The following is a 69,540-nucleotide window of genomic DNA, read 5'->3' as shown; positions in this document are numbered from 1 at the left end:
ATGCCGGGCGGTAGCTGTGGCGTCCACTCCTGGATCGAGGGCGCAAGCGACGACGGAAGGCGGGTTTCTTTGTTTGCGCCACAAAACCAAGCAGACGGACGGCGGTAGAAGACGCCAAGTCGTGGAGGCACGGGCGTCGGTCTCGGGACTGACGGAGGCGACGGGCGTCGACAGCGTCTAGGGCCTCGCTGCGGGCGAGGAGGTGACGGGCGTCGGGTGGCGTCTAGGACCGTTAGAAGGCCGAGGCGGGAACGGCGTCTAGGGCCACGGCGTGGAGGAGGGAATCTTCCCGCGCGTGGAGTTTTGGCGGTTTTCTCAAAACCGGCCACCTACCCGGGTTTCGCGGACCCTCCAAAACCACAAACCGGAGCTTCATCCACACGGTGGCATCACGGAGAAGACTTCGACTCGAAGAAAGAACCTCGACCATCGGATGAGTCCTTGTATCTTTTTTCGGTTTTGCCCCTACGGGCTTTCTAGTGTTTAATTGAGTCTAGGGGTAGTTTAGTCTTTTGGGTTGAGAGTTGTTGGGGTTAAAAACCCCCTCTCCCTCTCTTTCCCTGCGCTTGGACAGCAAGCCACCGCCTCCCTCCTGGCGCCCTCCTTCTCCTTCCTGTCCCTTCCCTCTCCTCTCTAGAGTTAGAGATTTTAGCCATGGATTGTTGAGTTTTTGTACGTGAATTGACTGGGAAAGGAGGCCCTTCCCTCCTTGTGCCCTCGAGGCGTTTGTTTCCGTTCAATTCGGTATGTCTCGTGAGCTCTTTGTGATGGATTTTTTATTTCCTTTTGTGTGTTCATGATGAACGAATTTGTGGTGGTTCTCTGAGCTCTTCGTGTGAATCCACGCTCTATTGCTTAGTACAAATCTCTCTTGATTCACGAGCTCTTTCGAATCGACGTTTTTGAGTTCTAAAGAAAACACCGTTCTTGCTCGGAAATTCTTCGATTCCTCCCAAACCATGGAGTGATTCGTCAATTCCTTCCGTGGACATGTTCGCAAGTCATTTGTGATCATGCCTGCAAAATTTGAGCTCCTTTGGACTTGATTTGATCCTTCAATCATCGAAGTTTCCAAGGTTGCGGGCTGGAAAAACATTTCTGGATTTTGTTTTTCCTATCACCGGATGAACCGACGCTTTGAAGCTATATGCGTCGGATCAACCGGTGAATAGGTTTTTCGTCTGTTAGGGTTTTGGAGTTGGGATCGTTGCACCGGCGTATGGGTTTTGTTGAACGTCGGATCAACCGGTGTGCACTAGTCGTTTTTTAGGTCTCTCTGGACAACTGGACCAGTGTTCGTTTTGGATTTTGTCGGTTTATCTGATGCACGATCGTCGGTTGAATCGACGCTGTTTAAACCGTAGAGTCGGTTTAACCGGTGAGTGCTTTTCTCTGCTGCCGGCTCTGTGACGTCGGTTGAACCGGTGGAGTACTCCTTCACACGTCGGTTTAACCGGTGTTAGTATACCGGGCTATTTTTGGTAATTACTCTTCGCTTTTGATCCGATCTTTTTGCAGCTTGTTTCTAGAGTTTTTGCTTGGTGTCTAGCTTTGCTACAGCTACACTTTGCACACTCTAGAAGTGAGGGTTTGGGTGTTCACTTGGGATTTGACCAAATCGCTTCAGGTCGTGAAATTTTATTTGGCTCCCATTCAACCCCCCCCCCCCCCCCCCCCCCCCCCTCTTCGGTCCCTCATTTTCACAAGATCAGTTACCCAATAATCAGCCTAAGCTCTTTCTGCAGTTATCCTGAGATCCAAGGTCTAGGGCAGTTAAACCTGCGGAGAGTGGACTTCATTCACACTGCTGCATCCTAGCCAAGAGTGAAATCAACATTATCAAAAGGTCGGAATGGAATTTTAATTTTGCATGATGGACGCCTCGTGTTTGTTTCATCAATGAGTTGGAGGATGATTGGCTTGTCCAATACATCCATGCGTTTGAAAAATAAAAAAGATTAAGCCTGCTTCTAATTTCCTTAGGCTACCTGTACTACATCGACCAGATGGCAGCAAATTAACTTCGGGCTTCAGAGTTTGCATGTCCCAGCATTTATAAAGCTCAGTGAAATTTAATCACTTAAACAGTTTGATTTAAAATAGTGCAAGTTTATTCCAAGTAGTACGTGTCACTAGGAGTTCTTCGAAAAGAAAAAAAATATAGTTATTATGACAAAAGATGCACCTTAACTCGATCACCAAAATTTACCGCTACAGTTTGTACTAGTGCTGGTACAGCATGTCATCCAAACCTGGAAAGAACTAAATACTTGATCTTTCTGTTCTTTCAACATCACGGCGAACAAACCATAGTAACTCATATTCAATCATCAACCAAACAACTGTCCTTGTACACAAGAGAGCATCCTTTCATTGCTCTTCTCCGCAGCACTGCACAATATAAATGTTGTTGTAATTCAGATGAGAGGAGGCATGCAAATGAGTGTAGTATATATAACAAATGCACACCGCAGGAAAGTAACGAGACACATTTCATCGGAGAGCCTTGTCGATATATTCATGGATACTTGTGGACTAGTAAGATGCTTAAACCCTCATTATATGCATGCCCTCCAAATGACTAGCTAGGATTGGGAGGAATTGGGAGAATAGATTGTACCATTCAAATTTTCCAGAGCTACCTTTTATCAACTGTTGCTGTGACTGCATCTCGAAGCCGAGGAGCCACCACGCTGTGATCTGGCTAGCTCATTCAGAGCTGCAATGGAGCTTCCCGGCCGGATGGGTGCACCGGATCTGTTACGATGTACACCTGAAGTTAGTTGACCAGTGCATTCACATGAGGCAAATTTGACTAACACAATGATATTCTTTTAAGGACGAAGTGAGTATGCTTAAGAGTTGTTTCTCCGCCTTCTCTCGTGTGGGTGTCAATAACTTATTTGGTTCGAGAGAGAGATGAAATTAAAGTACAAATTCTTTACTCTTCTTTTTCTTTCTATTATACTTATCTTACTTTACAATATTCTTATTATCTTGTTTCCTCATATTGTGTGGGTGTTAAAGGCAAGAACTCAACCTCAGTATTGACTAGTACAAGTGCTTGGGCGTGAGTTGTCACCCATCTGGGTTCTCTTATCCTCCTCTGGGACATATAATCAAGAAGCTGAAAATCCACAATAGAGAGAAAAGGATGACACACAGCGACAACCACAGTGCAAACTCAGGCCGCATCTCTTTGAGGAACAATGTTGTCTAGTTGGATAGACTTTCATGGCAACAGTATAGGATTGGGAAGCATTAGGAAACGGAATGTCGGCTTGCAAGGCATCTGTAAGCCAATTATTTTGTGTCTGGGTGGACAAAAATAGGTCATCCTAGTTAACTCGAGTGTGATGGGAAAGCAGAACACATCTGCAAGCCGCTTTCTCTTGCGAGATGCAGAGCAGGCTGACGTGGCGCTTCCCACCTTCAAGCCGGCTAGAAGACACAAGCAGACCGAGAAATATTTGGTTGCTTACCAAGATCGAGAGTTAAGGCTCGTCATTTGTGTGTTGACCACTTTGACATTGTGACGCCTTTTCCTGTCAGCTATGCTTTTCTGGTGCAGCAACTCAATATGGTAGATATTAAGGCTAGAGACCTTAAATTCGAATTACGACCAGCGCAATTTAATAAAAAGCTGCTGCCTGCTTTATTTACCTTTCCATCAGCTTAGGTTTATTTTTTCTCTTTGCATACAGCTCAACAAAATAACTTGGCACAGTCAGCTCAACCAACCTTTGTCCTTGTGCACTGGTTATCATCCTTTTTATTTATTTCTTCTGCTCTCGTTTCCCGTGTATAAAATGCTAGAGTACAGACGAGAGCAGCCATGCATGAAAATGCAAAAGAGCCGAAAGCCACATTTCCATAGGGATAAATAAGACGTTCACCATCTATTAAGTTTATCTAATTTAAAATGTGCCGCACCACGTGCCTACAAACGGTTGGAATTGGGAAGCATCAGGGAAAGGGAATGTGTTACTCCATGCTGTTCGAAGCCCTCTACCCCAGGACGACTTTGCTGCAGATGCATGTCTGGGATCGAAGGTGGCTCTTTCAGAGCTGGGATAGAGCCTGGTTGTGCCTCCAACATATTTTGAACTACGGTAGCTGCGTGATGTATTGAGGAGGAATGAAAATCCTGATGAGCAGAGAGTAACTGAACTTTTAGCATGACATTTCCTGAATGGATGTCACAGCTCACATGTCCATTAGAATAATATTTTTTGCACGTCCTTGAATAATAATGCAATCAGGAGGATTATTAATCTACGGAAAGAAGAAAATAAGAAGTAAGCGAGAATTGTGGATGTTAAGGAGATTCTCATTTCTGGTCAGGTCTCATGCACATCAAACCCGAGTTCCTAAGATGGGGTAAGTTTAAGCTGGGTAGTGGGTCTCTGATCAGATTCTGGGAAGACACTTGGCTAGGCAATGAACCTTTAAAAAATCAATACCCGGCTCTGTATAACATAGTTAGGAAAAATCAGCTTTAGTCAGCTCTGTTCTAAGCTCGATTCCACTAAATGTCTCTTTTCGAAAGTCTTTGGTGGCTAATAACTTACTCTCGTGGCACCAGCTGGTGACTAGAGTAATGGATATTCAGCTACAAGATTAAAGTGACAGTTTTGTGTGGTCTCTGCAACAGAATGGGCTATTTTCAGTGCGATCCATGTATAGGACAATAACTGCCACTAATATAATACCACATAATCACATTATCTGGAAACTAAAATTGCCACTTAAGATTAAGATTTCTATGTGGTACTCGATTAAAGGGGTTACTCTCACTAAGGACAATTTAGCTAGACGGCGATGGAAAGGGAGTTTAAAATGTTGTTGTTGCAATTTTAATGAAACAATACAACACCTTTTTTTTCAATTGCCAAAATGCTAAATTTTTGTGGAGACTGATAAGTGTTGTTTTTAATTTGCCTATGCCGTTAAATGTAAACCATATGTTTACTCACTGGTTGAATGGGCTGAGGAAACAACGCAAGCATCAGGTCTTAGTGGGAGCATGTGCCATCTTATGGGCGATTTGACAAACTCGAAATGACATTACTTTTAACTGTGCGCGAGTTTCTTCATCTTTGCATGTGCTGTTCAGAGGAACATATTGGATCCGGTTTTGGGCGCTGCTGCAAAAAGAAGAGGAAAGGCCGCCGGTGTTAGAGGGGTGTCGCGCACTTGAGTACCTTGCCATGGAAGTCTTCGCGTCGAATGGATGGCCATTTAGTAATCGGATTGCCTATGTTTAAGTTTAAGCACATTTTAGTCTCTGGTTTTTTGCTACTCGATTTGATTTCTTTCGGACGCGTTGTGCGGTGTATTTGTGTTTTCGAACAGTCATATGTATCAATCGATACAGAGGCTGGAATATGATTAATATATTCCCTTATCTAAAAAAATAGCTGTGATTTCATTAGGTTTAGTTCTCACTTATATATAATTACAGGATATGGAAATTCTGTAGTAGGCTCTGTAATGGTCCAAACTTTATTATGATCAATGTTTGATTGTCTGCTCTTCCATTTCACTCACTCCCTCAACTTAATGCTCAAACAATATTAAAGCACCAGGCGCGTACATATTCATGTGAAGAGGCTGTAAACACTAAACAGGTTTCGCTCCCATTATCTAAATAAAAGACATCCAGCTATCCAGGTAATAATGGCAATAACTCATATTATATAGGCATCTACCCTTTTGCGCAGGCTCGATATATAAACCATCTGTGTTTCTTCTTGCCTTTATCCATTATACACTTGAATAAGGTATCTTGTTGGTTCAGTATCGATGACATTCATACCATATGGGACCGGGAAGCATCAGGGAGTAAAATGTTAGCTTGCGAGCCTTCTCCAGTTCAGAAGTGATGGTTTCGTCCAGTCCCATGCAAGTGAAATGCTGTGTGTGATTGAAATCGTCGAGTTGTGTGCTTATTCCCATCCTCCTCTGGGGGATATGAGAAGCCGAATCCAAAGCAGACAAAGGCTTAGCCATGCAAGAGCGGTGACACTGATGGAAAAACAGGTGGCCATTTCCCTTCTAGGAAGCTATCTAGTTGGACTGTGGTTGTCTGTAGATTGCGTTGGTTTGGAATTGTTGCAACCATTGCATTAGAGTAGAAGGAAATGATGTGCATTGTCTGTGGATGACAAGTACACATAGGACTAGGAAGCATCAGGGAATGTGGTGTGCATTGTCTGCAACTATAAAGAATACAGTCAAGTCGATCAGCAAGAGGAACTGGAATGATGCGCCCAGTTCTGCTTTCTGCAACCATGTAGAGATTACCGCAGGGCAACATGAATTTCAGTTGAAGGAAAAGCTAGCTGCCATGAAAACTATGTAAGAAGATGTCCAACTTCACAATAATTCATAGCAAGAATGTAGTCCATAGTGTAATCTGTTTTTACAAGTTTAGTTGAGTACATCAGCCGCTATCTCCAATCATAAAAACAAATATGGAATAATGAAGGAAAATACTGAAGGGAAAAGTAGTGTCACCATGAATCGCACAAAAGCAAAAAGGAATAATTCTAAATAAAATGTGGGAGCTCACAAAATGATTTCATGACAGCTGCAAATTTGAGAGTAGTTCAGTATTTACAACCTCTCTACAGGGGTGATGACCTAGGGCCTTAACATTTGAAGTACCACCTCTCCCTTTGGCTTAGGTTTTTGGTGGGTGCAACCCAATAAAAATAACATGGCACAAAGTCATCAGCTGAACCCTAGTTACCCACCTTTATCCTTCTGCACCGGTTATCGTCTTTTAATATATAACTGCAGACAACTGATGAGAGGCTTGCCATTTGAGTTTATCCAATATATATCTACCTATGTTTCTTCTTCCCTCCTCTATGTTTCACAAGTGGCTGATTCAAAGTAAAAGGGATCAGCTAGGGAGACAAGCTAGGCTGCAACAAACTCAAGTAGCTACTATACTAGCCCACTATCCACCTGAGGAAGGTAGCTAGTCGGGTCGGTGAGACAATGATGATGACATTCACACCAGTATGGGATTGGGAAGCATCAAGAAGTGGAATGTTAGTTTGGAAGGTAATAGTTCTTGTGGCCCTGACCTCTGAACTCTGAGAGTCGCAGTAGAACACATATTTTGGTATGTGGCTGAGGGGGATGAGTAGTGAACTTAAATCTCTAGTGTCAATGGAAGCTATCGTTATAGGTTGGTTTGTGTGGTTGAGCTGAAATATTATGATATTTGAAAACAAACAACAAATTTTGTTTAGGTTATCTTCAAAATTTCGCACTGGATTTGTATATAGACCATCTTCCACATAAGCCTACTATACAGGGATTAGTTGCAGCGATTGGCACAAATGGCTAACATTTTTTTTTACCCGAGCATATGGGTGATGGTCTTGTCTATGGATTGATAGTTATTAGAGTTCCTATTCCTTTCTTTTGTGCGAAAGGCATTGTCCTTTAGGCAGAGGCCGCAGATTTTTTCAAGTATTGTTGTAGCACCTAACATTACTTGAAATTAATAAAATATTCCTTTTCAGAAAAAGAATGAAGGGGGGCCTTTTCTCTAGATAAGAAGCAGATATGGAGGTTTTGTGTGCTGATGCCCACGTAACTAAAAACAGGATGTAACTTCTTTTAGAGTAAGAGATTTGCAATTATGCATTGGCTTTTTCCTCTCAATTTAAAAGACACACACAACATCAACTTTCTTCTGTCACCAGTAAAATGATGAGATAGTGCTCAACAGTGGCGGAGCTCGCCCAAAAATTTAGGTGGGGCACAAGATACCTCTAAAAATATTTGGCTCCTCACAGGTCACTGGACGGGCCGGTGATGAGATCGGCGACAGTGCCTTGATTGTTCTAGGACCATCATGTCTAGGACGATTATGGACTAGCACAAGTTCCGACAGATCGAACAGCCATAGAGCACCGGCCTGCAGTAGCCGGCGCTGCAGGCGCCTGGCGCGTTGGCGGCACCAGGCAGCCGGCAGAAAGAGGTGCAGCTAGCAAAGGGTACCAGTGGGCGGCAGCAACGGGCTTCGGCATGCTGCAGCTAGGATGGCGGCGGCGACGACGCTCTAGGGGCACACAGGCGTAGGGCTGTAGCTTGATGCCGTGATGTGCGACGCGGTGACGGTGACAGGGTCGTGTTCGCTGTTGTCCGTCACCCGTATAGCTTAGACAGCCGCAAGACAAATTAGGGATCAAGAGTTAGATCGGCCAGTGATTATTCCCAGATGCCGTGGGCATTTGTTGGGCTGGTGAGCTCTCTCCTACCGGGCCATTGGCCTTCGCACGCACATCCATCTCCCAAAAACGATGTTGGATGTAGTGCCGCCAGAGGCTGGGATGCAGTGTCTCTGCTCCTCGCGACCACATACCTGAGAAACAAGAGAGGTGTACTAGGGGCTTCCCGCCTGCGGTAGGTGGGGCAGCTGCCCCACCGTGCCTAATGGGGAGCTCCGCCTCTGGTGCTCAACCTCACGATGCCATTGGGGAGACGCACGGGTCACCCGTACCCATGTCCACAAATTACCCATCCCCAATTATCCAACACTAAACGGGTAGGGTAATACCCAACAGGCATGGATAAGCCAACGGGTACCAGAGAGAAGATGAGATTAACCTCATCGACATATATAATATTGGTGCGAGCATGGAGATTGGCGTCACTGGAGTCGTGGGAAGAGCAAATCGAATTCAAGCCACTGCGGAGGTGGGAGGTGGGAGCTGCTCTACCATGGAGGATCTCCGACTAGACATTTGCTGGCAGCGAGGAGAAGACAACCTCCTCGCTCGTGCGGCCGACGGGCACGGCGCTCTCCTCGAGCAGGCCGACCCGGAGGAAGCGGCACCTGTCGGCGACCCCCTCGTCCGGTGAGAACACATCCTGAGGCCGGCCGTTGCGGCGTCCGCTCCGTAATCGGAGCTCCCCTGCCTGTGAAAACAAAGACGATACCGAGGGAACTAATGATCCATGCCTGCGCCAAAGCTGTTGTCCATGGACAGATCCAGCACAGCCACCCATGCAGAGGCTGAATCCGGTCATTAAAGCCTCGGCCGCACCACCGGAGTTCCCAATCGAAGCAAGCAGATCGTTGCGAGATCTTCATGCAATGAGAGGGAGAGAAGAGATGTGTTTGACGAGAGAGAAATTTGCCTTGCGCGAAATGGGGATAGCAACTTCTTGCTGGCCGTGGCAAACATTGACCAGGTACAGGTGAAACGGGTAATATCCTCTATTACCCTACCCCTATCCACAAGTAAACGGGTAATCCATACCCACCCCAAATAATTCGGGTATGGATTTGGATACGGGTACTGGGTACTCAATGGCAACGTGAGCTCAACCTGAGCCCCTCTAGACATTAAGACATATAATTAAGACAGCTCGAGCATCGGTACCATACGTCCATACTGACCTCTTCATCAGCCCTAACGAGCCGAGACAAGCTCCTGTTATCAAAGTGAGCTTTGATTAGACAAACTAATAGCTAGGTTGTTATCCACCTCTATAGGTATTATTGCCATCAGCTCATCCTCAGTTCCTACTACAGATGGGACTCACTCGTGTGGTAACTAAACTTGGATCATAGGAGTAGTTGGCCCCCTCGCCGGTGGGCGCGCTCACCTGCGCGCGAGCGTGCCGCCGTCGAGCGTCCTGGCAGTGGTGCCATGAGCCCCCGTGCGCACAGCAGTTATGTGCCGGGGAAGCAGCGCCTCAGGGTGCCCTTTCCACACAGCATCAATCGAGCGCCGGTGAGCTGGGCAACTTTCCCGCACGTCGAGGAGCCGGTGGTGGCAAACTTTCTCTGTCTAGGGTTAGGGTTTGGCTTTCTTATTCGATCGAGATCATATCCCTTCTTTCTTTTCTCTGATTTCTGTACCCCGAACTGGATCTACTTGCTAGAGTAGGCTAACTGATACCATTGTTAGAATTTATGGATTGACTAGGAGTAGATCAGTGGATATTTTCTTTACATTTGGGTAAAATGGGGTTTCTTGAATACATGAACTAGAGAGAGATATATAGGGGATCGACCATCGGGCTTGGTCAATGTGCTCGCCATGGCATCGGGGCTAGAGGACGACTAGCTCAGAGTCGAGGTGGTCGACGTGGGCCAGAGCAGAGGCGACAGAGATGTCGAAGATGGTGGGTGGCGGAGCTTCCCTTCGCTTTAGCACCACCCGCAAATCAGATCAGGACTCGTTCTTTCCAGTGGGGAAGTGGGGGCGCGACAAACCTCAAGCGGTCTGTCCTCATCCCCACCCTTCTCTTTTAAGGCCCTGCACAACAGGGGCCCACCAACTAGGTTTTGGTTGGATGCCCCCGATCAGGGCGTGATCAAGGGCTCCGACTTGGTCGTTGGACAAGAAGCTGTTGGAACTGTGTTGGTACCCTCTGTTTGTGTTTGAGTTGGTTTGGAAGTGCTGCAAGCATTGCATTGGGCTGGAAGCAAATGTTGTGCCAACCACATAGGCTTGCGAAGCATCAAGGAATGTGACGTTGCCTTGTAGAGCACATGTATCTCGATGACCATAAAGGTTGATTCTACTAGTGACCGTCTCTTTACAGCAAGTCAAGCAGAAAGTGCAAGCCTGATCGTTCAGCCTCACTCTTCTGAAGCAGGCCGATATGGTCCTCGCTGCTGCTCGCTGTTGTTCAGGGAGCATGTAGTCTTTGAGAATCTGCCTGGCCGTTGGCGTGCCAGGGCGTTTCTCTATTTGCGGTATGATGTCTAGTGCAGAACTGGATTAGCTTTCTGCAATGAGCTAAAAAAATTCAGATGAAGAATAGCTTTAGAATCCCAATCTGCAACTACAGGAATCCAGCTAAATTCTTTTGTAGGAGAAGAGCTGCCATGATCATGAGGCACCCAGCTCTGCTTATGCAACCATGTAGATAGACAGTATAACACTTTATTGAATTGTTGTTTGATGCTCCATTTAGTTTCTCAAATCGAAGGAAAACCGAAATTCTTGTGGGAACGTCCAATCCACAGGGGTCATCACACGAATAAAGCCTACAGTATAAGCCATTTATGCGTGCTTCTACCGCCAAGTGTGGTTTAACATCCTACAAAATTTTGGCTTAGACGCCCTTGCCCCACATCTAAATGACCTGAGCTTTGAAGATTGGTGGGCTAGGGCAAGTGACAAGGTTTCTGTCAAGTTAAAAATGGGGCCTCAACTCCATCATCATCTTAGGTGCTTGGTCCCTGTGGAACCACCGCAACTATTCACTCTGTTCGCTGCAACCAGCCAACAATATTTTTCTCTCACATTAAACCAACACCAGCCACCATCCAGCCAGCAGTACTTTTCTCTCACAACAAATCAGCACCAGCCACAACACAACGAACAGTGTCAATTGTGTTTTCAGTGGGGGTACTCCCAGCATGACCAACGTCATCTCGTCCTTCAAAGAAGAAGTATGGTAGTGGTCTTTGGCTTGGTCTCGATCGAGGAGTGCCTCACCTTCTCGCCCTTGTCCCTCGTGCAACTTAGCTCGGTTTCGTTGTTCTGGTCCTGGTTCTCCTATCTTTTAGAGAGAGAATGAGAGAGAGACAGAGAGTTACCTTTTTTTGTTTTATCAAGGGTGTGTTATAGACCATCTAACCCTGTGATGTTTTGTTCGCCCAGCTCTCCTGCGCATTCGAGAAAAAAAAGTATAAGCCGTTTTCATAAATTTCAGTTAAGTGCGTCAGAATCTACCTGTGATCACTCAAACATCTAGGCACTAGGGAGAGATAAACAGTGAGCCCATGGGAAAGAACTGTTTTTTGTGTGTGTGTGTGTGTATTGGGGGGGGTGAAAAGTGAAATGTACAATGAGCAAACAAAACTCCTAAATTGTAGAGATTGCAAAATGAGTTTCTGACAGCTGCAAGTTCATCAGTTTTTTTGTATTTGCAACCTCTTTGCAGGGAGATAACACTTGAAGGACCCTATCTGCAGAGAGTGAACATTATAATGCTGCATCAGCAGACTGCATTTCCTTTCTCTTATACAAAATGTTAGCTTGCAAAGAATACACATGCTTACAGAATGTCATCCTAGTCTCCTAGATAGAAGTTCAAGGGGAACATATTTAGGAATTAGTGTTTAGGTTGTACTTCCTCCTATTGTGAAAAAAGAATACCTCAAACCTTTCCTGTACTTCTCTCTATTATGATGAAAATACTAGCAGATCTAATATCCATTGCTTAAAAAGTGCATTTCTTTATTTCATTTATACCATCTTTCCTTCATCATGTTGTACTGGTAGTAATGACAATAACTCATCTTCAGTACTGACTAGCTATGAGCTTTTATTTACAAGAATGACCCATGAAGTAGCCAATAAAGAAGCGAAGAGAGGGTGACCACAACTGGGCCACACCTGCTCTTATACACAGGATGTTTTATTTCACATTTGCATGTGTGTTCTACCAATTCTCATCTGGGGGCATATAAGAGAGGGTGAGCAAGAGCAACAACAACGGTGCAACCTTCGGTAGCCATTGGCTTCCTTTCAAAGAAGCTATCTGGTTGGAAACACAAGGATGATAGTCATGCTCCTGCATTCCCTGGCCTAGCGCCTCATTTTTACCATGCTCGTTACATGCATGGGGGTGGAAGGAAATACTGTGACATGGCTGTTGGTGACAACTACATAGGATTCGGAAGCATCAGGGAATGTGGCTAGCAGAGCATATGTACCTTGAGCACCTTGAAAGTTTCTTCCACTGGTGGTTATCAGTGTCCCTTCACAGCAACTGGAGCAGATTGTGCACGACGGAGCAATCAGCCATCATCCAATCTTGTAGAAACTTCACCTGCGAGTCCTGACTGTCCTTTGGCACTTCTACCGCTGGCTGTCGTGGAACGTGTAGCGTAGTCGTTGAGAAAATCTGCTCCGCCTCCGGGGTACCAGGGCATTTCTCCGTTTGAAGTTTCGAAGTCACGTACAGAAATGGTAGGGGTTTGTGCGGCTAGTGCTGAGCCCAACTGCAAGAAGAGTTGAATCCCATATTCTCTGTCAGTACAAGGGGGGGTGGGGTGGTTCAATTGTGCGATGAGAAAAGGATAATCCATCTAGTGACTTGCAAAATGATTTCATGACAGCTGCAAGTTTGTGAGTTCTTCAGTATTTGCAACCTCCCTACAGGGAGATATCATACGGTGTTAAGACTTGATGGATACATTTCCTTTTCTTCTGCAAAATGTTACTATCTTGCAGAGAATCCATGCGGCCTACATAATGTCATCCGACAGTCGGTACGGTCCTACATAGAAGTGTCAGGGGAACACATTTCAGAATTTTTTGCTTAGCTTGCTTATTCTGCAATTTTTCTTAAAAAATCTCTCTTCCTTACAAGGAAAGCACTAGCAGTTCTAGCTCTATGGCTTCAGATTATCATCTTTCCTTCCTCGTGGTGTACTGGTATCAGAGACGATCAGAGGACCAGATTGTAATACTCCTTTTCCACACTGTTACCTCTGTAAGGAAATGTCCGGCGTCCAACTTCACAATAATTCGTAGCACGAATATAGCCCACGGTATAAACTGTTTTTACGAATTCAGTTGAGTACATCAGCTTCTATCTGCAAAATCATCTTAATGCATAGGGCCTGAAAGAAAGATGAACACTGGTTTTCAAGGGGAAGAGGCTGATTTCCATGGCAAATCGCATAGTGGGAAAAACAAGGAATAGTTGCGAACCTAACTTCTCTAGTCACATTTTTTATTTATTAGTTTTAACATTGTTAAAATAACGAGGCAGTACTTAATCGAACCTCTCTAATGACCCAGCTCAACTTTTAAATGAATCACTTTGATCTCCCTATCACATTGTTAGCCTTAACGAGTTGAGTGCAAGCGAGCTCGTTATCAGAGCACTTCAGTGAGACAATTTTGCTCATTATCTGCCTACTTGAAGAGTTGAAGTGATAGCATTAACTCACCTTCGGTACAGACCACAAATAGGGCACACCTGCTCTTTTGTGCAGCATGTTATCACACATTTGTGTTTCATCCCATTTAATTTGCTGGCTGCTGGGGCATATAAGAAGCTGAATCCACTCTGAGAAAATGGTGAGCAGGAGCACATGTAGCCACTATCACTTTATGGGAGTTATCTAGTTGGAGAAATGATGATAGTCTACTCCGTTCATACTATGTTTGTTTTTGGGTTAGTTTGGAAGGAAGTCCTGCGGCATGTCGATGGCAACTATAGGGTTGGGAAGCATTATGGAACAAGATGTTGGAAAAAGGATGAAAAAATGTTGGTTTTCTGTATCATTCCCTCCACTCATCTCTTCTGCATCAGGCATATTTTTTAGTTGTTCATTACTTTTAACCCCTATAGCATAATCCAAACTTAGAATTGGTAAACTAATTAAGTCACAAAACATCTATGCACTTTTAATAATTTATTGACCTATATTACATAGCATAGTGACGACTGTCATTTTTAGATATTTCTAGCCTATCAACCTGTGCTCCCGCACGTGCTAATTAGAATTAGAGTTCTTTTACAATGATTGTAAAGTACCAAATGGTACTTTCAGGTACTTATTCCCTTGAATTTTTTCTGGCCGTTGATCTATGAAAATTAAATTAAATCAGTACTTGGTCCCACTAGTTTTGGTACTTGGTCCCACATTTTGGAAGTACCGGGTACTTTACCGTAGGTACTTCTTGGTACTTTCTGCCTTCACCGCCGTATAATTTTATCATATAGACGGCTCCTATTTTTTCAATTATTGTAAAAAAAATTAGAATTAATATAAAAATAAGGCTTATAGCTAATAATTATAATTATCTCTATCTCACGCCCTCTTTCATCTATATTAAATATTCTGACACATGCTCTAAATACATATCTATCATTATCTAATTGCAATAGATTTTATTTACGTTTTGCATCGCACGTTTATACGTGTTTGATATATATATTTAATTGAAACATTTGTTTGTGAGTTGTTATTCTTATCTCTTCCATCATACATGAATAGATGGTGATGGGTAGCATTTTTATAAAAATAATAACATAAATAATATGTTAATAATGATAGAAATAGTAATTTATAATTTTATATTAGTGCACTTTAATATTTGTTATAATTGTATAATTTATATTTAGATTTAGGGGTTACTTTAACTTTTAATAATGATACAATTGGATAATTTATATGCAAATGTAGGGGTCCTTTGTAATATTTTTATAATGGCATAGGTGGGTAATTTACACAAAGATTAGGAGGTTACTTTATATTTTTTATAATGGCAAAGTTGGGTAATTTAGATACATATTTAGGGGTTACTTCAATCTATTTTCATAATGGCAGAAGTGGGTAATTTATTAGGAAAGAGAGCAAATCTAACGACTATTATGATTAGAGTTGTCGGATTGATTGCTAGATGTTCCTGATTTTTGTGAAAGTTTTAAGATTTCTCTATTTTTCTAGAGTGTCTACCTAGAATCCTAAGTTGTTTTATATGGAGGCTTCAAATGAATCTCCAATTAGTAATAGTAAGATTGTTGACACTTCTAAAATAACGAAGACAATACTTATAACCACACCGCTACTAGTCTCAACATTGCTAAAAATAAGCCAGCTCGAGCTTTTTAAATGAATCGTACCAAACTCAGCTTTTTAGCTTTCGCAAGCCAAGGCAAACTATCTTTATTATCAAAAAGCGAGCTGCCTCTTTATATATCCAACCAAACCCTGCATAGCGGCATTAACTCGTCCTGGATACTGACTCCAAAGAGGACACGCGCACCTGCTCTTCTGCACAAGAAGTTACCACCCGTTTGGGCTTCTTCATTCCCATCCTGAACTGCAGCATATAAGTAACTGATTTACACAGAAGAGAATGAAACGAGCAAGACTGCAAGAGTGATAAGAACTGCACGAACTCCACTAGCCATTATTGTACCTTTGAGGACGCGAACTCCACTAGCTGATTTACAGAACCTCGCGAATACCACTACGCGTCAGAACCGACTGGTGCCTAACCCTAATTGGAGCACAAGGATAGATGACAGTCATAAATACACAGGGCCTACCCTACATAGGATTGGGAAGCATTAGAGAATGCGTTGTTGCCTTGTGAAGCATCTGCACCGGTACGGTATGACCCTCAAGCTATGTTCCACTTGAGTAGGTCACTTTGCAGCGAGGCAATTGGACAGGGCGAGAAGTTGAACCCATCCGGGGACTGTCCCAACTTGTCCTGCATCTGTGGCTACTCCTCTTGCTCTTGTCGAACCCGCAGACCTTGCCCTTGCTGCTGTCAAGCCGTCCATGATCACATCAGGGAGCATCTCCATGATAATCTGCTACGCGTTAGAACCGGCTGGTGGCGGACAGTGATGTTTTTGTGACAGATGCAATTTTTTTAGCTGCTTATTATTCGCAACCACTGTAACATAAGAATCAATCAATAAATAAAATTTTAAGTAATAAAATATCAATGATATTCTAATATTATATTGACATACTTTCCTTGGCATGTTGGGTACCATATTTAGATATTTATTAGCATTGCTTAGATACTCTTTCTATCTCATGAAACTCTAGCATGTAAGAGAAAAATCCCCCAAAAAAGTTCACTCCTAGGTGGGATCACTAAATTATCATGCATGCCTAGTCAAGTGGCCAACACATATTTGTCAATCTTAGTTACCCCGCATGCCATGATTTACAGTAGAGAAAAAGGAAAGGCAGCACACCTAAATTCATGGAGATGACTAAGGGTACCAAGGTCGTTTGACAACGGTGCTAATCTGTATGAAAACTACAGTTGCACTCGTTATGGGATGGAAGTTATTAATCTGCACAATCACACGCTTTATATGATGGAAAAATAGATGGTTGTGACCTCACATCTATAGTCTTAATATTACTAATAAAACAAGCTTAGCTCCAGCTTTTTAAATGAACCAATCCAAGCTTCCTATTTATATTTTTACAACTTTTTTACTATGGTTGGGGGGGGGGGGGGGATGGATGGCTCACGACGCTCGATCCGATGGTTCAGAATTGATAGGCATCAAAAAGCACAAAAGGAGAGGCACCTATAGGCATCAGATGCATACTTAATGGTGGGTCCATAGGCACCAGATGACTATTAAATTGGTGGGTTCAAATTTAAAAAAATAACTCTGATAATTCTATTTTAGAAATTATTTTATTTGATCAAGGTTAAGACAGTAAATCAATATAAGTTGGAATAATGTTTGGAATGGTATAGTTGAAGGATGTGATTTAGTGGACTATAGTTTCTCGATGAACAGAATTTCGATTTGTTCTTTATCCAGCCAGCGGCGTGCCTCCTCCTCAATGCGCCCCGACAAGCTCCTGCGCCGACTCATGCTCGTCCGTACTCTGCCTCTCCGGCGCCGGAGCTCGAGGACGCCCGTCCGCGCCGAGCACGAACTCGCCGTGCGGGGTCGGGGGCGGCGTATCTTGCGGCGGCGGCGGAGCTCGAGGCGCCCGCCCACAGCGCTGGCGGCGGAGCGCCCGCACACTAGCCAAGATGGAGGGCACGGCTCCCGCCCTTGCACACCGCTAGTGCCAGACCCGTGTCAGCTCGGAGGCCTGCAGCCAGACGCGTCGGTGCTGCTTCATCCAGCCGGCGGCGCCACGCCGGTGAGCCCGCGGCTCCCCGTTCCCGCCGCCCGACAGCCTGCTCATCAACAGCGCCCGGTCGCCGCCGGCACTCATCGGTGCCCGCGGCAGGACCTACCTGTTCCGCGTCTCCAACTTCACGCTCAGGGTCTCCGTCAATGTCCCCACACCGTGCAGAACACCTACGACTCCCTCGACGTCCATGCCGGCTAGTCGCTCGCCTTCCTCGTCGCGCTAAACCAGCCGTCGTTGTGTCCTCGTGCTTCGCCCCCGCCAACCTCACGGCAGTGGCCATGCTGCACTACATTGGCGCCACCGCCAGGGCGTCGGGCCCGCTGCCGGCCGGCCCGCCGGGGCAGTACGGCTGGTCCGTCAACCAGGCACGCTCGTTTCGGTGGAACCTCATGGCCATCGAGGCGAGGCCCAACCCGCAGGGCTCCTTCCACTACGGCGCCATCCAGACATCGAGGACGCTGGTGCTCGCGAGCTCGTCACCGGCCCTCGCCGGCCGAAGGCGGTGCGCGGTCAACGCCGTGTCCTTCGTCGTCCCCAACATGCCGCTGAAGTTTGCGGACAACTACAACTTCACCAACGTCATTGAGTGGGACAGCATCCGGGCGAGGCCACAAGGCGCCGGTGGGGCGCTGCCGCGCGCCGGGGCGCCTGTCGTCAGGCTCGACCTGCACGAGTTCGTCAAGGTCGTGTTCTAGAACACCGAGAACGAGCTGTAGTCGTGGCAACGCGGATACGACTTCCGGCGGTGGGGAGTGGCGTCCGTGGGCTTTTGGGAGCCAAATTACTGTAGTATCCTTTATCAAGTAAATTTAATTAAAACTATTAATTTGGATAAGCACGTATAGGCATTAAAAGGCACCCACAACTACCGTAAAAGAGCTCTTATTTTTATCATTAACAAGCCAAGCCAAACCATCTTATTATCAAAGCCCGATTTTTAATTGAAGAGAACTTTTACAATGTCTATCTGACAGAATTATATGGTGGTCAATATGGTAGTCAAGGTAGAAAGTATCTGAAAGTACCTAGATTAATAAGGGACCAAGTACCACGAAGAGTGGGACCAAATACTAATTTAATTTAATTTTTCATAGATCAACGGCCAGAAAAAATTCAAGTAAAAAGTACCTAAAAGTATCCTCTAGTACTTTACAATTATTGTAAAAGAACTCTTAATTGAAACAACCTGCCTCATTATTATCTAACACTATACTGGTAGTAACAGCATTAACTCATCATAGGTACTGATCACAAAAGACACAGCAGCTCTTCTACACAACAAGAAGTTATCACTCGTTTGTGTTTTTTCCCCATCCCTCCCTGTTATATATATGGGGCACCTTAGTAGCTGAATCTACATAAGAATGAGCAAGAGCGATAAGAACAGTGCAGACACTGTTTAGCCACCGTTCCTTTGAGGAAGCTATCCAGTTAGAGCACAATGCATACCCGGGACTATCCCACGTAGGCTTGGGAAGCGTTAGGGAATGTGATGTTGGCTTGCAAAGCGCCTGCACCTGTATGATTGTGATTTGTGAAGTCGTGTTCCATTTGAATCTGTTATTCTACAAGTAGGCAATTAGACAACAGAAGGGGGTTTGGTGTTTCTCTGTTTGCAGTATGTCTCATGTAGAACAGTGGCCCAATCGAGTGTGCAAAATCAGCCAAGAAACCTATAGCTTAGAATTTCATCTCTGAAATTACGAGTATACACAGCTAATATCGCTGCAGCTGCCTACTATGATCCTTTGCAGCTGGAGGACTTGTGGTTTATTAGGTCTACTGGTCCATCACTGGAGTAATGCATTTCCTTTTTTTCATTTCTTGACGGTGCTTTTTATTTCTGGAGAAAACTGCCCCTGTAACATTTAAAAAAAATAGATTAGTATCCAGCCTCTCCATGAACACATGACTAACTTTTTACAGAGTTCTCAGCTTAAAAGTTGATCACAAAAGAAATAATGAGAAGTGTACACTGGCAAAAATAAGTAATCAAAAGTGAAGTCTATTATTACTTTTTCATCTATTGTTGGCAACGACATTCAAAGTGACAACTTCCAACGTTTTACTGTTAAGAGTTAAGACTTAACTCAAAACATAATATTGCAGCAGATCTGCAAAGCAACTTCCCTTGCAACTCGAGTAACCTATTCTAACCTGGCATCGATCTCATAATCTCCAGCATATGTATCTAATGTTGTTTGCTTAAACTATTGCTTTTAATCACCTTAACTGCTTGGTATCACTTAACTGATTACTAATTAACAAAATTGTTGATGTATAGTTCACTAACAACATTTTTGCCCCGTCAGCTTAGACTTTTTGGTGCACCTACTAATATTAAGGCCAGAGGTCATTTATGAATCCTGAACATTTAAAAAGTTGTTGCCTACTTTAATCCCATGCATGAGGCTTAAGAGAGCCTCAAGGCTTCCTCTGGGGCAAATAAGAGGCTGAATCAGAGCAGATCACTTAAAGGATGACAAAGAGCGACAAGAACATTGCAAACTGGCAGCAACTCTTTGAGTTTGAGGAAGCTATCTGGTTGGCTCAACTTTGATGGCAACAATATAGGATTGGGAAGCATTAGGGAACAGAATGTTGGCTTGCAAGGCATCTGCGCCTCAATTCTTCTGATGCGGCGTGACACAACAGTCGGACTCTGTTTAGAAAGGCAAGTAGAAAGCGCAAGTCGGAGCCATGAGCAGACCAAGTTTCTGACCTATACTTCTTGTCCTGTTTGTACTACTTACCTTACCTGGAAGAAATGGGTGCTCGATCCTTTCACAAACAAAGATTGCACAGCACATCATTTTGATCCAATTTTGCTTGTCGTTTGGACACTAGAAATTAATAAAAACATCCCTTTTAATTCCCTGGAATAACCTAATAAAAGTCAGCAGTTCTAGATTACTATAGTATATGACATTGAGTGCCCTCTTGTTGTTCCTGAGTGGACAAAAATAGGCTGTTAACACGAGTGTGATGGGAAGCAGAGCACGTCTGCAACCCACTTGCTCTTCCCTCGGCCGCTTGCCACCTTGAGCTGCTCACAAGTCATGAGCCTTATGATCTAATCGACATGCTCTGTTTGATTTTAATTATGAGCAGAATCTGGAGATGTACATAAATTCGATGCACATTTTGCTTGTAAACATATCGACGGTTTCAGTTCTGTTTAATTATGAGCTCGGAAGAATGCATGGTGAATGTGTACACTGAACGGAAAAAAGAGCTGAGAGAAGAGGACGGTGTATTGAATGGGACTTGCATGTCGTTTGTCTTTTTCTTTTTTCTTTTACAAAAAAAATGTGTGTCTGTTTGCTTTTTATATATGGATGTCTATCCTCCTTCACTTGTAATTTACATGTACTAGTGGTAAATGGAAATAATTGCCGCAAATGCACAAATTTGTCACTTATTTGTGTGTTGGTTGGTATTTCAAGGATCTGTTGACAAAGCTAGAATGCTAATAGATGGTTCAGCTTTGGCAATAATAGTCATACATATCAGGAGCCTACTGTGTTCTTGCTTCCTTATTAGGATGTGGTTTGGTGGGAAGTGATACATGGCCGTAGATAACAAAAGACATGGGATTGGGAAGCATTGAGGAACGGGATCCTAGCTTGCAAAGCACATACGCCTCCAGTCACCCGGTGCCGCCTGATGTTCTATGTTCATCAGTCACTCTGTTTCAAGCACTGGCAGAACGCAATGGGGCCAGACTGGGCTCCGGCCCCCTTCCAATGGGAATTTTCCCTTGCATGACTTCATGCATGCATGACTACTGCAAGTATGCTCTCTACTTCTTAGTTTTTTTCAACCTTTTCACAGAGCTGTTTCAAATTGGCCGCCCTTTTCTTGAGGTCACGTTCCCCCACTGCTTTCCAGGGAAGCGTGTAGAATGCACGAGTAAGACTAGCGAGCAACTGAACAAACATGCAGACTCTTGCAAGCGAAAAATTGAATCCTCGCTGCTGAGTGGGTCTGTGACTCTGTGTCCATCCATCAGCGAAGGAGGCCGTTCAACAGGCAAATCTGTGTGTGTTTCAGTCTTTGAAAATTGAGATGTCTCTATAGGGAGAATTACATAGCAGCAAATTTCTGAGTTATTCAGTCTTTCGTGATAGCTTCTGCTATCCACTTAGCTGTTGTTCTGTAGGGAGATTATTTCCTTGTGTATTCTATCCACACATTTGAACTCACTCTTCATGCTAGATCAACCAGGTATCTCTAGAAGGAGAGAGGAACATGATGACTTTCAACCAGGTCACGCCAGCTGCCGTATAGCCAAACTGATACTCTGGTGCGCTCCACCTAAGAGAGCATGTAGCTTGCAATCGTCCTTAGCTGAAGCGATGCTTTAACAATCGGTTGTTTGCCTGTTTCAGTAGCATGATAGTGCAAGTTTGCATAGCTCTGAACTTTCCAGCGAAAAACTCATGCGTCACACCTCACAAGTTCTTACTCATTTATGTGTCCTCTGGGGCATATTAGAGATCAAACCCACAGCAGAGGAGGCACTACCACGAGAACTAACAACAGCACGAACTTGGGTAGACACATCTCTTTGAGGAAGCTATCTAGTTGGTTGAAGGAATACTCAGCCAAACCTATTGAGGTTTTCTTACTCTCTGTGTTTGGGTTGGTTTGGAAATGCTCTTCAAGTCCATTGACATTTGATAACAACTTTTTAGGATTGGGAAGCATTACGGAATAGAATGTCACCATATGGAATGTTTGTGCCTCCTAGATGCAGACATTATGTTCAAAGCCGTCCTGTTCATCTTTTTTTTAGGAAGGCAAGTAGAAAGTGCAAATCGAAGCCGTGAGCGGAGATGGAGGTTATGTTCTGCTTGCTTGCTTTCAGAATAAGAATGTTCATTCTCTGTATCATCCAAATAAAAAGGAGCGGTCCTTAACCAGAAAATCAGCGTCGGTGCAACACATATTTCAGTTCGAGGTACCTGCTGCAACAGTAGACAAGTAGGAGGAAAACTAGAAGCTGGTCCGTTCCCATGATTAGAACAGTTATTATGGTTTGGGCAAGTTTTAGATGCAAAATTCAAAATTCCTATCACATGGAATGTGTGCGGCACATGCATGGAGTATTAAATCTAAATAAAATAAAAACTAATTGCGTAGTTTGTTTGTAAATTATGAGACAAATCTAATGAGTCTAATTAGGTCATGATTAGACAATAAATTGCTACAGTAAAGCTACAATAAACATATGCTAATGATGGATTAATTAGTCTTAATAAATTCATCTCGTAGTTTACATTACTCTATGTTTAATACTTTAAATGTATAAAGATTCTCTCTCAAAAACTTTACACGATGTATCTAAACAAAGGCCAACTCATAAGCTTGGCCTAGGATTTTAGAATCTATTCTAAGTCTCATCAAGACATCGATATTCTTCTAAATACTCATCAAGCTTCCTATTCAGCTCTTCAACCTTTACAACAGCATGTTATCGAAGTGAGCTTTAATTAGACAAGGTAGCTCGTTATCCACCTCTACCACTACTAGCAGTAATGCCAATAACTCATCTTCAGTTCTGAACACAAATGCGATAAACCTGCTCTTCTGCACAGCAAAGTTGTGTGTGAGGCAATTGTTCTCCGTCCGGTGTTTGAGCTTGCTCGCATTTGCAATGAGATCTTTTATTGGTTAAGAGCAAAGCATTTTCCAAAATACTTTAAGAACAAGCATGAATGGATGATGACACAGTTCCATTTGTTCCTCACGGATCACTATCATCATGATGTGGAGGCAGATGGTGCCCCGGATGCACTCCGTGCAGTTGTTATTGAGAATCTGCTGCTCTATGTGGAGGAAGTCGATGAATTTAGGCCATCAATTGGGGACTTTGTTGATGTTATGTCTGTTCTCCTTAGAGAATAGATAAAATTCGGTGGGAAGCTAGTTGTAACTGACGCAAAATTTTTAACTACGATTGCTAGGCAGTATGCAAATACAATGTCGCAGGACATAGTAAATGATCTATTTACTTGTGTGTCTTATCTATGTCTGCATGGTGACAGTGAAGAGCTTTTTACATGGAAGCCAATAGAATTTATCAAGCGTGACTTATAGGGTTGTGATGTGGCTACACCCTTTTCGATTGCATTGCTATTTCTATGGGGTCTTGCAGACAACTTTAAGGACCAGGTGATTACATTTGTCCAGAGCTTGTTGGATGTCGGGCCAACAAATTGGAATGACAAATATACTGGACTATACTTTCTCATTGCTTTCAAGACCAGTGTTTGTAGATGCTAAGAAAGGCTATAGCGGGTTATAACATAGCTAAACCATTTAGCGGTTATGTAAATACCATGTGTGGAAAATCGGTGACTCTCACCAACTTTAAATGGGAACTCAACTCTTTATTCATCATAATTTAATACAATACAGGACCCTTACACTCTTTATATAGCTATCATACCATGACACTACTACACTATATGGCGACCTTGTCAATTCCTATTTGAGACCTCTTATGCCAAGGTATGGCAAGAGAGGAGGGAAGCACCCCTATTTATAGGACCCATGGCTCATATAGTTTTTCTATAAATTTTTAACAAAATATCTAACTTTATAATGTTACTCATACTTATCTAACCATACAAATATCTAATTTCTAGAGTATTCCATATTTCACCATGAAGCATGGTAACTATGGTTCATTTGTACTCTCTAATTTTCTAGAAGCTTCTCATAATTATGCATTTCTACAATAACACAATGCATAAATCTATGAGTAATTTTGTATATAAACATGAAATCAAGAAAATTTCATATATTGAAGTACATCTTGGGATTCATTCCTTGTTACATCATTGATGTAATACTAAATTTTGTAAATAACGAAGTTCAATACTAAACTAACAATAAATAGATATTAACTATATGGTTTAGCTAGCTAAATATTTATTTAGCGGCTATAGCGGGATATAGCCGGCTATTAGCAGATTTGGCCATTTAAAGCTAAGAGATGAAAATTCTAGCTTTCTCCTCTCCCAAAGGCTATAGCAGGCTACAGGGGGCGGAGCTGCGTGGTCGCGTCGGGGTCCGCCGACCCCGACGACTTCCGTGAAACTCTTAGTACCCAGCAAATTTCACCGTGTAGGACCCCGGTAAAAAATCAACAAGACCCCGGTAAGCCCAGCCCAGGTAGCACCGTAGCATCTCGTTGCAAGTTGCAGAGCAAAATATGCACGTCCATGACCATAAATTGGCCCAAGCCAATGTACACTAGCATGTAAAACTTGGCCCAAGAGGGCAGAGGCATATCAGGCCATCAGGGTCCATCGGGCAGCACGGAGGCAACAAGAAGAAAACGATCACACCCAGAAAAATCGATCTACAACCTGACAGCGACTCTTCCTCTTCTCTCTGCGACTATTCCTCTTCTCTCTTGCGCCGACTCAATCAAGGCCAACTGGCCAAATCGCCCTATGCTCGTGCATCCGCTCGGCCATGAATCATGATTGGAGCCAACCTCGGAGGAGGTAACCCCATCTGCTACTCAATTGATAATCTGGTCCCTTCTTACTTGATTAGTTGATTATTAGGGTTTTTCTTTTGGGTTCTTTGGGAATTGGGATATTAGGTTTTTATATTTTTAATTTTTGTTTCAGCAACGTGATGGGAAAGCATAGTCAAACAGAAAGTTTTCTTGCTTGCATTCTGAGGAAAAACTTTCTTCGATAGTTCTACTCCTGGTTCCAACAATCCAACAAAATGTCAGGTAAGAAAAGGTGCAAATTAGATACTTTTTTTGCATTCAGTATCTAATTTAGTATTTAATTATGTTGACGGTTAACTAATTTGGTAGGAAATCAATGTACGTTGGAACGATTCTTGAAAAGGAAATCACCCCAGCTGCTGCTGATGACAGTCCTGATAGAGGCACTTCAAGAAGAGATGGTGATGCATTAAACACCAATCATTCTACTCATCATTTTTCACGAATTGCACGTCATGAGGTAAAGTTTGATGAGCTTCCATATGATCCAGCAGACAGAAGGAGAATATCAGATTACATAGGCCAAACACTACAAGATGATGTAAGACGAAAGTATCTGATTAGAGGCCCTTTTAAACCACAACCTGGTTTTAAGTTTTCAGAAACAATGATAGCCGGTCATCCACGTCGATGTCAACCTACATGGTTCACTACATACAATTGGCTAGAGTATAGTGAAAAGGTGGATAAGTGTTTTTGTTTCTACTGCTACTTATTTAGAGACTCCCACAAGGGCCAAGGTGGGAATGATGCATTTGTAATTGATGGCTGGGATGGCTGGAACAAATCTGAGAGGCTTCGAGATCATGTAGGCACCAAGTGTGATAGTTTTCATAATACAGCTGTGAAATGATGTGAAAATTTGCTAAAGCCCGGCCAATCAATTGGTGCTCAATTGAACAAGCTTAGTAATATCACGAAAGAGCAGCAATTGATTCGGTTGAGAACTTCAATTAAAGCTGTTCGATACTTGTTGAATCAAGGTTTAGCTTTTCGTGGGCATGATGAATCAGAGGAGTCTACAAATAAAGGAAATTTTCGAGAGTTGGTACAGCTTTTGGCAGAGGAAAATGACATGGTAAAGAAAGCTATAAGTAAGGCTCTTAAAAATAGTAAAATGATTGCTCCAGAGATTCAAAAGGACATTGCAAATTGTTTTTCTGAGGTAACAACAGCTGGTGATATTATTTTTTCACAAATTATGTCATCTTTCATAGTCCACATTGATGAATTAGTTATGTTACCTTTTTTGCAGATCATAGTGAAATCTATCATTGAAGAAATTGGAGGGGATGTTTTTTTGCATATTAGTAGATGAGTCAGCAGATGTTTCTGGTAAGGAACAAATGGCTATTGTTTTGCGTTATGTTGATATACTCGGGGAGATAAAGGAGAGACTCATTGCTGTGGTTCATGTGCAAGAAACATCAGCTTCATGTCTCAAATCTAACATCGATTATGTGTTTAATAAGTATGGATTGAGCTATAGCCAAGTCAGAGGACAAGGTTATGATGGAGCCAGCAACATGAAAGGTGAGTTCAATGGTTTGAGGGCTTTAATCATGAGAGAGAACAGCTCAGCATATTATATACATTGCTTTGCTCATCAGCTTCAGTTAGTCATCGTCGCTGTAGCTAAAAAGAATGATGACGCTAGTGATTTCTTTGACATGGTATCCCTATTGCTAACTGTGGCGGGAGCTTCTTGCAAACGTAAAGATATGATTCGGGAAAGTCAACAAGAGAGGGTGAAAAAGGCCATAGGCAGTGGACAACTAAATAGTGGAACTGGATTAAATCAAGAGCAGTCCCTTCAAAGAGCTGGAGACACACGCTGGGGTTCTCACTATAAAACTCTCAAGAGCCTTAGCAATCTGTACCCTGAAGTTATTGAAGTGCTTCAATATGTTGAAAAAGAAGGCCCAAATGATGCAAAAAGACGTCAAGCTCGTGGTCTCATGACCTATCTCAAAGATTTTGATTTTGTGTTCCACTTGCAGTTAATGTTGCTTATTTTGGGACATGCAAATTCTTTATCAATGTCATTGCAAAGGAAAGATAATGATGGCTGGGATTCTCTATTGGAGACTGTGTACTCCTTTTGCGAAGAACACGGTATTCCTAAGTTGGATATGGAGGAGGACTACATAGATCGTCATAATCCAAGAAAAAAGACCAATCGCAGCAACTATCAACACTACAGATATGATTGTTTGAACCCAATTATTGACTTGCAACTTGTAGAGTTTAGTGACCGATTCAATGAGGTTAATTCTAAACTGCTTACTCAGATTGCTGCTTTCAACCCCAAGAATTCTTTTGAGGCATTCAAATTTGAGAGCTTGATGGAATTGGCTAAGTCATACCCTGATGATTTCAATTCAACACAACTGAAGGATCTTGGTCGCGAGCTTCTGATTTACATTGATAATGTGCGAGCTGATGAAAGATTTGCCAATTTGAATACTATTTCTGAGCTTGCTAGGTTGATGGTGCATACTCAAAAGAATCTTAATTTTTCTTTGGTCTACCGGCTTCTCAAGCTAGTACTAGTTCTTCCTATTGCCACTGCATCGATCGAGAGATGCTTTTCAGCAATGAAAATTGTGAAGACAATATTACAAAATCGTATTGGCGATGAATTTATGAACGATTGTATCATATGCTTTGTGGAACAAGGATTTCTAGCCAAAATTCCAATTGATGATGTGATAGATCACTTTAACAAGATGGAGGATCGTAGCCGCAGAAAAAAGAAACAAGACAAGGCAGCTACTACTGTGAAAGGATGAAAATTTATTTTGTATTTGTCACAACATGCCCTTTGTAATTTCATCAATTATCGACATTGTGCATGACATTATATTTTCAAGTTGGTATTGTAAGTTTGTTCCGACCCCGGTGCCATTTTTTTCTGGCTTCGCCCCTGGCAGGCTATTGCAGCGGCTGTAGCCGGCTATTTAGAACCTTGATTATTTCAAAGGTGGTTTTGAACGAACAACACCCTTTTTTTTGTTATTGTGAGCAATTAACTGATCAAATCCAATTTCCTTGTTGTATGCAGATTGAGAGCCATGTAGAGGAGGATCTGATTAGCCAACTTATTACAATGTTTGGCAATTCAGCTTTAATTGCCGATCACACACAAGGGAACAAAAGTTCATAAAAGAGATTAAATCTAAGCTAATCTATTATTATGTTTCCATCCCCGATTGGCTTGTTCCAAAGAGATGATCTCTAGCATTAAGCTCGCCTTGCGGAACAACTCTTTTGTATCGTCCTCACGCTGTAGTTGCGACAAGAAGTGCAACCAATATATTTTCCTGAAAAGAGTATGCATAAATGATGAATATTTGGATTTGCTAAAAATAATATCATTCCGACATCTCCAAATAGCCCAACATAGCGTAGATATCCCCACCAAAATCAGCGATTTAATATTTTTACTCCCTCCGTCTTTTTTTACTTGTCGTGTATTCTTTTTGGAAAATGACGGGAAAGCATGCCGTATGTTGGTCCGTTTCTTGGTCCAGCAGAGAATTAAAAGCGGTGTAGTTAAGACGTTGCATGTACACGTCTCCTCATGCGGAAAATTGAATTAGCATCTTTGTTATAGCTGCAACACCAATGTATCGTATGCCACCAATCTCAACAGTGCATACGAAAGGAGCTACGCCTGAAGCTTGTTTAGTGCAAATATAAGATGGAATGGCATAATTCATCTTCTGAGCATACTCCTGAAGAAGATTCTTGCACAGGCCAGTCTCTTGCTGCAAAGATAGTAAGTTATATCAGAGAAAAACGTCAATGAAGAAGATATAGCGCGGTGGTATGCTAATTTAGTCATCCTAATTCCAGGACTAAAGGATCTTCAGACTCTCTAAAGAAGAATGCATTTGGACATGGTAACGGAATTTAATGACCGTAGAGAGGTATGCATGGCTCGTGGTTCATAAACCGGGCAGAACAAATTCACAAGCATCTTCATGACTAATTCCCTACTGTATTCAGAAGAGATCTTGGCATAACTGAGAGCTCCAATCATTACAATCAGAACATTATTGAATTTGAGATAATGCCATGAAACCTAAAACAAACTTTCATGACTGAACTCAGGTACTGCTAGAACATCACAGGTAAACTAATTAACATTACTTGAAAATGTAACGACAGCAAGGAACATAGATTTTATTAGCATTTTTCCAATATATTTCCTGAAAGCTTCACCACGGTAAGTTAATAGAACATCAGATATTTTCACATAAATAGAAATAGAAGTGCAGAAAGTCTAGTAGGGATAAACACATGTAATTTAAAGAAGCATGTAAATGCCAATTTTAACTACAAATTAGAAGCTGTACTTCTTTAGCAACAATATCTGCACAAACAAGTAACTATGTGCACAAAGGAGTAACTTACTAGTGCTGGAATGCTTTTAGTTTCAGTTGTTGGAACAGACTTGACGATCTCCATAAGCGCAACTTCAGCAGCCGACTGTTCTGCAGCCTTTCGGCTGAAGAATCCGGGCAGCGAATCATACTTGGTGTTGTTAACGACCACTGTGGACTTGAAGATTGGTTCATGGGAGGGGCCCTCTTTGAGGGTATGGTACTCTGGGGTTGGAAGGCCAGCTTTCTGCGCGTACTGTTGCAGGCGGCTCTTAAATACGTAGCAATTCTCAACCTCTGTGCAGAATGAAGCATACAAGAGCTAAGAAAAAGGCAGTATTGTAATGTTGGTGAAAAAGAAGAGAAATTTGGAATCAAAAGCATCTGGTAGGTAATAAATGGAAAGAAGCTAATAATGTCGTAAATTAATTAAAAATGTTGCGGACGTATAGTAGCTGTACGAAGTCAGGATGTGCTAGCAAAGATCATCCAAGAAATTTTGAGTTTGATGAGGGGGATAAGGGAGAAAGAGGGCTTACTGATTCCGGCGGGGGCGGCTCTGATGCTGGCAGCATCGGGCTGCGCCATGCCATAGCCCGGCCCGCCGCCGCCGCCTCGAAGCGAAAGGCGAGGGGGTGAGGACGGTTCTGGCATTTCCAGGGGTTGTGCGTGCGTGCGTGCCCATAGCATTTGTTCCTGGGGTAGCGAGCGATTCGTGTTTTCTCTCTATGGCAAGCTGGTCCCACCGAACGGTGGTGCCCAGGAGTCAGTTCGTGATCAACGGAGCATCACTGGCTCATTCTTCTTCAGAGAAGGTGCAGACAGAAGAGAAGCATGGGAGTAGAGTAGAGCAGAGCAGAGCACAAATGTGCTCATCAGCATACCGACAATTTAAAAATGCATCACAGGCTAGCTAACTGCACTGCTAGGAATCGTGATTGTTGGCACGAGCCCCCGGAGGAGCATTTCGTCGAACGCCTCCTCGACGGCGTCCAAGGATCCGCTCTCGCGGAATGCGCGGAGCACCCCCTCCAACTCCGGGAGCCCCGGAGGCACCCCGTCGGAGTCCATCTGCTTCGACACGACCTGGTACCCTCCCGCAGGAGCGCGTCGAGGACGGCGCTGTGGTCCGACCGGCTCGCCCCACCGGCGCATGTCGTCCAGGAACGCGAGCGCGTCCGGATAGGGGACGAACCGGCAAAGGGAGGCGAGGACCGCACGGCAGTGGCGCGGGTCCGGATCGAGGAGTGCGGGCATGCAGCGCAGGAGGTCGGCGGCGGCGGTGGGTCGCTGGGTGCAGCAGAGGGCGGACGTGAGGATGCGGAAGGTTGTGGCGTCGGGGGTCGTGCAGTGAGCGGTGGAGAAGAGAGTGGCGGCGGAGCGAGGGTCACCAGCAGGGCTTCCGGCGAGCAACACATGATTCGGGCAGCTGGATGGCGCAAATCCCTACCAAATATATCATCCTCTTCATCACTCCAAATCAGGATCTAGTTACTGATCATCATCAAAGACTTGCACTTGCACATCCTACACTCACGCTTCTTTTCCTTCATCTGTGTTCAAGTACAGCGAATATACAAGAAAAACAGGGTATTCGCACACATTGCCTAGGCTGGAGACCAGATAGCTGACAACTGTACAAACACGATTCATCATATTTACAAATGGACAATAATCTGTCAAGTGATTACAATACAAGTGACTCGAGCACAAAGGTTATTTCATGCAGGCCACACTAATCCCATCTAGCGCTATATTAGCAGCACAAATGCATCTATCTTATCTATTCAGCAACATCCGTCTGTCAAGACCTGACTCAGCCCATATGCACAACCCCCCACTTTCCCGGGCAGCAGCAGCCCCTACCACACCTGATTTATGGTATCCAAGCATCTCCAAACCCTTTTACAATTCACAAAGCAAAGCAGCCGAATTTTGAGGTGACTATTTACATTTCGGTTAACCTAGTAGGGGTTCTCAAACCTTATCAAGGAGGTTAATCAAATTCTTTCTTGGCTGTATCATACAAACTGCACATGTTGTCCAACAAGCAATATGCGCCGAGAGCCCCAGTCCCACACCACCATGTCGGTGACCAGGCATCACATCATCTTGGATCTTGTAGCTGGATCACAGCATGGACCCACTGCTTGGCCAAAAACATAAGGCCTACTGGTTGCATTGTTGATCCATGTCAACAGATGTAGACCTCATCTTACTTGTAATTTTCCTCAGCATAGATAGAGACAAGAGCATTATCACCAGCACCAGCAGCCAAGAGTGATTTGTACAGGTGGAAAGAAAGGCAATTCACACTGCCTATTCTTTGCCCCATAAATGATGGCTGGTAGCAACTGCTCTCCTTCAATACTAAACACTTCAATCATCTGCTTGGCTGACCCACTTGCAACAACTGGGGCATGACGATGAACAGACACTGCTGTAAGCGAACCCATGTGTGCCTCAAACGTCAGGTAGGGTTCTGCTGCCCTTCTAACATCGAGAAACTGAATGTCTCCAGCTTGAGATGCACTTACAATCTGTGATACCATAAATGATAGAAAAGGGAACATTGTAAACCCTAAGCAAGCACGCCCATAGTTTCTTCAACAACTGAGAGTAAAAAGCATATCAGTGCAAATAAGTGATAGTATACCTTGTATGGATCAAAACCAGGCTGAAAACCTATGCCCACAGCCTTCTCTGTTCTTGGGGCATGTGGCTTGGCCATATAGACGAGCCTATAGTATGTTGGATTGCTTTATGTATTTTCATATGAAGCTGTACCTCAATTCTTCTCTATTACATGTATTATTGGTGTGTCCATTTAACTATCAAATACAAACCTTGGACTATATGATACCAACGACTAGCAGTCAAATACAGTTACACAGTGGTGTTGCAAGTCATTGATTAATATAAAACAGGAACATCAAGTATACAGCATGAACCGCATAACAGAAAACACAGAATCACACATCTACAGTTATGTCCATTGACAGAGTGCAAGACAGCCTAGTCAAACTGCACATACAAGAACTTACCAGGGCAGAAATCGCACTATCAGCAGATGACTGAATGGTGCTGAGAAGTTGCTCCTTGTCAAGATCCCAAACCAAAATGGAGGACATGTTACCAGATGCATACTATTGGACAAAAAAGGGAGCAAGTCCCTGTATTAGAATAACCTACAATGAGTAAAATGAAAGTTGCGAGAGCTGGAACGTATAGGTAGCTGGAACGTAGGGTCCCTAACGGGTAAGTTGCGAGAGCTAGTTGATGTAGCAATTAGGAGGCGTGTAAATATTCTATGCGTTCAGGAGACTAAATCGAAGGGCCAGAAGGCGAAGGAGGTTGAGGATACTGGCTTCAAGCTTTGGTACACGGGAGCAACTCCGGGTAGGAATGGTGTAAGCATCTTGATTGATAGGAGCCTTAAGGATGGAGTCGTAGAGGTTAGAAGGCAAGGTGACCGGATTATCCTAATCCGGTTGATAGTTGGAGATTCGGTTTTGAATGTGATCAGTGCCTATGCCCCTCAGGTAGGCCTTAGTGAGAGCACCAAGATGCAGTTCTGGGAAGATCTAGATAGCATGGTTAGTACCATGCCTACCAGCGAGAAACTCTTCATAGGAGGAGATCTCAACGGCCATGTGGGTGCAACTAATGTAGGGTTCGAGCGAGTGCACGGGGGTTTTGGGTACGGTAGCAGGAGTCAAGAGGGGGAGGATGTGTTGAACTTCGCGTTAGCCTACGACTTGTTGATAGCGAATACCGTGTTTAAGAAGAGGGAATCCCATCTTGTGACGTTTCGTAGTGGACAACACTCGAGCCAGATCGACTTTATCCTTGCTAGGAGGGAGGATAGACGTGATTGCTTAGATTGTAAGGTGATACCTGGGGAGTGTGTTGTCCCTCAACACAAGCTTGTGGTGGCGGACTTTCGTCTTCGGGTACGTGTCCACCGGGACAAACATGCCAAGATTGCGAGAACAAAGTGGTGGAAGCTTAGAGGGGAAGCGGCACAAGCGTTTAAGGAAAGGATGCTAGGTGAGGGGCCTTGGGAAGAAGGAGAAGACGCAGATGGCATGTGGCTAAAGATGGCAACATATGTTCGGAAGGTGACCTCAGAGGTGTTTGGCGTGAGTAGGGGAGGCAAACAGGAGGGGAAAGACACCTGGTGGTGGAATGACGAGGTGCAAAGGGCAATTAAGGAGAAGGAGTGTTTCAAGCGCCTCCACCTTGACAAGAGTGCAGCCAACATCGAGGGCTATAAATTAGCGAAAAGGGTTGCAAAGCGAGCTGTGAATGTAGCAAAGGGTAAGGCGTATGATGACCTGTATCAGCGGCTAGGCACGAAAGAAGGGGAGAAGGACATTTATAGGATGGCTAGGATCCGCGAGCGGAAGACAAGGGACATCAACCAAATCAAATGCATTAAGGATGGGACAGATCGACTGCTAGTGAAGGATGAGGAGATCATGGATAGATGGAGAGAGTACTTCGACAAGTTGTTTAATGGGGAGAGTGAGGGCCCTACCCTTGAGTTAGATGACTCTTTTGACGATACCAACAGACGTTTTGTGAGGAGAATTCAGGAGGTAGAGATCGGGGAGACTTTGAAGAGGATGAAGGGAGGTAAATCGATGGGCCCTGATGGTATCCCCATTGAGGTGTGGAGATGCCTAGGAGATAGAGCAATAGTATGCTTAACTAAGCTTTTTAATCTCATTTTTCGGTCAAACAAGATGCCGAAAGAATGGAGGAGAAGTATATTAGTACCTATCTTCAAAAACAAGGGTGATGTTCAAAGTTGTACTAACTACCGTGGGATTAAGCTGATGAGCCATACGATGAAGCTTTGGGAGAGGGTTATCGAGCATCGCCTAAGAAGAGTGACAAGTGTGACCCAAAACCAATTTGGGTTCATGCCTGGAAGGTCAACCATGGAGGCGATTTTCTTAATACGACAATTGATAGAGAGATATAGGGAACAGAAGAAGGACTTGCACATGGTCTTCATTGACCTTGAGAAAGCATATGACAAAGTACCGAGAAATGTCATGTGGTGGGCCTTGGAGAAGCACAAAGTCCCAACTAAGTACATTACTCTCATTAAGGATATGTACAAGGATGCGACGACGTTTATCCGGACATGTGATGGCAACACCACTGACTTTCCTATTAACATAGGCCTACACCAGGGGTCAGCATTGAGCCCTTATTTATTTGATTTAGTGATGGATGAAGTCACAAGGGATATACAAGGTGAGATCCCTTGGTGTATGCTCTTTGCTGATGATGTGGTGCTAGTTGACGAGAGTAGGGCAGGGGTTAATAGGAAGTTAGAGCTGTGGAGACGCACGTTAGAGTCGAAAGGGTTCAGACTTAGTAGGACCAAGTCCGAGTACATGATGTGCGATTTCAGCGCGACTAGGCATGAGGGGGGAGACGTTAGTCTAGATGGACAAGTGGTGGTCCAGAAGGATACTTTTCGGTATTTAGGATCGGTGCTACAAAAGGATGGCGACATTGATGAAGATGTTAGGCATAGAATTTCAGCTGGCTGGTTGAAATGGCGGCAAGCTTCTGGCATCCTTTGTGACAAGAGGGTGCCACAAAAGATAAAAGGCAAATTCTATAGGACAGCAATTCGTCCGGCGATACTATACGGTGCTGAATGTTGGCCTACAAAAAGGCGACATGTCCAGCAACTGAGTGTAGCAGAGATGCGGATGTTGCGGTGGTTTTGCGGGCACATAAGGAGGGATAGAGTCCGGAACGAAGTTATTCGGGATAGGGTCGGAGTGGCACCAATTGAGGAGAAACTTACACAGCATCGGCTGAGATGGTTTGGACATGTCCAACGAAGGCCTCCTGAGGCGCCGGTGCGTAATGGGGTTCTTGAGCGGGTCGATAATGTAAAGAGGGGTAGAGGTAGACCTAAACTGACGTGGGATGAGTCGGTTAAGAGAGACCTTAAGGATTGGAATATCTCTAAAGAGATAGCTTTGGATAGGAGCGCTTGGAGATTAGCTATCAATGTGCATGAACCTTGAACTTATTTCTTTCTGGTTTCATCTCTAGCCTACCCCAACTTGCTTGGGAAAAAAGGCTATGTTGTTGTTGTTGTTATTGAGTAAAATGAAAGTAAACTACTTGGGGGTGGGGGTGGGGGCAGAAAATTACCAGATAACCAGATTGCTGCTGCCAGTCAATCACAATACTTCGACCAGCAGCTCGATGACCCTGAACCGATGAGAAAGCAGTTACAAATTTTTGTCCTCCCTTTTGAGTAAAATTTTTCCATACACGTACATTTCCATCACCTACAACATGAAAATTAGATAGTGCAGTGGTACAAGATAAGAACAAAACAAGAAAAGCATAGAGAGCAGAGTCATACTTGAGGCAGCTAAAAGCAAGCTCTCATCAAGCTCATTGATAAGCAAGAGTTTAGATAGACCTCTGTCAGACAACTTATGGTTTCGAAAAGAGTTCACCGGTAGCGCATCATCATAGTTCCACACTCTGACATAGCCCTTTACATCCACCTTTACAAATTCACACGAATGATATGCAAGGAACATCCATAATAATAAGCTTCTGTAAACCAAACGAAAACAGGTCCAGAAGCAATTTAATTTGAGCACAATTCTGTACAGCCAGCAATAACCAAGTCTACGGTTACAGGATATGTACATCTCAGGGCAACGCTAACAAGTAGTTTCACTCATCTTTCATGGCCATCTCATGCCTCCTTTTCTGTGCAACCTCGACAAACAGAGTCAGCAGGGCTTCGCACACCTGCGACGTGTCCGCCTGATCCCCTGGCTCTTCTTTCACCGAGGAATATACCATCCAAGCATGGTCTAGCTTCCGCTCTGGTCGGACCACCACTGATCCTGGAACCTCAGCATCCTTCCTCGTCACGAGACCGTCACTCTTCTCGCCATACCTTGCCACCAGCAGTTGTGAGCATGCTGCCATTGCAGCTGAAAGTGGCATCACAACCGGTATCCTGGTGGAATTGCCATCGGCAGCAATCGGGAGCTCCAAGTGCGCGACATGAGACAGCGCAGTGAGCACGCTGGGAGTGATGCTTGCCTGTGTGGAATGATACAATTGGAACCTCCCATAGTCACAAAGTTTCTGGGTCGACCGGGTCGAGGAACGGGGTCGAAAGTCGTCACTGTATAAAATTGTGGTACGAAGGGGGTATACCTCTATGGAACGATAAATTATTATGTGGAACGCGACCCTGATTCATCGGGGTCGATATCTTCGGGTCCATGTGTCTTTATAAAAACAAAAACTATATATGTGCTACTAATGAAGAAATTAATCTGCCCAAGCATATAAGAAACATATAAAAGAATACATTTAGACCATGCTACACCTATTCAGCTCATTTTCTAACAAAAACCACACCAATCCACTGTCCTTAACCTCATTATCCCAATTAAATCTGCAAACAATGGGGCTGCGACCCCTTTCAAACCGGGACGCCATCCAACCTTGAATGGGACACTGATCCTCTTCGACCCCGACCCTCGAATCGGAACGGCGTTCCCGGGTCGTGGGACGAGGCATCGACCCCGAATCCTGTGACTATGGAACCTCCAAGGGCAACGGGTGTTGTTGCAGGAATTCTTTTCGTTTTTCGTAAGTCAGGTCTTCTAGGGCCTGCAGATCACCCTGAAAACAAGATGATGAATAGAGTCAAGAAACACTGCCACCCAGTGTACAAGGTAGTTACCAGTTAGTGGTTCCAGTTGTCCTAGGTAGGTAGTGGTTGGAATGACCAAGGAAAATACCTTAAGGACTTTGGATACCAAGATCTCCATGATTTTACGCAACCTCACATAGTCACCAAGCTGCCCCTCTCGCAGGATATCTGAAGCAACTGGGCTTCCTCCATATGGACTTTGAGCTAATACCAAACCCGCGACTTTGTCTTTAAGTTGTGGCCAGTAGAGGGAGAGGGCTGCAGCCGAATCTACACCGCCCTTGCTATGACCAAGAAGTAGCACTCGTTTCCTTGATCCCCAGTATATTTCTTCTATGTATTCCTTTATCTCTCGTGCATTTTTACTTACTGAAGACTGCAAGGTGGTTTTTCCATGTATGTATTGCTTAATTAAAATAAATGTCAAGAGGCAAATCACAGGCTTATGTATGGAGTGGAAGTACCTCACTATGAATTTTGGCAATATGACAAGCTAGACCCATCTTGGAGAAGTATGCCTTTGTCTTGACAAAGTAAAGTGGTCCGTGGTTACTAAACAGACCTATAAAAACGTTAGCACAAAAACTTGGAAATCGATAGCTCACAATTGGAGTGGTCACTGACTAACCTGGAACCAACAAGTAAACAACTGAATCAGGTAGCTTGTGCTCATTTTTTCTGACAAGGAGTGAGATGGTCCACATGAGATATAGTTCATATTACATCTTTATTAAAAGCATTTTTACAAATCATCAGCATTGATGTCCAGTTTGGTGCTTTTGCTGACCTCACAGAGTCCAAAATCTCCAAGAATCTGGCTGTCCCATCCTCGGTTCTAGGCAAGCTTTGATCCCTCTGGAGCCAGCCGATATCATCTGCCGAACCACGGACAGTTTTCCGAGCACGCTCTACAAGGCTGCACAAGATATCAAAGGAGCATAGCATGTTACAAAAGACTATTTCCATCCACTGAACTTGATTTCCCATCCAAACTTAGTAAGAAAAATTGCATCAGAATGGTGTCCATTTTGTACTCTCAAATGTAGAGTTTACTCTTCAGTATGGGCAAACACAGATTCACAGTGTGGCAAATTCTATGAGAAGTGCAACACTACATGCGTTGACTCCTTAATGCATAGATTAGGACTTGAATCAGAACGAACAAAACATAAAGATTGCAGAGAAAACTGTACCCTTGAAACAGTGAGGTTCCATTCTGAAAAACATGTGAAGGCACCATTTGACCTGCGTTTTCTTGAGAAGGGCTTCCGCTGCAGTCTGCCTGACCAAGGGATGAATTTGTTCCAGTAGAATCCACGGAAGAAGTCTGAAGAGAAAGCCTGCCTGCAGCCAATGCAGGTGGCAGTGTTACTAATTCTTGGCCCTCCTCAGATAGACCTGCATTAAGATAATGAACACAATCATTTTAAAAAAAATTGGAAATACCATAATAATCCACCTCACTTATGCAATTGGCACGAGGGAATAATTTCTCTGAAGGAAGAAAAAGAACTAACCCACATAGCCAGGTACAGGGAGGCACTGGGTGAGAAATGAAGCTGTCTGGGGCTCTGGGCAAGATAAGATGCAGCTTGATTTAAAGCAGGTAAGTTGAGGAATAACTGTGAATCTTCAACCCTGTCAGCTGAGTTACTATCATCAACCTGCACTAATAAAGTAGATGTTAAACAAAAAGAAATAACCAAATAGACTATAGTACAACTACAGAACATTTGTCCAAATTGGACCTTCACATAGAAAATCAATGCAATCTGGATATGCTGTTTTTCTTACTTAATGATGGATATGTTTTAAGAATTTATGAATCACCAAATTAGGTGGGGCACAATATTTTAAGACTCGTAAGCCTGTAAACTTAAGATTTTTAAATTTGGTATTCGAATAACAGGGGTGCCAAGAATAATCAGTAGGCATGATCAGTGTACTATGATCACTTTAAGGTTTTACATCCTGAACAATTGAGAAAAGCAGATCATAATCAATTGGTTCATAGCGTGACAGAAAAAGGACTAAGAGCTGAGCAGAGTTATGGCAACTCAGTGCATGGGGTAATAGCAGGGAAAATTTGCAAAGTCCACATACCCTAGCAGATGTAGATGGCTCCCCCTGTGTTGAAGGCGATTCCCTCATGTTTGGTATGGTTGTCCAGATACAAGAAATCTGCTAGCAAATGCTCCCATTTGTCAGAATATTCAATGCGCAACCAAGCAATTATGCTGCAAAAGTAGAGTAACAGGAAAATATGGTGGAGCTAGCGACAGATTATAATTGAGAAGGAAACACAACTGAAGAGCAAGTCATGAGGTCCTTATCATCAAGAAGGAAAGGATTAAACGGCATCTCCATTCAGCAAAGGCATCAGAACTTCCAGCAGGTGCATGGACCATGCCTCTACTCACGCCAGACGGTCAGAAGCCAAATTCCTTTTTTCTTTCTCGTTAGTAATAAGATAAAAGGAATAAAAAAAAGGCAAAATTGGATTCACACCATTAAAAGAACCAAACTTTAGATATATACCATCAAAAGATCCTTGTACAGATATATACCATTAAAAAAACACACTTCTTAGCAGCCTACCATTTCCGTTAACTCCAAGTTAACTGTGACTATTTTGCCCTTACTAAGAAAAGGATTGTATGCAGTGGCGGAGCTAGCATCCAAATCAAGGGGGGCCATTTCGCAGGAGAGGCGAACAAGCAACAAACCTTATGATTGTTAGCAATTGTTGCGCTATATTGAGAGATGTAGCACACTAGTAGCTATGAGCACTTCGGGAGACAGCCTTGGTGACGAAGAAATTAAAACCAAGGAGTGCATCGAGAGTTGAGACTGACAAGGAGTGCATCGAGAGTTGAGACTGACAAGGAGTGCATCGAGAGTTGAGACTGAAATGCTTAGATGTGCTAGCGCCAAACTACTCAACTAAACTTTTAGGTGGGCTAGTGGTTGATGTCTCTAGAAATTTGCATGAAGCAAGGGGGGGCCATCGCCCAGGATGGCCGATACATAGCTCCGCCAGTGATTGTATGGGGGGTCGCTATCCAGCGCGTGAGCGCCGCTACGGGTAGCGACGACCGAAGAGATACCTCTCTACTGTTTATCTTCTTCCTTTAGCTTCTCATCTTTTTCTCTTTCTTCTTTCTTCTCCACACAACAGGCACCCCACCGCCGACCGCCCGACCCCACCGCTCCTCCCCACCGCCGAACCTCCACTCGTCGCCGGAGCTCGCCCCTGCCCCGACCCTGCCCAACCGCCGTCCCCCACCGCCCGGCCGGCGGCGCCCCCGCCGCCGCCCCTCGCCGCCCCACACCCGCCGGGCCGGCCGGCCGCCCCCGGCCCCCCTCTATAGCCGGGGAACTCCGGCGAACCCCCAGCAACCCAAACAAGAAGGCCGCCGCCTCCCGCCGCCGCCCACGGCCGGCGGCGACCTCGCTGCCGACCGCCCCGCCCACCTCCCGCCCAGGCCGCTTCACCCGCCCTCCACTTCGCCGGTGCATGGAGGTCGAAGACGATGGCCCTCCACTGCAAGTATTAAGACTAGCATGAATCCGTTCGTTGCTATGTCTAGCAGCGCTCGCGCGCCAACTAAGAAAACTGGATTGTATGGCTACAATCTATCTCTAGTTCCAGCAGTAATACAATAGCCCTTCAACCTTTATTTTAGCAACATTAAGAAAAGATGTAAGAGTATAAATTTCATGACGATGTAACACAACATTCCAGCACACGACAAAACTTTGTTGTCATTTCAGAACCATAATTGCATCAAGAAACAGTTAAGGCAAGATCACAATAGAAGTACCACAATCTGCATATGTAAGAACCAATCGATGACAATTCCAGATCCTAGTCCACTCATTTATTCCAATTTTTTTATGGTATATATCTAAAGTTTGGTTCTTTATAGTGTAGATATATGGATCCAATTTTGCCATTAAAAAAACGCCATGGCAAAGCCTGTGCTACAACCCTAAAAAGAACTGATGCGATAAAGAAAAGCTGCAACGCCATGGCAAATCTTCCCTGGATAAAGGAAAGCTGCAAGTTGTTGCAGGAATAGAATCAGAGGACCTGACGCGAGATGCTAAGCGCGGAACCGAATCAGAGACATGAAGTATTGAAAGGAATCGGTAGTGAGAGATCCAACAATCTCAACCAAACTAAATACGGAGGGGAAAACGAAGCAACAGAAGACGATATATATGAATTTACCGGAAGGAATTCAGAGTGGTGGATGACGCGAGGACGCTGGGATGGATGGATCGGAGGGAGTCTTCGTCCTCCGGCAGCCGCGGCGTCTCGTCTCGTCTCATCCCGCCCCGCGCCGCCGCTCTGCTCTTCCGTTGTGCTTCACATACGTGGCGGTTGTCCCCCGAGCATATCCCAAGCAAGAAGGTCCCAGTCATTGAATGGGCCATGGGCCGTCACATTAGAGATCCTGCGCGGGCCCTTCTTTATGGCAGCCTGTTTGGTAGGTTTCAGGGGCTTTCTTTTTTCATGTCATGATTATATATTTCAAATTCCCAAGAATTGCATGATTCTTCTCCTCCGGGTAATGCAGTGAACATCCTGTCATACACTGATGTGAAATTCCCAAGAATTGCATGATTCTTCTCCTCCGGGTAATGCAGTGAACATCCTGTCATACACTGATGTATAATGTCTAGTTTACCAAGTGATACACAGTGCTCAGCAAGTCCTTTCTCAGCATGAGCAACAGAAATATTCAGCTACTCATTCCGTTCTCACATTACATTCAGCTCACACACTAGCCTTTCATGCATTTACAATTGGACTTCCCCTACGATTTCATATCACCATTGTTCGTCTGCATCCACCTCTACTTCTTCCTTTTCATACTCCGAACCAGAACCTTCCCTGTCTCCAAAAGGATCTTCGTCATTGCTACCATCATCCTCATCCTCTGACAATTCTTCAGGATAATCGAAAAGTGGATTGTCTTCAGCTGCAAGATGGAAAAGTTAAGGTAACAAAAAAATAAATCAGGACCTCAATTCTCACTGGACAATTAAGGGAGCAAAATGATTGTACAATTACCATTTGAATCATCTGTGTCGTATGGGTAGTCATCATCATAGCATTCATCTTCGCCATCATCCACTTGTAACCTAGCAGTCAAAGATTGTTTAGAAGATACTCTCAAGGGAACAGAATAGAGTTACCACACGTGATTCATAATCTACCGTGGATATGAAGATGCTGATGTATCCTCCATGTTTGTATCATCCACCTCCTTGACAGTATAGATGTCATAAACTTCTGAATCTGCTTGTCAGAAAATTTAGACTCATAAAACAGATCTGTAGCTAAACTGTTCGCCTTTACTACTTTCAGCACAAGTCGTCTAAAAGCACCAAGAAAGTTTCCACTACTGTTGAGATCATCTCACGGCAAGAAGCACACATACCTTCTGATTGTGCCAATGAAATAATATCTGACTCGATTTCCTCAGCAACTGATGGCAAGTACTCCCGTATAAGTGGAAGAAAGTTGCACAAAACAGCACCCTCTTCGAAAGAAGTAATCCTGCAGGGACTATTGTAAGATAACCTACAACCGTACAACTTCAAATTCAAAGACCTGGTAAATTGTTAGAAAGCAAGACTTGCCGTGGTTCTGCTGGATGCCTCTCTTCATCAGGATCTACTTGGACAGCATCATAAAGATGGCATATTTCTCTAAGTGATTCGTCAGCTTCATTCTTTTCTCCTTTCCGACTCTTCCATATTTGTGCAAAGCGAGCATTTCTTCCTAGATCCTGTAATAGGGTCAATGAACAAAACCTTACCATGCCCGAAGCAGAGCACAATGGAGTTTAAGAAAAATAAAGTACTTGATCACAGTTTTATAGTTTCAGGAAAACTAAGGAAAAAGCACCACCCTCATGAAATTGATGCACATAAGCTAAGCTAGCATGTCCACGCTATAGCAACTCTTGGTACTAGCCCTACTTTGCTAAAAGGGAACCATGGTTATTAAGGCGCTAAGGCGAGACGTGGCGAGCCACCCCCTTCCAATCGCCTAGGCGACGCCTAGGCGATCATAAGGCGAGCAAGGTGACGCCATATGATTGTAAGAAACTTCAAAGCAGCAGCACAGAGGAAGAAAAAAAAAGAAGAAAAAAAAAGAAGAAAAGAAGAAGAACAAGACAGTAAGAAAGGCCCAGCCCACTAGCCAGCCCATATATCCCTTCCTGACATATTGTGTGACCTACCTGTTCCTCAGCCCTCCCCCATCGACAAGCATTCCAGGTCTCCGCCGCCACTTACTCTTCTCTGCATCCCTCCCCTCTCCCGTTCTCCATTTGTGCTGCTGCCGCACACAACCATTCCTCCCTTCCCCTCCCCATCCTCACTGCTGATGCCGCCCCTTCCAGATCCCCTCCAGTCGCCTACAGATTGCAGATCGAGGGTTGCCGACTTCTGCCCTTCCCAGATGTTCGATTCTGCAGAAGTTTGTGGTGGCTATTGCGTCTGGAGCCGATGGGGATGGAGCAGAGACAAATTCTTGGCCTTCCCAGTCCTCCAGTTCTTCCCTTCTCTTCTGCCTACCCTCCTCTCTCATTTTGCTGATTTTTTGTCATGGCGTCCCCCGACGCCCAGGTTTTTTTAGCGCCTCGACGCCTAGGCGACGCCTTAATAACCATGAAGGGAACAACTTCGTACAGATAGATCCTTGAGAATTCTATGCTAGTCTCAAACACCAATTTGTAACTTGCAACTTCACTCAACATGACCACACATTTGCGTATGTCTGTGTTGGACTAAGCCGAGCTATCAAATATGCCACTCTGAAAGAACCAAATGACCACATTACTCAACACAAGTGTCCAGAAACAGGGTTTGGCAATGTACACCAGAGAATCATTTATTTAGCCTGCAGTCTTTGTAGCTGTAAATCCTCATACCTACCTTGCCATATGCCTGTGACAATGGCTCTCCAGGATAATATCATCTGTAACTGTAATGCACCACCATTAACCTAGAATGGCTGGCGTGATTGTTCACATAGATCAACAATGTGATAAACAGGCTCAAACCTAGACAACCAGCGTTGGTGTGAAGCTAAACCCAATTACTGAATCACATATATACTTGCAGGTGAGATGGTGCCATATAAAAGACACAACAGAAATGCAGAAGTAGCACTGGTGCAAACACTTTAAAAACAATAAGGATTATTTTGGGATGCACTTCGGCGCTAATCAACTATGTATCAATCAGAATAAGCGCAACAAACTTAACACTAGAGTACGCGGAACAAAGCACACATAAATATTAAAAAAGAAACACAAATTGACCCTCGAGACTTAGGAAAGGCATGCATCCTTGGTTCCCTCCAATAGCTAATTCTATGCTTGATTTGTGGGACATTACATGATCTAAATTTTCGATCAAACTCACAGCCTCATTAGTATTCATAAAAACTTGAGAATCAAGAACTAACTGCAGCCAGAATAACCAGATGTGCATACCTCATGTCTCTGCCTGGCTGCCGACCGTAGCTGGTCTGTTTTCTGTTGGCACGAAAAGGGTCCAGTTTAGACTTTAACCAACTAAAATTCAAGGAAACAGCTAGATATGAAAAACACCATTTCCCAGATTGTAATCGCTACTGATAGCATCTTCTTAATGCAATGATAAGTAGCTCTCCTGCGTATTCGAGAAAAAAATGCTACTGACAACAATATTCAAGGGAAAAACTAAAAGGTGTGATTAGCACATGATCCTCGTGAGAAGCAGCGAAAAAAATAATGTGGTAGACTGGCATAAAGTTTTGCTTACGCCTTGTTTAGTTGCAAAATTCAAAATTCCAAATCTATCACATTGAAAGGGAATCTTACATGCATGGAGTATTAAATCTAGACGAAATAAAAAACGAATTGCATAGTTTGCTTGTAAATTGCGAGACGAATCTAATGAGTCTAACTAGGCTATGATTAGACACTAAATTGCTACAGTACACATGCTATAATGATGGATTAATTAGGCTCATTAGATTCGTCTCGTAGTTTACAGACGAGTTTTGTAATTAGTTTTATGATTAGTCTATGTTTAATATTTCAAATGTGCAAAGATTCCATTTAAAAAACTTTACAGACGCAACTAAACGAGGCCTTACTTTGTCTTGCTTGATTCTGTCATTCCATTCCTTTGTCTTGCTCTTTATCTCTTTGGAATTTGAGTCAGCAAGCTGCAAAAACAAATGGAATTGTTTACCAAAAAATCTTAACAAGTGTAACCATGTTTTAAAGCATAACAGAATCTGGCTCTTCTTTTGCAAGTGACTATTTAAAGAACCAATGTCAACATCTCTTTTATTTCAAAGGAGTTGTTCAGTTGCAGTATTCAAGAACAAATTTAAACACGACCTACAAAACAGCTATGCCAAATCTGGATGCCAAGCTAGTTTAACAAGTAACAGAAAATAAAATAAAAGATGGAAAAGGATAGAATATTACCAAAAGAGAGTGCAAAACATTTTCAACAGCTTCAGAATGGTGTACTGTTTCGATGTGTTGAACAAGAAGCTTCTTAACCCGTGGTTCCTCCGTAGCTGTGGGCATGACAAGACCGTAAGACATTTTGCAGATAAAGGAGGGCACTACTATGTTGTTTCCGGTCTATAATTGCTCGTCTGTTTGGATTGTACCGGCGGAGGACGAGGAGGGGGGTCCGGAGATGGAGAGGCTGGAGAAATCGAGCATCGCTTTCTTCGCTGGCCTCTCATTAATCTCTAGCCCTGATAGAGAAGGCAAAAAGATTGTCAAAACCTCTCCTTCTATTGGGAAGAAACTCAAGGAGGAAGAGGACGGGGGCAATGAGGGAGAAAGCAAGATAGAAGTGGAACTCACAGAATGCGTCCGGGCGGGTCTGCGATGGCTTGCGCTTGACCCGGACGACGATGGGCTTCTCCTTGGGCGCGGGCTCCGAGGTGGAGGCTTCGCCGGCGGCCGCCGCCGCGGAAGCCATGACCAGCGAGCGCGGTTCGGTAGGTTTTTTTTTTTTATACGGCTTGTTTTTTTGGGAGGAAGAGGAGGCCTGGCTGGGCCTTGGTATTTGTTGGGCTGCTGCCGGTGTCCTCCTCTCCTCATGGGCCGGCCGCTGTCAAAAGAAGAGAGGATTGCACGCACATTGCAGGAAGGAAATGGCGACCACCACTCCACTCGTCTCCTCCTGCAACGGCTGCCGCCCCTATCCACCACCACGCCGCCACCGCCGCTTCCCCGGCGACCCCAAGCCTAACGCGTTGCCTCCTCTCCGCGCCATCCCGGGCGCAGCGCCCCTCGTCCCCCTCCCCCTCCCCCTCCCGCGCCCCCGCCCCCGCCGGCGCGATGTATCCGCGGCCTACGGCGACGACGACATGGACGACGACTTCGGCGACTTGGACGCCGACGACGCGGACGGAGTCGGCGAGGACGACGACATGGACAACGAGCAGGACTACGACGTCGACTACGACCGCCTCCTCGCCCCCGTCAAGCCGCCGCCGCCTTCCTCGCCGCGCGGGGAGGAGGGGGACATCGCCATGGTCGCCGCCGACAGCTTCGTCTCCACGCAGGACTCCGCATCCGACACCGTCGTTGACTACGCCGTCGACGAGGACGAGTTCCACAAGATCAGGCTGCTCCACTGCGACTTCCTTATCCGAAAGGTGCCCGACCCCGACGACGACGTCTACGACTTCAGAGAGGTCTGGCCCCTCCCTCGTTAGTCATTACTGCTGCTGGCTAGTGCATTTTGTGACAAATGCTTGCATTGTTTCATTTCATCAAACTTGCGCTGAGACATTTAATGCTATCCAAATTTATTACATGGCCACCGATACGAGTGTCTTGGGCCGTGTTTAGTTGCGCATTGTAAAGTTTTTGAAAAGGCATCTTTTTACATTTGAAGTACTAAACATAAACTAATCACAAAAATAATTTCAGAACTTGTCTGTAAATCGCGAGACGAATCTAATGAGTCTAATTAATCCGTCATTAGAGGTTATTTACTGTAGCATTACTGTAGCAATTTAGCATCTAATTACAGTCTAATTAGGTTCATTAGATTCGTCTCGCCATTTACAGACAGCAGTCGCAATGTGTTTTTTATTTCGTCTAGATTTAAATCTCCATGCAGGTGCCGGAAATTTTTTTTGGAATTTTGATTTTTGTAACTAAACACGGCCTTGAATCAATTGCACTTTGCCCATTTTGCTGAACATGATATTTTCTATGCGACAGATGTATGTCACCCCGCCAGACACTGATATCTACTCCATTCCAAGGGTTCTTGCCCCGATGCCCCAAAAGGTGCGATGCACGCTCAAGTTTCAGTCATTCCGTATTTCTGCTGATTCTGAACTGGCCTGGATGTGTAATTGTTGGTTTCCCTGTTGTGTTTAGTACGTGAGGTGTACTAAGAAAGATTTCGGACGTTACAACGTGACTGAGCCACCAGTTGAGCATCTGCGTGATCCCCTGTACAAGACTGAGAGGGAGATCATGAAGGTATATATGCTCATAATTTTATCTGCCCTCTTTAGTTTCCCCCCGCCACTGGTATTCTATTATGCCTCATTCTGCCAAAAGCCAAAGGTGGACTTGGCGAATGTGCTTTGCAATTTAGTACCCAAATTTAGCGCTTACTATTCCTGTGAAGTTGATTTAGTGAAGTTTCTTATAAAGCATTCTGCAGAGGTTTTATTTCTCATGTACCAGTTCATTTTTCGAATTTATAGCTACTAGTACTTCCACTTGTCCTAGTGGTCCACATATTGAAGATCCTAAGGCCCCCTTTGGATCGTAGGCGAAACGAAGGAAAACGTGTAGGAAAGTTTCCGGAGGATTAGCTGACGTCACCACGTCTTTGGATAGGCAGGAAAGCTTCCGGAGGAAAGGGTGGAGGAAAGGATTCGCTCTCACTGTGAACGGAGGAAACGAAACATCCGGTCCGAGCTCATGGTGTGGCGGAAGTCCGAGGTAAATCGCGGAGAGCCAAAGGGCAAAGAAAGGAAAGGAAAGCAACGGAAGAAAGTACAGGAACGATTCCTGCGCCTGGCGATTCCTATGTTTTTCCTGTCGTTTCCCCGTGATCCAAAGGGGCCCTAAAATTGGAATAGTTGAATTGTTGAACAGTACCTAGGTTTCTGTTTTTACTTCTACGAAAGGCAATGGCGTGTTTTTACATGTTAATTAGAAAGATTGGAAGAAAGAACAAATGGGGGCCTCTTGCGTCTTACCACAAACAATCTACAGTAAGGGTGCTATGAAGGATTAACACACTGTTGAGGCAGAGCAACAAGATGTGTTACTGATTAAGATTAGGGGATAGCAGCATCAGGTTGGATGGCCCATCTTTGCACCATATTGAGAATGCGCTTCTGAGTTCTGACAGTAGTATAGTAGCAATCCCAAAAATTTATATATCTTTGTTTTTGAAGACCCAGGATCTTGTTCGTCCCAGATTGTCCAAAACAGTTGAATTAGAGATTTCCACCTAGGTTTCTCTAGTATCCTGCTTTGCTTGCCCTTAACCAGTGAGCTTCTATGTGATCAGATTTAATTTTTAACTCTATTCTACCCCGAAATGTTACATACAACAACAACAACATAGCCTTTTTTTCCCAAACAAGTTGGGGTAGGCTAGAGATGAAACCCGAAAGAAATAAGTTCAAGGTTCAGGCACAATGATAGCTAGTCTCCAAGCGCTCCTATCCAAAGCTATCTCTTTAGAGATATTCCAATCCTTAAGGTCTCTCTTAACCGACTCATCCCACGTCAGTTTAGGTCTACCTCTACCCCTCTTTACATTATCGACCCGCTCAAGAACTCCATTACGCACCGGCGCCTCAGGAGGCCTTCGTTGGACATGTCCAAACCATCTCAGCCGATGCTGGGTAAGTTTCTCCTCAATTGGTGCCACCCCGACCCTATCCCGAATAACTTCGTTCCGGACTCTATCCCTCCTTGTGTGCCCGCAAAACCACCGCAACATCTGCATCTCTGCTACACTCAGTTGCTGGACATGTCGCCTTTTTCGAAATTAAATCATTGTATTGTTACATAACACATGCTAAATATTCATTGTATTGTTTATGTACATCATAGTTTGGCACTAGTAGATTGCTTCTCCATGTTATGATACAGTAAGAATCTGTGCTTATGGCTTTGTGATTTTCATATTCAGAATATATGCCTTGTGTTGTTTGTACGGCAGGTTTTCTTAACCAGACACTACAGAAACAGGCGTGCTGATGACCCAGATTTTTTCCTTGATTTTGAGGAGATTTATGTTATTGACTCAAAAACAAGGTCAATCACAAGAGCAAAAGTTTTGGTAAGATATTCAATATCTAGTTTTGTATAAGCTATTCAAACAACACCTCTTTTGATGGATATTGGGTTCTATGAAGTGTGTTCCTAAGAGTTTTGGAGTAGTTCTCCCTCTGTTTAATAATCTTTGAGAAAATTCTAAATGAAACCAAGTACCAAAAATAGATAAATAAAGGAAGTAACTACTTACATCACTTATATCAATCCATGTTTGATAGGTTAGTGTTCCTGAAGGAAAGAAAAGAGATAGGAGAAACGACCTGCTACTGATACGTGATGGAGGGGAGTCTTTTAGAATAATCGACAAGGTAGCCTGTTTGCTTCTGATATCTAGCCTTCTGTTTCGTTCGAGTGGGCTCCAAGCCTCCAATAGTAATTTTGGCTGATGACAGTAATTTTGATTATCTGTGTCAGACTAAAAGGGATGATGCCACCACTGTGATCCAAAGAGAAGAGTGGACAAAGTCACGACAAGATGTGGAGAAGCATTTCAGGAAACTCAGAGACTTTGACTACTCAAATTGGTTCTGAAGAAACAAATGTTGGATTTGTTGCAGAGAAGAATGATGTGCGGCGATTTTGCTGACTGCTGCTGATGATTAGATCAAGCTACTGTTGTGATCAAGTGAGAGATGGCATGTTGAAGCAGATAAGTTGTTGTAATGTTAGTTGTAGCAAGTAGAATGTGTGGCTTCTAGGGAGTATGTAGGCAAAGACTGAGATCCTGGTTGAGTAGCCAAGCGAATGAATATGTGGCAGTTTGAGTTGGGCTTCTTTCTGTGCAGACTAGCATTCTTTTCTCTTCTTTTTATAAACCTCAGTTGATCAGAAATTCAGAAGGAATGTGTTCTGAAACCTTGTCAAACTTGCTGGAAAACAAAGCGTGAAAAGAGAAACTTGGTTTTGAGCAGCACAGCGCTGGGATTTTGTAATAACAAAAAAGCATAAGCAGGGAATTTTGTTGCTACATAGGGGAAAAAAACAAAGGAAAACAGCGTGGGGGTGTTGCCAGGGATTTTATAATAAAAATATATAGGTAAAAAGAAAATAAAATGGGTGGTGTTGCGAGAATCGAACTCGCAACCTCTCACACCCGAAGCGAGGATCATACCACTAGACCAAACACCTAGTTCTTTTTATTGCGGATAATTAATTTTAATCAATAAACAGAGTTACAGGCCCCACGTTTTGTTATTCTTGGTACATAGGGCCTGATTGGTTGTATACCAAAAGTTGCCAATCCAAAATGTTGGCATACCAAAATTTTTGGATTGGCAAATATACGATACAAATCATCAGGGAGGAGATGGAGGCTCCAGGGCAGCAGGCTCATCACATAATCAGCCCGTGAGAGGCAGTTTGGAGGCACGTACAGCTCACGCCCCCCACGAGACCTTGTTGTATGCCCACCTACATTTCGTCCAAACATAGCCACAACACAAGGCGTGAACGTTGCCGGGCTCCACGGCCGCCGCCAGCCGCGCCTCGCAGGCCCGCCGCAGGAACGGGACGTCGTACTTGTCGGCCGCCACGAGAAGCGCGTGCAGGTGGCGCTCCGGCAGGTTCTGGTCGAGGGCGCCGGTGTAGAGGAAGGAGAGGAGGAGGGAGAGCTCGTCGTGGGAAAGCTCCGGGAGGGAGGAGTCGCCCGCGGGGGCCTTGCACTGCACGTCGCCGGACAGCATGTGCCGGAACCCACCTCCGACCTCGCGGCGTGCATGCATGCGCGCATTCATCCACCATCAGCAAGGGTCTTAAATTGATGAGGTGGTGAAGGCCCATTATCAGCGAGCTAAAACGCCTGCCTGCCTACTACTCACCAGGATGGCTTTGTGTGCTGGCATTGGGGGCCCAGTGCCAGGTTTCACGACGATGTAGGTGTGGATTTCCTCCTTCCACGCCAGCGCCAAGCCTTGTTCGAGGAAGGCAGTTCTCTGGTTGCTTGGTGTCATCTTCCCGGTCTCTCATCTCCTTCACCTGCTCATCTCTCATGCCCTGCACTCAACCGAAAAATAATAATAATAATTCTGTCAGCAAACCCTTGCTAGCACCTCTGACCTTACTGAATCTTAATAGTTAAACAATGATCAAGCAAAAATCATTTCGTTAAATGTTCAGTGTTTTGTCATATTGTCTACTCATGACCTTACTGAAGCTAAATAGTTAAACATGGATCAAGCAGAAATCATTTCGTCAATTGTTTAGTGTTTCGTTGTCTTTGTCTACAGTCTATTCATGATATTCAGAGATATTTTTGCAATAGCAGAACCTGAAAAACAGAGCTGTTGACTTGTTGTTTCAGTGTCTGAGGAGACTGAACTGTTCTAACATAACAGTGCTTTGCCCTTTTGAACTCTCTAGTAAATATTTGATTGCTCTCTACTATAGTAAAAAAAAAGGCAGAGCACCTGCCATCTTTGCTTAAAAAAAACATAACGGTACTAGTTGCTCAAGCTTTGAAGCAGATTTTATGAACCCACTAACATCCGCGTCACTTTTAGAAAAGCTTTCAATTGAAGAATACGTCTTCCTGCGATTGTGACATGCAGCTAACTAGGAACAAAACAATGCTATCAAACCGAACGTCTATCTATGAAGTATGACATCTTACAAGGAACAAAAGGGTGGATACCAATCCCAAAAATCAGATACGCAATATAATTGTAGCCTTTATAGATTCTAAGTGGAAGCACATGCACAGCTAAGATAAGAAACACCTGAAATAACCGTAAGTGTAGAAGAGAGATTGGATCAACAACCACTGTATTCATTCACATATGGTTACATATATAGCGTACAATGGGTGAGCCAATCAAGGCTTGCGTGGGCGCGAAGCGCGCGCGGCGAGCGAGTCTTCCGGAGGAGAGCGAGCCTTCTGCATGGAGCCGTTGACGCGGGCGACGAACGGGAGCGCCGCATCGTGGATGCGGTGGTTGCGGAACGCGCCGCGGCCGGCGTCGTAGTGGCGCATCGTGGGCGAGCAACTGCCGTTCAACACCCCCACCCCCCCGCAGACTCAGCGTCGGTGTTGCGGGCGCAGAGGTTGTCCCGGAAGTCCATGAAGAGTGTAGATGGCAGTCCCTTTGTGAACACGTCGGCGAACTGTCGGGAGCTTGGAACATGCATAACGCGGACCTCGCCAAGCGACACCTTGTCCCTAACGAAGTGTATATCGAGCTCGATGTGCTTGGTCCGCTTGTGGTGCACTGGGTTCCGGCTCATGTAGATGGTGGAGACGTTGTCGCAGAACACGACGGTCGAGGCATCGAGGGGGCTCCCAAGTTCGCCGAGGAGAGAGCAGAGCCACGAGCACTCGGCCACGGTGTTGGCGACGCCACGATACTCGGCTTCGGCGCTTGATCAGGAAACCGTTGTTTGCCGCTTGGAGGACCATGAGACGAGGGCATCGCCGAGGAAGATGCAGAAGCCGGAAGTCGAGCGCCGGGTGTCCGGGCAGCCGGCCCAGTCGGCGTCGGAGTAGGCCGTGAGAGTCGGCGAGGTCAACGTGCGGAATGCCAATCGACGGTGTACCCTTGACATTTTCAGCATGGCGACGTGGATGTCGTGCGGAGAATGCATGTGGAGGCAGAGCTGCTGGACGGCGTACGCAATATCCGGTCTTGTCAGCGTCAAGTACTGCAAGGCGCCGGCGATGCTGCGGAAGAACGACGCGTCGGACGGGCTGACTGGCTTCCCGTCGGAGATGGACTGCTTTGGCTTGGTGTCGGCCGGCGTGGCGACGGGTTTGCAGTTGAGCATGCCGGCGCACTCGAGGATGTCGTCGACGTACTGAGCCTGAGACAGGAAGAAGCCGTCACCGGTGCGATGCACATCAACACCGAGGAAGTAGGCGAGGGGTCCCATGTCCTTGATGGCGAATGCAGACTTGAGCTTGTTGATGATGTCGCGGAGAAGGGCAGGTGACGACGCAGCGAGGACCATGTCGTCGACGTACAGAAGTAGATATGCGATGATGGCACCCGAAGAACCGCGAAGGACGAACAGGGACGAGTCTGATCGCGTCTGGACGAAGCCGATGCTCTTGACGAAGTCGGTGAAGCTGGTGAACCAAGCGCGAGGCGCCTGTCAGAGGCCGTAGAGGGACCGGTTGAGGAGGCAGACCGCGTCTGGGCGTTCGGGATCGACGAACCCGACGGGTTGTTGGCAGTATACCTTCTCCTGCAGGTGGCCAGGGAGGAATGCGTTGGAAACGTCGAGTTGGTGAGCCGGCCACTTCTTGCTGGCGACGAGGGTCAGGACAGTGCGAATGGTGGCGGGCTTCACGACGGGCGTGAACGTCTCTCCAAAGTCGATGCCAGGGCGCTGGGTGTCGCCCCGGACGACCCAGCGTGCTTTATAGCACTCGAGCGAGCCATCTGCTCGGAGCTTGTACTTGTACACCCATTTGCCGGTGATGACACACACGCCGGGAGGACGGTCGACCAGCGTCCAGGTGTTGTTGCGTTGCAGGGTGTCGAACTCAGATTGCATGGCGGCTACCCAGTTGGCGTCGCGCAGAGCTGAGCGGGCAGAGGTAGGGATGGGTGAAAGAGCGGGCGCAGTGGACACGGCAGGCGCCGCGGTGGCAGCCAGGGCGTATTTGGGGTTCGGGCAGCGAATGCCGGCCTTGGTGCGTGTGATCATGTGGTGACGCGGCTGAGCTGGTGGCGATTGCTGGGGCGGCGGAGGCGAGTGCGGGGCCGGTTGGAGTGTGGATGGCGAGTGCTGGCGCGGCGTGGTCGAGCACGTGGGCGGCGTTGGAGAGCGTGGGCACGGCGATGCAGAACGCGCGCGGGTGGGCGGCGAAGACGTCGATGCCGGCCGTGGCGGCGAATGAGAGGGCGGCGAGGCAGGTCAGGTAGCCGGTGCAGACGGTGTTGACGATGCGGGAGAAGCCGGAACGGTTGGGCGCAGTCGTGGTACAGGTGCCGGGCAGAGGTGTACGACTAGATGTTCATCGTTGGGCGTCGCGGCAGCAGGAGCAGCGGAGGAAGAGCTGCTGGACAGCTGGAGGACGATCTGAACGGGAACGTGGACTCGTCGAAAGTCACATGCCTGGAGGTGAGGACGCGTCTGGTGTCGAGGTCGTAGCAGTGGTAGCCGTGGTGGTCGGCGGGGTACCCGATAAAGACGCACGCCGTCGAACGTGGACACAGTTTGTGGGCCGTCGTCGCCGTGGTGTTTGGGTAGCACAACGATCCGAAGACGCGTAGGTGGCTGTAGTCGGGCTGAGTGCCGAACAGCAGCTGGAAGAGTGGTGGCGCCGGTCGATGTACATGGCCGCCGGTTGATCAGGAACGTCGCCGTGGAGAGGGCCTCCGCCCAGAACGCCGTCGGTGCTGCACTATGGAGCAAAAGTGTTCGCACACAATCGTTAAGCGTACGAAGAATCCGTTCTGCTTTTCCGTTTTGCTGTGAGGTATAGAGGCAGGAGAGGCGGAAAGCAACGCCGTGCGTGGAGAGGAACGTGCGCATGGCGTTGGAGTCGAATTCTTTTCCGTTGTCCGTCTGGAGAGCAACGAGGGGGAAACGGAACTGGGTGTTTACGTAGGCATGGAAAGAACGAATGAGCGGCAACACTTCAGATTTCAAGTGAATTGGAAATGTCCAAGCATAGTGAGTGTAATCATCAAGCAACACAAGATAGTATTTGAAACCTGAAAAGCTAAGCACAGGGGGATGTCCAGACGTCTGCATGTACTAATTGAAAAGGAAAATAAGTCCTGGACTCAGAAGTGGAGAAAGGCAGACGAACATGCTTCCCAAGCTGACAAGAATGGCAAGTATGCATATTGGACTTATTGAAATCAAAATCGAATGAACTCAAAATCGTGGACAAAGTTTTATTGCCGGGATGGCCGAGTCGTTGATGCCACAGCTCGACGGAGGATGAAGCGCTGTGGGCGAACTGAGTAGGCAGCCGGAGCGGGTAAAGATCCCCGGAGCTTTCACATCGGAGCTTCACCTGATGAGTTGGAAGATCCTTGATAGAAAAGCCATAAGGGTCAAATTCAATTGAAACATTGTTGTCACGAGTGAGTTTACGAACGGAAATGAGGTTCGAGACAAGAGACGGCGAAATCAAAACATTATTCAAGAGGAGGGGGGAAGAATTTGTAGGAATTGAGGCGGCGGCAGAATGTGAAACAGGCAGCCGGGCGCCGTTTCCGACGGTGATGAAGGAAGGGATAGAAGAGGGAGTGGGATTAGTAAAGTTACCAGGCGCATAGGACAAATGAGTTGAGGCGCCGGTGTCCAGGAACCAGTCGTTGGAGCTCGGAGGAGCGGCGGCGCCGAAGCCGGTGGTCTGGAGTGCCGCCAGCAGGGCGGTGTTGTCCCAGGTAGAAGAAGAGGCGGATGGGCCAGGCAGTTGCAGCTGGTGCTGGGCCGTCATGGCCTGCTCGGCTTGGACGGGCGGACGAGGGCCCAGAACACCAGCACCGGGGGCCCGGAAGGGCATGGGCCACGCCTGCACGAGGCCTGCCCACGGGTTGTAACCGGCGGCCCACGGCAACTGAGGGTTGGAGTTGTTGCCGGTTGGGCGAGATCCGGAGGAGACGGAGCCGCCTGCGCTGCTGCCGCCGCCTTTGCCGCGTCGCTTCTGGTTCCGGGGCTTGGAGCGAGACCCGCCGGAGTCGTTCCCGACGGAGGAGTTGCTTGGGGAGGTGCCAGCGGAGTGCCCGGCGAAGAGCGCCTGGCCGGCGTCCATCTTGGCGTCGTTGTCGGCGTTGAGCTCCTCCAAGAGAAGGAAGGAGCGCGCGGTGCGGAAGGTGTGGGGCGGCGACCTGCCGGCGACGATGGGCTTGATGTAGCGGTACTTGGGGTTGAGGCCGCGTAGCATGTTCAGCACCTGGCTCGACTCGGGGATGGGTTGGCCGACATCACGAAGATTGTCGGCGAGCTTTTTGAGCTTGGTGGTGTAATTCATCATGGACATGTCGCCTTGTTGCAGGTTGCGGAACTCTGCCTCGAGGAGGACAGCGAGTTCGTTGTCGCGGAAGAGGCCCTTGACATCGGACCAGATGGAAAACGCGGAGGCACGCGGCTGGTAGACCATGTCGAAGACGGTCTTCGACATGGTGTTGTAGATCCAGTTGACCATGGTGTGGTCGAGCATCACCCACTCGGCGTTGCGGTGAGCGATCAGCGCCGGAGAAGTAACGTGCGCGGTGAGGCCGAACTTGCCGAGGGTGGAGTCGAAGACGGACCGCCATTGGCTGTAGTTGGATTCGGCCAGGTCGAGCACGACCGGCACATGCGAGCAGATGCAGAGGGTTTGGACGACGGTGGCAGGCGTAGGATGAAGAAGGGGCTCGCCGTCGTCGTCGTCGGAGGAGGAAGAGTGAACAGGGGAAGCCATGAAGGGAGTAGCGGAAGCAGGTGCGAACGGGTTCTCCAGAGTTGAAAACTCGGTCACTGATACCATGCAGAAGAGAGATTGGATCAACAACCACTGTATTTATTCACATATGGTTATATATATAAGCGCACAATGGGTGAGCCAATCAAGGCTTGTGTGGGCGCGAAGCGCACGCGGCGAGCGAGTCTTCCGGAGGCGAGCGAGCCTTCTGCATGGAGCCGTTGGTGCGGGCGATGAACAGGAGCGCCGCATCGTGAATGCAGTGGTTGCGGAACGCGCTGCGGCCGGCGTCGTGGGCAAGCAACTGCCGTTCAACAGTAAGGAACAAACTAACTCTACCTTGGTTGAGCCGTTAAGCTTCGATGAGATGCGGGAATTGACAGAACCATGGTCGTCTTCCTGCTCATCCTTGTTCATTAAGCCGATGATGGCCTTAGCACCTTCATAGCAGGCCGCACAGATGGCATTCCTCGGAAGCCTGTACCACTAGAAAGCATATTTAACAAGGAGTGTAACAAAATTTAGTTTGACATTTTTAATGCAGTAGAGAATTAACAAAAGTATTTGAATCACTTTTATAACAATATATCATAAATAAATATACAGAGCAATAACATGCAAGACAACATTTTTCTAATGTAGATGTACAGCACAGGAGTCTAACAAAACAAGTTTCACAATTTTTGAAGATCCATAAAATTTTATACGCATTTTACAACATTTCAGATCTATAAAACAACACCCAATCACATAAAAAATGCTAGGACCACCCGGATCTAAGCATCAGACACCGCCAGGCGGGCCCCACGGGACAGGCAGCTCCCAGGCCGAGGTTTTTTTTTTTTTTGAAAAGAACTCCCAGGCCGAGTCAAGGCCGCCCTCCTGGCCTTGACCCCCGCCAGAGCGCAGCCCAGGCGCGGCCGGCGCCCGCGAGGCGCGACGGCGGCCGAGCCGCGGGCGAGGGCGAGCGGGAGGGGTCGGGCTAGCACGCGCACGGCATGTTCCACGGCGAGGCAAAGCTCTCCACGGCGGCGGACGGCGGGGAAAGGCGACGAGATGGTGGCACGGCGAGGTCCGGCGGCGGCGGGCGGACACCGGCGGCGGGAGACCTGCACGGCAAGGGAGAGGGACGGATGAGCGCCGGAGTCGGAGGAGGAGGGTGAGAGGAAGGTGGTGGCGCGAGGAATGGACACGGGGCTCACCGGAGGGGGCGGATTGCGGCCGGCGGCGGAGCTCCTTGGGGGCGGCAATGGAGATGGGGAAAAGTGGGGGCTAGGGTTTGGAGCAGGGGCTGGCTTGGGGATTTAAGGCGAGGGGGAGGTGGGTGAGCGCGGCGGCCGGGCAGAGGTGCGGCCACCAGCGGCTGCCGGGCGGCGTGGAGCCGCCGCCCCTGTTGCCCAACCAGGAGCGAACAGCTCTGAGGAAGGAGAGAAGGCTGACGGGTGGGGCCCGCTGCCAGGTGGGGCCGGAGGTAAGGAGAGAAGGAAGGAGAGAAAGCAAAGTGAAGCGGCGCCTCCCCCTCCCTCTCCCTCCCTCCAGAATCCAATCCCTCCATTCCCTGCCGCCGCTGCGATTCCGATGAGGCCCCCCACCACCGCCGCCACGCCACCGGGACCGTCAAGCAGCGCCATCAAGCGCCAGCGGAAGGCGGCGCCGCCGCCGCTCAGCGACGTCACCAACCTCCTCCTCGAGACCCCGGCCCCAATCAAGCCTACAAGGACTGGACGCCGGACCCTCCCAACGCCCTCCGACACCTCCTCGACCTGCTCCTCCACCGCATCGGTCACGCCCGCGCCCAAGCCTTCGTACGCCGTAGGTCAGTGAACATACATTACTTACAGCCCCCAATCTCCACTGCAACATTTTGGTTTTGTGCTCCAGCTCGATGCCACTGGTTGTGATCCCCGTTGCGGGGCTGGTATTTCTGATCCTGCTCTTCATTTACAGTACTCGAGGAGGAGCGCAGCGTGGCCAAATCCCCCATCTCTACGGTTTACGCGAGGCGTGGGACTACTGAGACTCAAGGGAAGAGGAGGAGGACGACGAACCCCACCACCACCACCAACAAGGGCAAGGACAGGGAACCCGCCCCTGCTGCTGGAATGGCGAGTTGCCCTCCTCTTGGAAGAGCTACAAGGAAGACCAGCAGGTGAAATTGCTTAAAACATGTCACCTGATACCAGTACAGTGTTACCTGCGTTTGCCATGTTTCATTCAGCCCCCTGCAGTGCTCACAAATCTCCCTTGTACTTTGGACTAAGCATCACTGTCTTTACTTTGTGTGGAAACCTGATAGCAATACACCTAGGTTTGAAGAATGCACATTCCTAATTGTCTCTGAGAACCAATAGCTTGTTACTGGATAACCATTTAGTATTTATCCAGCGAGAATTGCCGTACATCAGGCTTAACCTGCTGCTCATGTAAGTTTTAGCTACTGATTTCCTCGGCAGTGTAACTTTTAGCTACTGGTTTCCTTGTTTCTCTGATGTAAACCTTTTGACTATCTGCCGAGCCGGCAGGTCCTCTGAATGAATTCAGGTGGGGGAACTCCCCCCTCCATTGACCTTCAAAATAAAATAAAAAAAATGCTGCTCTTCCTGTATGCCCGTTCAACTTAGCTTGTTAGAAACAACAGTTCAAGCCTCACTGTCCCAGATTGATCTGGCATCTTACCTTTATTACTACCTTCAGATGGAGTTCTTGTAGTACTCTAAGCCTCAAATGCTAGCATGCTTGCTGTAAAAAATGCGGCACCCCAGCCCGTGGCGACGCCTCGGGTGAATGTCGCGCGTGCCCCTCGGGAACCGGCGACCCGGCAGCCATGAGCCCCTCGGGAACCGACGACTCTGCAGCCATGAAGGCCACGAGAGCCGGAGATGCCATCGGAGCCGTGTTGTCGCGCCAGTCCGCCGATTCCACGTGGGGGGAGGATGTCAGGGTAGCAGGCGGCGAGACCCACGGGCCAGTGTTCAGCGGCGGCGCGTGCTCTACAGGAACCATCGACCCAGCTGCCATGTAGGGCACAGGAACCGGGGAGGTCACCGGTGCCGTGTCCACGCGCCGCCAGTCCACCAAATCCTCGTGGGGGGGGGATGTCGCCGGGGTCAGCCCCCAGGTGCCCGGCGCAGATCTTAGGGAGATGATGTCAGCACTGCGCCGACCAGCCCATCTCCCCCATCTCCCACATTGCCAGGCGTCTCTGGGCCAATTGTGCCTGCGTTGGCTGTTCTTGGGCCTGATGGACTTTCTGGGCCTGTTGGATTTCTTGAGATGTACCCAGGCGGTGACCTGCCAGCTGATGCCGTCACCCTGACCCTGGCCAATGTGACTTGCTCCCCCGTCGGCTCTGAAGGAGCTCCAGCCGATGCACGGGCCGCCGCCACGGGAGACTGGCCGGCTGAAGCTTTGGCCGACTCTCTTGAAGAACATGATGCTTCCTTACCCAATGTGGCTGAACCCCCTGCTCCCGATTTGCCTGTTCAGCCCTCGGATCCTGTACCACAATCACCGGCCCGGCCAATCATTACCTACTCTCGGCGGCGTCCAAAATTGTGCCCGCTACCTCAAGACCATGATGCATCACGGCCTAATTTGCCCGCCGCACCCATGCGTGATCCCCCACCCTCAGACCGCTAGGGGCGATTCTTGGCCAGGATGTCCAAGAAAACGGTGAGAATTCTTCCCACCCCTCAGGTCGCCCAGCTGCGTTCCAAGGCATGTACTCCTGCAGCTCCTCTGCGCCGGAGTTGGCGGCTGGCCGGTGCAACGCCTAATACCCCGGGCGGGGTCGCTCCTTCAAGGTCCAAAAGGAAAGTGATGCGGGCGCTGAACATCATCGGCGAGAATGAAGGCATTGATCAGCAGAGCTTGGATAAGTATGGCAAATTATTCACTTTCTCCAGTTCACTGGTACACACACATGTTCAGGCCATGGCGGCCCTTTTTGGGTGGGCAACTCCTGATGTGGTTGTGCCTAATAATTAAAGTTTGCTGGTGGTGGTCGTCTTCCCCTAATTTGTCATAATGAATCCATCTACCTTTATATGTTGGAGCATACGTGGACTCAATTCCAGGGCTCGTCAAGATACTGTGCGCACTCTGATTACCTCTGCTAAGGCTGATATTGTCTGTTTACAAGAGACAAAAATGTCAGGCATCTCTAGCAGTGTCATTCTTTCTATGTTGGGTTCTGATTTCACTCACTGGATTGAGCTTCCGGCTGCTGGGGCTAGTGGAGGGATTCTGGTTGCTTGGAGGCATGGCCTTGGCCCGGCGTCTGCTAGCCACCTTGCATTTTTCTCCTAGCGCTCTTCACCCCTGGTGGTTGACCTGTGTATATGGTCCTCAAGGAGATGACAGTAAAGTTATTTTCCTGCAAGAGTTGAGAACGATCAGATCAGCTTGCAGCGGCCCTTGGACAGTGCTTGGGGATTTCAATCTAATCACAAGTGCAGAGGACAAAAACAATGGAAATCTTAACAGAGCAATGATGGGCAGATTCTGCCGACTAATCAATGATTTGAAACTGAAAGAAATCACTTTACAGGGAAGAAAATATACCTGGTCGAATCAGCAAGACACACCCACACTTGTCAAACTTGACAGGGTTCTTTGCTCATCTGAGTGGGAAGACCTCTTCCCAAATTGCCTCCTGCAAAGCAGTGCAAGTGACGGTTCTAATCACTGCCCATTGTTGTTGGGATTAAATGATGTGCAACCTGCCAAAGCCCGCTTTCACTTTGAATCATTATGGCCCACTCTTGATGGATTTCAGGAAACTGTTATGACAGCTTGGTCATCAGTTCAGGCCTCAAACTGCCCTTTTGACACTCTAGCAAAGAAATTCAGGGCAACAATTAAGGCCCTCCAAAGCTGGAGTCAGAAACAGTTGGGCATGTTAATACCCAGCTAGGCCTAGCTAGAGAAATCTTGCACCAATTGGAAATTGCCCAAGATCATCGAGTTCTATCGCCCTTGGAGCTTTGGCTGCGAAATAAGCTCAAGCTGCACCCTTTGGCCCTCTCCTCCTTGCAGCGCACTATTGCCCGCAGCAGGTCACGTATCTTGTGGCTTAAAGATGGAGACACCAACTCGGCCTTGTTTCACTCCTTTGCTAGGCATCGAAAGAGAGATAATTTTATAAGTAAACTCATTACAGATGATGGTTTGGTGCTCACAAAGCATGAGGAAAAAGAGCAAGCAATCTTCAACTTCTACAAATCACTCCTAGGGGACAGCTCTGACCGCGAGGTCACAGTTAATCTTGCTGGACTGAATGTGCCCAGCTTTGATATGACAGTCTTGGATAGTCCCTTCTCGGAAGAAGAGGTCTGGAAAACAATTGGTTCTCTTCCTTCAAATAAGGCCCCTGGCCCGGATGGGTTCACTGGAAAATTTTATAAGGTGTGCTGGCCAATAATTAAAACTGATATTATGGCTGCAATATCGGCTGTTTGGAGTAGAAAAATGTACAATTTTGAGGTACTAAATTCTGCTTATATCACTCTCCTACCAAAAAAAGATGATGCCACCAATGTCAAAGATTACAGGCCTATTAGTTTGGTTCATTCTTTTGCCAAACTCATCACCAAATTACTGGCTAATAGGCTGGCTGGTCAGCTGGACCAGATGATCACACAGAATCAAAGTGCTTTCATCAAGGGTCGATTCATCTTGGACAACTTCATGCTTGTTCAGCACACTACAAGATATCTGCATCAGCAGAAACAACCACACATTCTCCTGAAATTGGACATCACAAAGGCTTTTGATTCAGTCTCTTGGCCTTTTCTTCTGGAGGTAATGCAGAGAGTGGGTTTTGGACCTGTTTGGTGCGACATTATCAGTTGACTACTTGCTTCCTCCTCCACTCAGATTCTCTTGAATGGTTCTCCTGGAGAAAGAATTGCACACCGACGTGGGTTGAGGCAAGGTGACCCACTTTCTCCTATGCTGTTCATTTTGATCATGGATGTACTGTGTCATTTAATAACGAAAGCCTCTGAGGAGGAACTTCTCCAACCTCTGGCTAGAAGAGCCCTGCTGCACCGAATCTCTCTTTATGCGGATGATGTGGTCATCTTTTTGCGGCCTACTGCAAGTGATATTAGTATCACTATGGATGTCCTACAGCTTTTTGGGGAAGCTTCTGGCCTTAAAACCAATGTCCTAAAAAGCAGTGTTCATCCAATTCAATGTTTGGAGGAAGATATTGCAATCCTGAATAGTCACCTCCCCTGTCATATCTCTGATTTTCCTTGCAAATACCTTGGTGTGCCTTTGTCTCCACTTAAGCTTTCAAAAACTCAGGTCCAACCAATCATTGATAAAATTGCTGACAGGCTCCCAGGATGGAAAGCTGACCTCCTAACCAAAGCTGGTCGATGTATCTTGGTACAATCTGTTCTTACCTCTATGATGATCTATTTACTGTTGGCTGTGGATCTGCCTCCTCAAGCTCTCAATGCCATTGATAAAATAAGAAGGGGATTTATCTGGAGAGGAAGAAAAGATGTGAGGGGTGGTCATTGTCTAGTGGCATGGCCTAAGGTCACTAGACCTTGCTTCCTGAGGGGATTCGGCATCTTCCATTTTCAGTTTTTAGGATGGGCTCTGAGGATGAGATGGCTCTGGTTACAATAGACTGAACCAGAAAAAGCTTGGGCCTTTCTTCCGTTCAAAGCTCAACCTCAGGTCAAGGCTTTTCTTCGCTGCTGCAGTGGTTACAGTAGTGAGAAATGGCAAGAACACTCTTTTTTGGACAGATAGATGGATGGATGGTAAGAGTGTGGAACACACTCTACCAAACCTGTTTGGAACTGTAACTGCCAGAGGAAGGGGAAGAACAGTTGCTGATGCTCTTTACAATAGGAAGTGGATTTCTGATATAAGAGGTGCTTTCACCGTAGATGTCATCTTTGATTATTTACAACTCTGAGATTTTCTTGAGAATTTTGAGCTACAACCGGCAGTAGAAGACACACACATCTGGCAGTTCTCCACCTCGGGTTCCTTCTCTACAAAATCAGCTTATGGGACACTCTTTACCGGGGCCATCCATTTCAGCCCTTGGGAGAGATTTTGGCAAAGCTGGGCCCCTGGTAAATGCAAATTCTTCATGTGGACAGTAGCACATAAGAAGTGCTGGACAGCTGACAGACTTGCAAGGAAGGGACTCCATCACCCAGCAGCTTGCCCATTTTGTGACCAAACAGATGAAACAATTGACCACCTGCTGGTATCTTGTGTTTTTAGCCAACAAGTTTGGTTTGCTGTGCTACATGATCTTGGCCTACAGTCACTAGCACCACAAGCTGGAGAAAGGGTTTTCGAGGATTGGTGGGCATCTACAAGCAGCAGAGTTTCAGGTCAAGTGAAAAAAGGGGTGAACTCCATCATCATTCTTGGCTCCTGGTCCTTATGGAATCATCGCAATCGATGTGTCTTTGATGGAATCAACCCTAATTCATCCAATGTTATCAGGACTATTAAGGAAGAAATGCAGCAATGGTCTGTCGCTGGGGCTCGAGGAGTCTCCCTCCTCGCCCTAGCACATACAGCCACTTAGGAATGTTTTCTGGTCTAGTGTTTCTGGTCATGAGTGTTTTATGTAAGAGTCTCTTGTTCCTGTTGATAGGGTGGGTTGCAGGCCCTTCTCATCTGTAACAATTTGGGGATCTTTACTCCCTTTTTTTCTTCTTAATATATTGATGCGCAGTTCTCCTGCGCATTCGAGAAAAAAAATGCTTGCTGTAAAATGCCATGTAGTGGTATAGGCTAGAAGAACTTGGGGGAAGTCTCTCACATTTCTCGCAGAATAAACTTATCACATCATCATATAGTGTCAAAACTCACAAGTACACGTACTCAGAGGTCCAGACTTTATTCGTCCTTTACTTCATCCATATATAATAGTTACAGTCTGGGTGCATTTCAGTCTCTTAAATATTCAGTTACTCTCCTGTTTCAGGAAAGACTCTATGGCTCAGGACACTCGGCCCATTTCTTCTTCAGCTCCTAGTCATGGAGCTAAAAAGGTAAGAGTGTCACAATCTGAGTGTATTCATGCATAAGGACCCTACAAATTTTTCTGCTATTGGGACTTAGATCAAAGTGCTCTCTTTGATTATGTGCATAATGAACAAACAAAGCTGTGCCTATAGGATTATAGGAAGGTTTGCAGCTTCAGTTACCGCATTATTGCATAAGTACATCTGTGCTCATCTTTCTGACTGCTTGCAATATTTTAAACAGAAGCGCCCCCCTCCAAGCACCCCCAAGTTACCAGAAGACTTTGTGAAGAAGCAGAGAGCATACTTTGCAGACGTCGACGCATTTGAGCTACCAGAGGAAGAGGTGTCCGAATCTGAGCTGGAGTGAGAACTTAATATATGGCTCTCTTTTTTATGTACAGAAGTAGTTTACTGAAATCACGGCTTCCAATGTAAGTCCAAGTTATGGTAGCAATGTATAGCACACGAGGAAGAGGTAGTGTACCACTAATGTCCCTTTTACCAATCTTATAGCATAGCAGCATGGGACTTGGGAGATACTGAGATCCGAAAATGAGGGATGCTTTAGCTGTTTGAGAAAATGACCAGTGTACTTGTCTCTAAACGTTCCATGTTTCCCAAGCGGATTCTATAAAATATTTCACTTTATCTGTGATCATCTCTATTTTTGGTATTCGGGGAACCCTCCTTAATAGCTGAGAAATGCAGTTATCTTTGATGGTGCAAGACCTTCTTTTAATCTCTGGGCTTTGAGGTTTAGAGATCAAGTTCAACTTCAACTACATCGGTTTAATAATGAAACAACAGAATTAATTAGAGCTTGGCTTTCTTCTTTTTGAGTAGCTTTTGTATAGGCTTCTCCTGTCTCCCCACTCTCTCTTTATGTGTAAGTATTCTCTTGGACTTTGTACTAACACACTAACCCTTTTTTATAAATAGAAAATGAAGCGCTGTGGAGAACTTCTCCACAGTTTACCCTTCAAAAAAAATAGATGAAATATTCTTATTATGTCAATGCCAATTGAATCAATGTTATTAGATTGTTGAATTTGAGCCAAACATTTCTCTGTTTCTGTATGAGTACCTCCCAGCCCAGATCTACATGAACACCGAAGGAGTGAGCTGATGCGACAAGTTGGCACAGTAACACTAGACTGGCGCGCGGCTGCCTGCCTGATCCTGGATTTGCCCTTCACCCTTCTGCTCTCGCGGCGGCCATTACTGCTGCCTGCACGGGTGCAGGATGGAAACTGTGTCCTTGTCTCCTGCTCTCACTGACATACTCTAGTACTCTAGTCACTATGCACCCCGGAGTGGGAGCGACCAGAGAGTTCCGCTATCCCCTAATTGACATGTGCCGGGGAGAGGCCCCTCGACGTGGGTCATGCGTTGCTCGCCCTGTCCTGTCGGCGAGGGTGCGCTGCGCGGTCTGCGTGTGGCGCCCCCGCCCCCCATCCCGGCGCAGCCTCCCCTCCCCTGCCTCCCCCGCCCCTCCCCTAACGGCCTAACCCTACCGTGCATCGCTGCCGCCCTCTGCCCTTCGCCCTCCTCCCCCGCCGCCGGTCGTCGTCCTCTGCCCCTCGCCCTCCTCCCCCGCCGTCAGTCCTCCTCGCCGGATCGGGGCGCCACCGCTGTGGGGAGAGAGGGGCGAGAGCAGCCGCTGCTCCGAGCCGCGCCGCTGCCGCCGCAGATTCCGGAGCAGGGAAGGGAGGAGACCGGGCGCGTGGAGGCTGCCGGCGCCGTGTCCGCCCGAGGGAGGAGCGGATCCTCGCCGGAGAGGGTCTGCCGCCTTCGCCTCCGAGCTCCCCGATGCCGAGCTTCGCTGGGCCCTTGCTCCTCGCCCCGCGCTGCGCCGGAGTCGGGGTAGGAGAGGGGCGTCGCCGCCGCCGCCACCGTCGGGGTAGAGGAGGGGCGCCGCCGCCGTTAGGGTAGAGGAGGGCGCCGCTGCCGTCATCGGGGTAGGGGTGGGGTGTCGCCGCCGCCGCCGCCGTTGGGGTAGAGGAGGGGCGCCGCCGCCGTTGGGGCAGGGAACGTCGCCGTCATCGGGGTAGGGGAGGGCCGCTGCCGCCGGCGGCGTGGGGGAGGGGCGGCGCGACCGCAGGCGTGGGGGTGGGGGAGGGGCGGCGGCGCCGCTGCCATCTGTGTGTGTGTGGAGAGAGAGAGAGAGAGTTGAGGTAGGGGGCGCACGGGATAGGGGCGGCGACAGTGAGTTAGGGTGTGGATTTTGTTTTACAGTTGAGTGTGATAGTGGGCTGCCAATTGGATCTGGGTTGGGCCTGATTTTTTGAGGCAGATGTGTTAAATTTGTTCACCTCCGTAAATGATTAATCAAGGTGGTTATTTTAACTGCTTCGATAAATAAAATGTCCGCCACGGTTAATCAATTTTGCGAGGCGGTTGACTATGACCGTTTTGGTTAATAAAAAATAAATGCCTCGGTTAGTCAAGGCATTAACCGAGATGGTTTTTTAATGTGTCCGCCTCCGAGGCAATTTTAAAACGTCTCGGTTAATGGAATTTTGTAGTAGTGTGCGTAACAAACAAAGGCACAATATTCTATCCATCTAATTCTCAACCAAAAAACACAAATTGATAACTTAACAAACAAAGGCACAATATTCTATCCATCTAATTCTCAACCAAAAAAACATAAATTGATAACTTATTAATGTCGACATATTTTATGTCCAGCAAACAGAGGAATAATTAAAAATTGATTTCTTTGTTTTCTTTCTTCAGTTTCTGCCTCCCAGTTACAATATTTTTGCACATTTCAAGCTGGGCGCGGCGTAGCGCGCTGCTATCCTAGTTATCATGATCGATCCAACAATGGGAATGTTTAGATCATTTTGGCAAAAAAAATTGAAATAGAATCTTGCTAATTTGAAGTATTAAATAAAATCTATTTACAGAACTTTTTACACGGATGGGTTGTAAATCGTGAGACAAATTTAATGAGCCTAATTAATTAATGATTAATCAATAATGAGCGGATGGTTACTGTAGCATAACTGTTGCAAATCATGGATTAAGTAGGCTCATTAGATTCATCTCGCGATTTACAACCCATCCATGCAAAAAGTTTTGAAATAGATTTTATTTAATACTCCATAGATGTATCCAAACATTCGATATGACATTTTTTGGTGTAAAATTTGGGGATCTAAACAAGGCCAAAGAAGAATGGTAAAATAAAAGAAAAAACTAGAATGTCAGATCATAACCACTGGGAAAGATATGGCTGGCCTCTTTTCTTCTTTGAATTGATATGCCTTTTTATAGGTACTGCCACTCTCTGAGCTGCCTTTCATCATCAGTTCATGCAAGAATAGAGTTAAACACATACTAAAATTGAAGAATCATCATACTTCAGATGGGGAAAAAATCCTCCAAACCAAATGACGATAACAAAAACTGATGAAAACCAAACAAAGAAAATGAGAGATTTAAAAATCAAGAGAAGCTTCCATAGTATGTTATTATCTCGCTTACTATTTTAGAGAAAATAAAGGAGCGAGCATGAATCGCTGAAAGTGGCTGATTCCTCCTAGTTTGTTGACAAAGCAAGATCCGGCCAAATCGGAATGGTTCACACCTGAGCAGTGGCCGAGCCACCAGTATGGCGAGCCAGCTAATATGAAAATAGAGATCTGATTAGCTGCAAAGTGGAGGAAGAAGAAGATAAAACGTTTAGAGCATCTCCAGCAAATTACTCATCTCTCTTCCCAATACTAAAAATATATTCTTTTGGTAATGGAAGGTGCTCCAGCAGATTACCAATTCCATCGCCAATATACCTAAATTTTTTTGGTGATCGCCAAACACACCTCCCTCTTGCTCAAAGTAAAGGGATTCCTCCCTCCACGCTATCGTTTGAGTAATCTACTACAACACTGGCTACAAAAATGTAAATAATATTATTGGTAATGAAGAGAGAAAATATATAGAATATGAGAGATAAATAATCTATTGGAGATGCTCTTAAACTTTATATTTTTGGACCGTCAACTAGTGACCAGCCTATTTTCCTGAAACTGAATTGTCAAAAATTGACGTACAAAGACGTTGTCGCCCATCAGTTCGTCGTCTTCGGCTACCTCCATGGTTCATCACCCTCCGACGCTTCGCGCCTCCGCCATAGGTAGATTTTAATCCTGGCTCCACCACTGCACCTGAGATCGAGCTTGTGGCCAAACCGATCGAAACTCACGACTCATTCATACAATATGTACAACCACTCCAACTTGGAGACACTTTCTTTTGCTTTTAGACGATAATTCGCCAGTACTGTTGCTAATGGTTTGCTTGGGTAAGTCAGCATCCACAACTCCCCACTCAGCACCATTTTCTAAATGGCTCAATTCCATGTCGTTGACATAAGTTGAACAATATTTCATAGTCGCCGAATGAAAATTTATATACTTCATACTCTTTGTCTACACAGCAATAGCAAACTTATGGAAGTTCATAGTTTATTTATGCTCTAGGCTCATTCATTATAAAACAGAGGT

At 46.1% G+C, this 69,540-nt stretch overlaps 6 protein-coding genes and 2 pseudogenes across 7 annotated transcripts; 2 read left to right on the top strand and 6 right to left on the bottom strand.

The window, feature by feature from the left end:
- Positions 1–28,253: 28,253 nt before the first annotated feature.
- Positions 28,254–30,210, bottom strand: LOC120662150 (double-stranded RNA-binding protein 8-like). The gene is made up of 3 exons (XM_039941272.1): positions 30,106–30,210; positions 29,598–29,863; positions 28,254–28,948 (listed from the first exon to the last, which is right to left on the bottom strand). Exons 1-3 carry the CDS (start codon positions 30,152–30,154, stop codon positions 28,760–28,762), a joined length of 504 nt encoding a protein of 167 aa, XP_039797206.1. The 5' UTR covers positions 30,155–30,210; the 3' UTR covers positions 28,254–28,759.
- Positions 30,211–31,194: 984 nt separating this feature from the next.
- On the bottom strand, positions 31,195–36,296 carry LOC120662137 (regulatory-associated protein of TOR 1-like). 2 transcript variants are annotated; one of them, XM_039941260.1, is made up of 4 exons: positions 35,973–36,296; positions 35,756–35,895; positions 32,611–32,712; positions 31,195–32,179 (listed from the first exon to the last, which is right to left on the bottom strand). In XM_039941260.1, exons 1-4 carry the CDS (start codon positions 36,268–36,270, stop codon positions 32,060–32,062), a joined length of 660 nt encoding a protein of 219 aa, XP_039797194.1. In that variant the 5' UTR covers positions 36,271–36,296; the 3' UTR covers positions 31,195–32,059. The 2 variants fall into 2 exon arrangements, with proteins under 2 accessions (XP_039797194.1, XP_039797186.1); XM_039941252.1 differs by having other exon boundaries at positions 31,195–32,106.
- On the bottom strand, positions 36,160–39,954 carry LOC120662113 (annotated as a pseudogene).
- Positions 39,955–41,907: 1,953 nt separating this feature from the next.
- Positions 41,908–46,371, bottom strand: LOC120662128 (RNA-directed DNA methylation 4-like). The gene is made up of 10 exons (XM_039941241.1): positions 46,193–46,371; positions 45,991–46,080; positions 45,800–45,894; positions 45,460–45,531; positions 44,813–44,854; positions 42,948–43,096; positions 42,746–42,864; positions 42,522–42,603; positions 42,376–42,446; positions 41,908–42,283 (listed from the first exon to the last, which is right to left on the bottom strand). Exons 1-10 carry the CDS (start codon positions 46,308–46,310, stop codon positions 42,132–42,134), a joined length of 990 nt encoding a protein of 329 aa, XP_039797175.1. The 5' UTR covers positions 46,311–46,371; the 3' UTR covers positions 41,908–42,131.
- An 86-nt stretch (positions 46,372–46,457) lies between these two features.
- LOC120662121 (PLASTID TRANSCRIPTIONALLY ACTIVE protein 6, chloroplastic-like) lies at positions 46,458–50,522 on the top strand. Its single transcript, XM_039941228.1, has 6 exons — positions 46,458–47,031; positions 47,567–47,635; positions 47,729–47,833; positions 49,542–49,661; positions 49,876–49,965; positions 50,072–50,522. The coding sequence occupies exons 1-6, from the start codon at positions 46,486–46,488 to the stop codon at positions 50,186–50,188; spliced, it is 1,047 nt and encodes a 348-aa protein (XP_039797162.1). The 5' UTR covers positions 46,458–46,485; the 3' UTR covers positions 50,189–50,522.
- Positions 50,523–50,771: 249 nt separating this feature from the next.
- LOC120662107 (BTB/POZ domain-containing protein At1g01640-like) lies at positions 50,772–51,426 on the bottom strand. The gene has a single exon (XM_039941204.1). It carries the CDS (start codon positions 51,388–51,390, stop codon positions 51,034–51,036), a length of 357 nt encoding a protein of 118 aa, XP_039797138.1. The 5' UTR covers positions 51,391–51,426; the 3' UTR covers positions 50,772–51,033.
- On the bottom strand, positions 50,772–57,725 carry LOC120694974 (annotated as a pseudogene).
- A 253-nt stretch (positions 57,726–57,978) lies between these two features.
- On the top strand, positions 57,979–65,693 carry LOC120662100 (mucin-7-like). Its single transcript, XM_039941194.1, has 4 exons — positions 57,979–58,830; positions 58,962–59,163; positions 64,987–65,053; positions 65,271–65,693. Exons 1-4 carry the CDS (start codon positions 58,593–58,595, stop codon positions 65,394–65,396), a joined length of 633 nt encoding a protein of 210 aa, XP_039797128.1. The 5' UTR covers positions 57,979–58,592; the 3' UTR covers positions 65,397–65,693.
- The last annotated feature ends 3,847 nt before the right edge of the window (positions 65,694–69,540 follow it).

The sequence above is a fragment of the Panicum virgatum genome, chromosome 2K (assembly GCF_016808335.1).
Source record: "Panicum virgatum strain AP13 chromosome 2K, P.virgatum_v5, whole genome shotgun sequence".
Taxonomy (NCBI): domain Eukaryota; kingdom Viridiplantae; phylum Streptophyta; class Magnoliopsida; order Poales; family Poaceae; genus Panicum; species Panicum virgatum.
The sequence above is the reverse complement of the archived record's forward strand: the minus strand, read 5'-3'. Positions and strand labels throughout refer to the sequence as shown.

Bases quoted from the DNA above. Each gene is read 5' to 3' on its own strand.
- LOC120662150 (XM_039941272.1), bottom strand. From the start codon at position 30,154: ATGGCGCAGCCCGATGCTGCCAGCATCAGAGCCGCCCCCGCCGGAATC. The intron at 29,864-30,105 runs GTAAGCCCTCTT...CATTCTGCACAG, and splicing joins AGCCGCCCCCGCCGGAATCA to AGGTTGAGAATTGCTACGTA. The intron at 28,949-29,597 runs GTAAGTTACTCC...CTATCTTTGCAG, and splicing joins CTAAAAGCATTCCAGCACTA to CAAGAGACTGGCCTGTGCAA.
- LOC120662137 (XM_039941252.1), bottom strand. From the start codon at position 36,270: ATGTACATATCCTGTAACCGTAGACTTGGTTATTGCTGGCTGTACAGA. The intron at 35,896-35,972 runs GTATGACTCTGC...TTCATGTTGTAG, and splicing joins CTTGCTTTTAGCTGCCTCAA to GTGATGGAAATGTACGTGTA. The intron at 32,713-35,755 runs GTAATTTTCTGC...TTTGTCCAATAG, and splicing joins AGCAGCAATCTGGTTATCTG to TATGCATCTGGTAACATGTC.
- LOC120662128 (XM_039941241.1), bottom strand. From the start codon at position 46,310: ATGGCTTCCGCGGCGGCGGCCGCCGGCGAAGCCTCCACCTCGGAGCCC. The intron at 46,081-46,192 runs GTGAGTTCCACT...CTTCTCTATCAG, and splicing joins GACCCGCCCGGACGCATTCT to GGCTAGAGATTAATGAGAGG. The intron at 45,895-45,990 runs GTACAATCCAAA...TCATGCCCACAG, and splicing joins CCCCTCCTCGTCCTCCGCCG to CTACGGAGGAACCACGGGTT.
- LOC120662121 (XM_039941228.1), top strand. From the start codon at position 46,486: ATGGCGACCACCACTCCACTCGTCTCCTCCTGCAACGGCTGCCGCCCC. The intron at 47,032-47,566 runs GTCTGGCCCCTC...TCTATGCGACAG, and splicing joins ACGTCTACGACTTCAGAGAG to ATGTATGTCACCCCGCCAGA. The intron at 49,662-49,875 runs GTAAGATATTCA...CATGTTTGATAG, and splicing joins TCACAAGAGCAAAAGTTTTG to GTTAGTGTTCCTGAAGGAAA.
- LOC120662107 (XM_039941204.1), bottom strand. From the start codon at position 51,390: ATGAATGCGCGCATGCATGCACGCCGCGAGGTCGGAGGTGGGTTCCGG.
- LOC120662100 (XM_039941194.1), top strand. From the start codon at position 58,593: ATGAGGCCCCCCACCACCGCCGCCACGCCACCGGGACCGTCAAGCAGC. The intron at 59,164-64,986 runs GTGAAATTGCTT...CTCCTGTTTCAG, and splicing joins GCTACAAGGAAGACCAGCAG to GAAAGACTCTATGGCTCAGG. The intron at 65,054-65,270 runs GTAAGAGTGTCA...TATTTTAAACAG, and splicing joins CTAGTCATGGAGCTAAAAAG to AAGCGCCCCCCTCCAAGCAC.